We start from the raw sequence: 72,089 nt of genomic DNA, 5'->3' as shown, positions 1-72,089 counted from the left end.
TAATCGGCTAGGCTATCTCATTAGAGACATCAACCACAATTACTCTCAATATCGATACCACCATCTTTAACACGGAGTTCGATCACGACCCGATCGACTAGGCTATCCATTAGGGACATCGACCACAATCACAATTTCAATTACAATTTCCAGCACAATCACCACCATGTGTGCGACATGGTGTTCGATCACCATCGACCGGCTAGGCCGTCTCATTCGAGACATCAACCTTTTTATATCAATCACCACATTTCATATTACTTTCACATCTTTTCATTTCATTGGCACTAATGGCCATAATTATAAGATCATTCTTGGCACGTTGGCCATATTTAGTATTTCATGCTCACATTTTCATTTTCTAACATCAACATCATTAACAACAACAACAACAACAACAACAACAACAACAACAACAACAACAACAACAATTCAAATCAAGGCATGTAGTACACATGTGAGCAATTACGAGTTTAAGGCACATAGAGATTCTTCACAAAATTTGGCATAATAGACTTCATTTGAAATTAACTTGAAGTCGAAAATTTCTAATGCACAACCCATATTTTTAACACATCCTCAATTGATAACATAACATAAATAAAGCATTTGGAATACTTTTTGAACATATATCTTTCAACCCAATCTTACTCGGAATAGCCAATTTTATAATAAACCACTCGGGGCTTACATAATTCACATGAATACCGTGGGATACAATTCTAAGAGAAGAGTTTAGCCAACATACCTCAATTGAGCTTCCTTAAACTCCAAAATATTCCGGAAGTCTTAGCAACTTCAATCTATTATAGAAATATAACAAATTGAATGAAAATTAGGAAGATGATTATGGTTCTAGCTCATTTGAGCATTTTATCAAATACTAGGTGTGCATTAAGGTTTCAAGGTCCTTTATGGAGGATTCCATCATCCCACAACCCAATCTTTACCATTTTTAGCTCAACAATCTTCCTACACCCTTTGATAACACATGCATGTAAAATAAACAACTCTCATGCCCAAAATTTATCTTGCTAATTACTCATTTCTAGATAAAATTTGAAATTGAGGGTTAGGGTGTAGAATCTTACCTCTAGGATGAAGCCCTAGTGAGTTTCCCTTCTTAATCTTCCAAAACTTGGGCAAGAATTGAAGAACACTTTCTCACTCTAGGGCAATATCTCTCACTCTAAAATGTCAAATTATAGCTCAAAAATGGCCCAAAGAGTGTATTTAACGAAGTAGGGTCGGGTTTTAAAAACCCAAAAATGGAGCTCCTGAACAAGGTATGCGATCGCATAATCGATATGCGGACCGCATATCGGTCGCATAATTGGTGTCCAATACTGGCAAATATCTGTCTGTGTCTGCGGTCACTATGCGGCCCGCAGACCTGTTCTGCGGTCGCATAATGAACCGCAAAATAGTTATGCTATCACATAGTCGACCGCAGAATTGCATCCAAACTGGCCCTCTCCTGCCTCACTTCTGTGGCCATTATGGGGCCCGTAGAGTGATTTTGCGGTCGCATAATGGACCGCAGTAATGCGGTTTTCTTTCAAAAATTTTCCTTTACTTTCCGGTACATTGTTCAACACAAAAAAGTCTAAGCTGCAGCTCGCAAGCTCGCCATAAAAAATTTCTACAATCCTCAAACACGTAAGCCTAGTCCGTCACCATGAAACATTATTTTCTTTTGCAAAATTTTACGGGGCCTTATAATTAATCGCTTACGATTTTAAATTGTGTTTTAATTGCCAATCATTGTGCTAAACTCTCTAAAAGAAATTCAATGTGTTCAAGTCACTCATTACTAATGAACTTAAAGCTATGATTTCCTGAATGTCTATATATTGGTGTTTATGATATTGATCATTGGATATAAAGAAATGAAAGTGTGAAAAAAGAAATGCAGCCATCGTGCCATGAATGAAGAATATTATGTATGGCCAAGAGAGCCAACAAAATGAAGATGTTGTGAATGGTTAAAAGTGATAATGAAGCGATGAATGGTATGAAAGACAATAAGATGGATATAATTATATTTCTATTTCCTTTATCCTAAATAAATAAACAAATGAATGTTTTTGGGAGTATCGTTAGCGAGCCGAGGAAGGGGGTTGTTACAGCCCACATCCACGTGCCAGTGTAGGTGTGATTGAGGGGTAAATTTCCGTGATGATGTGTTGGGATTATTCCCCTTAATTGGGATGAGTGTACTAAGATTATTCCCCTTAATTTGGATGAGATGATTGCTAGCAAAAGTCGATGTCGACCCACACGACATTGTGGTGAGATGGCTTATCCGATCGGGCAGAGATCGGATGCCATATTGCGCACACGGTGGTGGTGTGTTTTGATGTCGACCCTCATACTTTGGGGTGAGATGACTTAGCCGATCGAGCAGAGATCAGATGCCATATCACGCACATGGTGGTGTTGTGTTTTGATGTCGACCCTCATACTTTGGGGTGAGACGGCTTAGCCGATCGGGTAGAGATCGGATGGAATGTCGCGCACATGATGGTGTTATGTTTTGATGTCGAGCCTCATACTTTGGTGTGAGATGGCTTAGCTGATCAGGCAGAGAACAAACTCCGTGCTATAAGCACTATGGTGTATCGGTGCTAAAGATCTCCCAATCAAAATTGTTAATACTTAATTATAATTGGTTATGTTTTAACTTGGAATTTAGTATTGCTTGAGTTTCTCATTGATTCCATGTTTCTCTCCTTCTTATGTTGGCATTCTATTCCAAGAGAGGGTATTTAGATTTACATACTAGTACTATTCCATATGTACTAACGTTCCTTTTGCCGGGGATGCTCCATCTTTAATGGATGCAGGTGACTCCGCAGCAGGTGGATCAGGTTCTTGATAGGTGTACCTCTTCTCAGTTGATTTGGTGAGCCCTATTCTACCTTGGGGCCTTATGTCATTTGATCTTACACATTGTGTTTTGAGGTATAGTCGGGGCCTTGTCACCGACACTTCCATATTGTACTCTTGTTCACTTAGAGGATCCGTAGACATACTGTGGGTTGTGTTTCGAGTGGGGAAAACTAGTTATAAATGTTGTTGAAATTGTTGGATGTTTCCTCTTTAACTATGAATTTGAAATATTTTGGTAACTATAAATGAAGCTCCTATAAAAATGAAGGTTGGTGTTGTACATACAATTCTCTTTATTAGTCTAACTCTTTATATTCATCCTCAAATTATTCATGGGTAGGGTTGAATGGTAGGCACAAAGTAGGCTTTCTTGACTTGGGTAACTCAGTCGAGCGTCGCTCGCGCTCCCCAAGGTCAGGACGTGACACTACCTGGACCAATCAACACACGTTTGACCCAATATTTTTTGATAAGTATTGATATTACCAGTGCATCATTGTGAGGCTGGACGGTGCCCTCCACGTGTTCACCACTGAATGAGATGGCCCCTTCTGTGACATAATCTCAGGTGCATTTTCCCTCATGATAGAAACTTTGGTGCATTTTATCATTGGCCCTTGAGGGGCATCCACTCCCCCAATGATCATGTTGATCACATACTGGGGCTTCTCTTGTTCAACCTATTTGTTGGCGCACCTATTGCTGGAGTGGTTTTTGGCCCGTTCGCTTAGGAATTCTCGAAGGTGTTCGTTGTTGAATAATCGAGCTACTTCTTCTATTAGCTGTCGACAATCTTCGGTCCTATGACCGTGAGTATCATGGTATTTACACACCAAGCTATGATCCCTCTAGGGGGGATCAGACTGCAGTGTCTAGGCCACTTGGTTTCTTTAATGCGCCCTATCACTGACACTATACTTGCGGCATCCATGTTGAAATTGTATTTTGAGAATCTCAGCCCTTCCCTACCCCCGTGTGACTTATCAAAATCGCTTTTGCTCATCAGACCTTGGTTGCTCGGTCCTTGATCATTTCTCTTGTCGTTCCTTATTGGGTGGCGCCGGATCCATTTCCTCTCTAATCCACACCGTACGGTTGGTATCGATCTCGGACTAGCCTTGGCCCCTAGTCGATGATTCTCGTGGACCTGTCATTTGTTCTGTTGGGGTAAACAGACCAAAAAGAGGGCCCAATTGGTCGTCCTCGACTCTGATCTTTGATTGATACCTGTTATAGATGTCGGCCCAGGTGACCGCCGGGTACTCCACCAAGTTTTTCTTCATTTTCTGAGAAACCACAGAACTTTGGGGGTTGAGCCCTTGAGTAAATGCATGAACAACCCAATCATCCGCGATTGGGTGCAGGTCCATTCATTCCATCTGGAACCTCGATACGAACTCCCTAAGCATCTCGTTATTCCTTTGCTTGACTTTGAAAAGGTTCGACTTCCTCGTCTCGACCTTGATGGCACTGGCATGGGCCTTTACGAAAGCATCCGCAAGCATAACAAACGAATCAATATAATTCGGAGGAAAGTTGTGATACTATATCATTGCTCCCTTGGACAAGGTTTCCCTAAACGTTTTCAACAAAACCGACTCGATATCATCATCTTCCAGGTCATTTCCCTTGATTGTGTATGTATAGGAGGTTACATTCTCATTTGGATTTGTGGTCTCATTATACTTGGGAATGTCGGGCATTCGAAACCTCTTCGGGATCAGCTTCGGTGCCACACACGGGGGGAAAGGTTTCTGAATGAATTTTTTGGAATCCAGCCCCTTCAATATTGGGGGTGCTCCCAGGATCTGATCGACCCTGGAGTTATAAGTTTCCACCTTCTTGTTGTTGGCCTCTGTCTTTTACTCACTAGACTCCACCCGCTTTGTCAATGATTCGAGCATCTTCATCATCTTGGAAGTTTCCCCGGGACTAAAATTCATCCGGTTCCACGACAACTTGTTCATCCCTTTGAGTGTTTTCCCCGATCCGCTCGGGCTCGATCCTTTTAGAGACGTGACTCTGGGTTTGCAACTACGCTATTGCCGCTTGCCGAGCTTGCAACATTTTAAAAATCAACCACAAGCTAACCCTATCACCTTCCCCTTCGAGTGCTTCTCGAGCCGATGACCTGGGTGCCCCGTGAATGCTGTTTTCGAGGTCGGTTGGCAGATTGATGTTGATGGAAACCTGTGAGTTAGCATTGACCAAGTCTTCGAATGGGACACCATTAGGATCAATAGGGGCACTTCATTCCTAGGTACCACGTTATTGTTTTCGTCGTGGTGTCCCAACTTGGCATCAACGTGCAAGTGGGCAGATTGAGAATGTGACATCCTTAGGTTAGTTGAAATCAAAACTTCAAATAACAAGTATAAAATAGGGTGTGTTATGGAGATTCGTATCAAATCACCACTATTATCCTTATCCCCACGGTGGGCGCCAAACTGTTTACCTTTAAAAATGAGTAACAATTAAATTTGTACGTGGTTTAAAGGATACGTGATTTAATTCAATACGAATGATATGAGAACAACAAATAATTAGATTAAAGAGAGAATGAATGATCAAACCAATCGCAATGGAACAATCAAGCCTGGTCTTAAGTTGAACACTGAAATTCAGCCTCGATCGAACCCTCGATATGGGCTCGGTTGCAATTAAAGAAGAGAGTAACTGAAGAACACTTTGAATAATAGCTAGAAGATAAAAATAAACTTTTATTTCTTTGATATGCGTGTCAACAATGTGTTAGAATAAAACAATTCTCCCCTTTATGTAGTAGAAAAATTTCAATCCAAGTACAAGTCTAAATAAGGTAAAAATCTTTTTTTTCTGGTAAATGTCGATCCGTAGTTGATATCGGACGGGCTTTGCGCCGTAATATCCGGTTGAGGGCGAATATTACGGCTCCCTACATATCATGCTCAACTCTTTACCTTTTCACGTGGTCTCAAAACTGTACTTGGCCCAGATCAGTTGTTTAGCCGTGCCCGTTCCCATATACATCGTTCATCCCTCCCGAGGTCCGACACGAGGGACCCTTCGTCTTCGCTTGAAGTTGCATTGGACCTTGCTTCCCTCTCATCTCTTTATTCAGGAATCAGGGGTAACATTGTCCCCGATTTTATCCATACAAGTCACGCCCCGACCTCGGGGAGTGCGACCGGTGTTCAACCGAGATAACCTGGCCGAGCAAGCCTGCTAGATTACCTTCTAACCAATTCACACATAAATAAAGAGAAGATAAACTTCATTAATTAACGCCAAGAGGGTTCATGAACAACAATAATTCCATCACCATTAGTTACTTCATATATAAAGTCTCAAAATACATAAACGTTCATAGTTTGGAGTGGAACATGTAATACACATACGACATTGCTATCTTGACTTTCCCAATGCCATTACACAACCCACACCATGTCTACGGAGCCTCTAATAGATACAAAAGAGTACAATGATAGTGCTAGCAACAAGGCTCCTGCTATACCTCAAAACATAATACACATAGGACAAAAGATGAACGACCCCGAAATGAAGTGGGGCTCAACAAGTCAACTGGGAAGAGAGTGTACCGCTATCACAGGTCAATGCCTTCTGCTGTGGAACTACCTGCATCCATTAAATATGCAGCGCCCCGGAAAAAGCGACGTTAGTACATGTCGAATAGTACTAGTATGAAAACCAAACACCTATGAAAGGACTTGGAAATACAACATGAATATGATAAATCATGGTAACAATCAAAGACTTAGATAGCCGTTAAAGCCATAGCAAATTTATTAAGAGCTTTCAATAACATTGATAATTTTTTTTAAGTCGGGGATCCTCTGCAACTACCTTTACACAAAGCAGCCCTGCCGCCTCACCCCAATGTATGCAGGTGGAGGTGCAATCACAATACCAGAAACTCTACACAAAGCGGCCCTGCCGCCTCACCCCAATATATGCAGGTGGAGGTGTATTCACAATACCACAAACTCTATACAAAGCGGCCCTTCCGCCTCACCCCAATGTATGCGGGTGGAGGTGTAATCACAATACCAATAACTCTATACAAAGCGGCCCCGCCACCTCACTCTAATATATGCGGGTGGGGGTGTATTCACAATGCCACACTTAGGATTCCCAAAACGATAGTAGTTTGTACAAAAGAGTTCCCTTTTAAATCAACCATTTGGCACCTTTGGCCTTAGCAAGTGTAAGTTCATAAGGTTTCATCATATGAGAAATAAGTGTTTAATCACATTGATTTCATACAAGATTTTCTTCCCATAAGGGGTACAACATAATTAAGTAAAAAATAGAGAATCATTAACACACGAGGATTCTAACATGTTATGACAAACAAAAATCAATTTTACTAGTTTGAATACCCCACATCAATAGCGTTCCATATTCGAACTTCACACAATGGAGTTTTGTAAGAACACGGGAATTCCAATACCAGAAAAAGAGTTTAGCCTTCATACCTCGAAAGAGCTTTTCGTAGTGCCACAATAATGTCCCAACACTCCTAACGATTCCAATCTATAAAGTAGGAGAGAATTATAAGCACGATTAGAGGAATTTTCATGGTAAGGGCAGTTGCAACTATGACCCGACCTTTCCCTCAACTAATTCAATAACAAAACCAGCCAAGATTGTTCAACAACTTCCCCCTAGTCTCTATTAGTTCATGCATGTGATAAAATCTACCGTCATCACCCACAATCAACACAAACCCGAAATTGAAGATTTGGGGGAAGAAATTCTTACCTTTTGAAGACCTAGCAAGTTCCTTTTGATGAAATTCCCAAGGTTTAATCAGAGTAGAGTAGTGAAATCCTTAATCCTTCCTTTTCTCTCTCTAGAATAGCCCTCCCCTCTCTAAAGAATATCAGGTAGTCCCCCAAAAATAAACCCTTAGGCTCGATAAATGAAATGGGGGTCGGGTTATGAGATTGGCAAAATGGAGCCCCGACGTAGATCTGCGGTCGCATATGCGACCGCATAACCCTTTTGCGGTCCGCAAAATGGCCCTCCAGAACTGGGCATTTCTGCTTCACTCTGTGACAGTTCTGCGATCCGCAGACTAATTCTGCGATCGCATAATGGATCGCAGAATCTCCTTCAGAAATTTCTCATGCTGGATCTGCGATGGGATCTACGGCCCGCAAAATGGTTCTGCGGCCGCACAATGGGCTGCACAATGGTCCTCACAATTGGCAAATCTTTCTGCTTCAATCCGCAGTCGATCTGCGGTCCGCAAACTGGTTCTGCAGTCGCATAGTGCACCGCAGAACGACCATGTTCTGCAAACATTTTCCTTCAACTCCTCGATGCACTGAGCAACCCCAAAAGTTCGTACCGCAGCGAGCAAGCTCGCCGCAAATAATTTCTACAATCCTCAAACACATTAGCTTACCTCGGCACCACAAAACTTCAGGTTTTAGGTAACATTTTACAGGGCCTTACATCCTCCCCCGCTTAGGATCATTCGTTCTTGAATGAGGGTCAAAATTCACCATTAGCACCCAATGTGACTCAGCTGTTATAACACACGCCAATAGTTCAAAATTTTTGACTAACTCCTTAAATTTCCAAATATTTCGCCAGAGTCTCCCCTATAATTAGGGCCTATCCACCTGCCAGAGAATTCCAAAACCAGTCCTAACAACATAACCATAACACAACGATGTAGAACAACAGGGAAACAACACCGTCCACAATGCCATTAAACATTACATTACCAAGGAGGAGCAACCTTAACATAAGCCGTATAGGGGAAACATAATTTATAGAAAGTTAACTTTCAACATCATGGATACAATTACATAACTATTCAAATACATTAGGATACTTCTTCTTCATCTCTTCCTTGGCCTTCCAGGTGGCCTCTTCGACTTATTGGTTTTGCCATAACACTTTCATGGAGGAAATCTATTTATTCCTCAAATTTCGAACTTGCCTATCAAGAATTGCAATTGGAATTTCTTCATAAGTCAATTCTTCATTAACCTCAACTGTATCAACCGGAACAATGAGCGATGGATCCCCAACCACCTTCTTCAACATGGATACGTGGAACACCGGGTGCACTAAAGACATCTCTGGAGGCAGTTCAAGCCTGTACGCCACCCGACCAATCCACTGAATGATTCTGTATGGTCCTACATACCACGGACTCAACTTCCCTTTCTTACCAAACCACATTATGACCTCTATGGGGGAAACCTTCAAGAATACCCAATTATCCTATTTGAACTCCAAATCCCTACGACGCACATCCGAATAGGAATTTTGACGACTTTGAGCAGTTTCTAACCGATCCTTAATGATCCTAACCTTCTCCATATCCTGATGCACGAGGTCTGGTCCTGTCAACTCTGCTTCCTCAATCTCAAACCACCCAATGCGAGACCTATATCTCCTACCATATAAAGCCTCGAACGGTGCCATCTGAATACTAGCATGATAACTATTATTGTAGGAAAATTCTACGATTGGCAAATGATCATCCTAGCTACCCTTGAAGTCAAGAACATAAGCGCGCAAGATATCCTCAAGTGTTTGAATAGTCCGCTCTGCCTGCCCGTCAGTCTGCGAGTGAAAGGCTGTACTAAGATTCACCTAATTACCCAAACCTTGCTAAAATTTCTTCCAAAAGTTAGTTGTGAATTGTGCCCATTGATCTTAGATAATAGAAACTGGAGTGCCATGCAACCTGACTATTTCCTTGATATACAACTGAGCATACTGTTCTACAGTGTTGGTAGCCTTAATAGGTAAGAAGTGAGCTGATTTCATGAGTCGATCCACAATCACCCAAATCGAGTCATACTTACAAGGCGTGCGAGGTAGTCCCACCACAAAGTCCATATTGATCATTTCCCACTTCCACATTGGAATTTCTATGTTTTGTGCCAACCCACCGGGCCGTTGGTGTTCGGCCTTTACTTGTTGACAATTTGGGCATCTCACCACAAAGTCCGCTACACTCCTCTTCATATCATTACACCAGTAGACTTCCTTAAGATCATGATACATCTTTGTAGAGCCCGGGGGCACGGAATACCTAGAAGTGTGAGCCTCGGTCATGATTCTTTCCTGGAGAACATCCACATTTGTTACACATAGCCACCCTTGGTAACTTAGTGTACCATCATCCATGCCAAGAGAAAAGGCCATGGTATTATGTTTATGAATCCCCTACCAATAATGGGTCGTTGTACTGCTTTTCCTTGACTTCCACAACAAGCGATAATTCAGCCCTATTTTGCACAATCACTCCTCCTTCACTAGAATCCGCAAGACGAACTCCCAAACTACCTAAACGATGAACCTCCTTGGACAACAACCTTTGATATGCCTCCAAGTAAGCCAAACTACCCATAGATTTTCAGCTAAGAGCATCCGCTACAATATTAGCCTTCTCCGGATGATACCGAATATCGATGTCATAATCCTTGAGTAACTCAAGACATATTCACTGCCTCAAACTCAATTCCTTATGTTTGAAAATGTATTGGAGGCTCTTATGGTCCGTGAATATATCCACATGGACCCTATACAGATAATGGCACCAAATCTTCAATGCAATACCACTCCCACAAGCTCTAAATCATGTGTTGGATAATTCTTTTCATGTTTCTTAAGTTTTCTTAAAGCATAAGCTATCACCTTGCCATGTTGCATTAACAAACACCCAAGTCCGATTCTTGAAGCATCACAATATACCATAAACCCATCTGTACCTTCTGGTAGGGTCAACACCGGTGCCGTAGTTAATCTTGATTTTAACTCTTGGAAGCTCCTTTCACAAGCATCTGACCATTGGAACTTAACCGCCTTCTGCATCAATTTAGTAAATGGAGAGGCAAGAGTGGAGAACCCCTCCACAAATTTCCTGTAATACTTGGCTAAGCCCAAGAAACTGCGAATCTCTGTTGGAGTTGTAGGTCTAGGCAAATTCTTCATAGCTGCAATCTTTTGAGGATCAACCTTAATTCCTTCTCTGGAGATGACATGACCCAAGAATGTAACAGAGTCAAGCCAAAATTTCGAAAACTTCACATACAACTTGTGTTGATATAGAGTCTATAGAACTGCCCTGAGATGATCGGCATGGTCCCCTCGACTTTGTGAATATACCAGAATATCATCAATGAACATTATCACAAAGGAGTCAAGAAAAGGCTTGAAGAATCGATTCATGAGGTCCATGAAAGCTGCTAGGTCATTTGTTAGCCAACAAGACATTACCAGAAATTCAAATTGCCTATACTGGGTCCTGAAAGCTATTCTCGGAATATCCTACTCCCTGATCTTCAATTGGTGATACACAGATCTTAAATTAATCTTGGAGAAATACTTAGCACCCTACAATTGGTCAAACAAATCATCTATCCTTGGCAGTGGGTACTTATTCTTGATCGTGACATTGTTGAGCTGCCGATAGTCAATGCACATTCTTAATGACCCATCTTTCTTTCTTACAAAGAGGACCGGTGCGCCCCAAGGTGACACACTCATCAACACTTAAGCCTACTTCAGCACCACAAAACCCGGGGTTTTAGGTAAAAATTTATGGGGCCTTACATCTTCCCCCGCTTAAGATCATCCGTCCTCGAATGTGGGCCAAAATATGCCATTAGAAACCAATGTAACTCAGCTGCTATAACACACCAGCAGTTCCAACTTTTGACTAACTCCCCAAATTTCCAAAATTTTCGCCAGAGTTTCCCCTGTAACTGGGCCTATCCAGCTGTCAGATAATCCTAGAAACCAACCCTAACAACATATACATGAACCAATGACATAACATAACATAAACACAACGGCAACCGTGGCCCTACGAGCAGTATATCACCAAAAAGGAACACCCTTAACATCAACTGTACAAATGATACATAATTCATAGAAGGTAAACTCTTAACACATTTTGTTTTATAGAACAAAACTTTATAAATACATGGTTATTCAAACAAATGAGGGTATTTCTTCTTCATTTCTTCCTCGGCCTCCCAGATGGCCTCGCCAACCTGTTGGTTTCGCCATAGTACTTTCACGGAGGCAATCTCTTTGTTCCTTAACTTTCGAACTTGCCTATCAAGAATGGCAACTGGAATTTCTTCATAAGTCAATTCTTCATTTACCTCAATAGTCTCAACCGGAACAATAAGCGATGGATCTCCAACCACCTTCTTCAACATGGATACATGAAACACCGGGTGCACTAAAGACATCTCTGGAGGTAGTTCTAGCCTATAAGCCACCTGGACAATCCTCTGAATGCTTCTGTACGGTCCGACATACCTCAGACTCAATTTTCCTTTCTTACCAAATCGCATTATACCCTTCATAGGGGAAACCTTCAAGAATACCCAATCATCTTCTTTGAACTCCAAATCCCTATGACATATATCCGAATAGGACTTCTGACGACTCTGGGTAGTTCTCAACCGTTCTATAATAATCTTAAACTTTTCTATAGCCTGATGCACAAGGTCTGACCCTATCAACTCTGCTTCCCCAATCTCGAACCACCCAATGGGAGATCTGCATGTCCTACCATATAAAGCCTCGAACGATACCATCTGAATGCTAGCATGATAACTGTTGTTGTAGGAAACCTCTATGAGTGGCAAATGATCATCCCAACTACCCTTGAAGTCAAGAACATAAGCGCCCAACATATCCTCAAGCGTCTGAATAGTCCGCTCTGCCTGCCCGTCAGTCTGCGGGTGAAATGCTGTACTAAGATTCACCTGAGTACCCAAACCTTGCTGAAAATTCTTCCAAAAATTAGCTGTGAACTGTTCCCCTCTATATGAGATAATAGAAACTGGAGTGCCATGCAACCTGACTATATCCTTGATATACAACTGAGCATACTGTTCTGCTGGGTCGGTAGCCTTAATAGTAAGAACTGTGCTGATTTCGTGAGCCGGTCCACAATTACCCAAATCGAATCGAACTTACCAGGCGTGTGAGGTAGTCCCACCACAAAGTCCATATTGATCATCTCCCACTTTCACATTGGAATTTCTATGTTCTGTGCCAACACATCGGGCCTTTGGTGCTCGGCCTTCACTTGCTAACAATTTGGACATCTTGCCACAAAGTCCGCTACATTCATCTCCATATCATTCCACCAGTAGACTTCCCTAAGATCATGATACATCTTTGTAGAGACCGGGTGCACGGTATACCTAGAAGTGTGAGCCTTGGTCATGATTCTTTCTCGGAGACCATCCACATTTGGAACACATAGTCGCCCTTGGTACCTTAGTGTACCATCATACACGCCAAGAGAAAAGGCCATGGTCTTATGTTTATGAATTCCCTCCTTCAATTGTACCAATAATGGATCATTGTATTGCTTCTCCTTGACTTCCACCACAAGCGATGATTCAACCCTATTTTGCACAATCACCCCTCCTTCACTTGAGTCCACAAGACGAACTCCAAAACTAGCCACCTGATAAACCTCTTTGGCCAACGACCTTTGATATGCCTCCAAGTGAGCCAAACTACCCATAGATTTCTAGCTAAGAGCATCCATAACAACATTAGCCTTCCCGGATGATACAAAATATCAATGTCATAATCCTTGAGTAACTTAAGCCATCTTCTCTGCCTCTGATTCAATTCCTTCTGTTTGAAAATATATTGAAGGCTCTTATGGTCCGTGAATATATCCACATGGACCCCATACAAATAATGACCTCAAATCTTCAACGCAACGACCACCGCTGCAATCTCTAAGTCATGGGTTGGATAGTTTTTTTCATGATTCTTGAGTTGCCTAGAAGCATAAGCTATCACCTTGCCATGTTGCATTAATACACACCCAAGTCCGATTCTTGAAGCATCACAATATACCACAAACCCATATGTACCCTCTGGTAGGGTCAATACTAGTGCCGTAGTCAATCTTGATTTCAACTCCTGGAAGCTTCTTTCACAAACATCTAACCATTGGAACTTAACCCCCTTCTGTGTCAATTTAGTCAGCGGAGAGGCAAGAGTAAAGAACCCCTTTACAAACTTCATGTAATATCCAGCTAAGACCAAGAAACTACGAATCTCTGTTGGGGTAGTAGTTCTAGGCCAATTCTTCACAGCTGCAATCTTCTGAAGATCAATCTCAATTCCTTCTTTGGAGATGACATAACCCTAGAGCATGACAGATTCAAGCCAAAATTCATATTTCGAAAGCTTCGCATATAACTTGTGCTGGTATAGAGTCTACAGAACTACCCTGAGATGACCGACATGGTCCTCTCAACTTCACAAATATAAAAGGATATCGCCAATAAACACTATCACTAATGAGTCAAGAAAAGGCTTGAAGACTCGATTCATAAGATCCATGAAAACTGTTGGGGCATTTGTTAGCCCAAAAGACATTACCAAAAATTCAAAGTGCCTATACCGGGTCCTGAAAGCTGTTCTCAGAATATCCTACTCCCTGATCTTCAATTGGTGATACCCGGATCTTAAATCGATCTTGGAGAAGTACTTATCACCCTGCAATTGATCAAACAAGTCATCTATCTTTGGCAGTGGGTATTTATTCTTGATTGTAACCTTGTTGAGCTGCCGATAGTCAATACACATCCTTAATGACCCATCTTTATTTCTTACAAAGAGGACCGGTGCGCCCCAAAGCGACATACTCGACCGGATGAAACCCTTCTCTAACAAATCCTTCAATTGTTCTTTTAGCTCCTTCAATTCTGTTGGTGCCATTATGTAGGGTGGAATGGATATAGGCTGTGTGCCTGGCATCACATCAATCCTAAAATTAGTCTCCCTGTCTGGCAGGATCCCAGGGAGCTCATCCGGAAAGACCTCCGGAAATTCATTCATAATTGGCACAGACTCAAGTGTAGGTGCCTCAACATTGGTGTCCGTAACCCAGACCAAATGGTAGATACACCCTTTGTTAATCATCTTCGTGGCCTTAAGGTAAGAAATAAACCTACCCTTTGGCACCACATCATCCCCCTTCCATTCAATCACTAACTCATTTGGAAATTCAAACCTAACTGTCCTGGTTTGACAATCAATCTTAGCGAAACATGAATAAAACCAGTCCATCCCAATTATTACATCAAAATCAACCATCCCCAATTCAATGAGATCAGCCAGGGTGTCCCGGCCACACACCGTGACAACACAATACCTATAAACCCTCGTGGTCATAATAGACTCGCCAACCAGAGTAGATACAGATAACGGCTCATGAAGTTGTTCCGGTTCTATCCCAAATTCCATAGTAACATAAGGAGTGACATAGGATAAAGTAGAACTACGATCAATAAGAGCATATACATCATGGGATTGGACAGTCAATATACCTGTGACAACATCTGGAGAAGCCTCTGAATCCCGACGCCTCCGCATTGCATAAAATCTACTGGGTCCTCCCGAACTTTGTGTACCACCCCTAGCTATACCACGCCCTGTGGGTGTTGGGGTTCCTCGAGCTGGAGGCGGTGTTGTGGATGTAGTAGCTGCAGAACTAGCTGGCTATGCCGCACTTCTACCTATTATCCGGCGGGACGAGCGGCAATCCTTCTGAATGTGATCCCTCATACCGCACCCGTAGCATATAGGTAGGTCCATGAAGTAGACCCTAAAGTGCATCCTCCCACACTTGGGGCATGGGGGCCTCCGCTGCTGCTAGAATCTCTCTCCAGGATGACCCTGCTGGTGGGGTCCCTTGTTGCCTTGACTGGGCCCAGATGGGTGTGCACTCATCGAAGACTGAGCAAATGGATGAGATGGCCCTGATTACCCTCCCCTAAATGCTGATCTACCTCCACCACCACTGTAGGAATCACCAAGTTGCCCACAAATTGGGCCTTACTGCTACCCTCACGCTCTATTTTATTTTTCAGTTTAGGGTTCTCTATAGCTTGAGCAAATGCCACCATCTTACCATAGTTTATATCAGAATTCAAGGAAGCTGTAGCGGCCTCATTAATAACCAAGGGGCTAAGTCCCTGCACAAACCGGCGCACTCTAGCCTCCATAGTGGGTAACATGTGAATAGCATACTTTGACAGGCGTGCGAACTTCATATGGTACTCGCACACACTCATGCTACCCTGCTTCAGTCTTAGTCTCAGCAGGCAAGAAATGATCCATAAAGGCATCAGTGAACTCACTCCACCTCACCGAAGGGCTTCCCTCCTCACGAAACTCCTCCCACATCTCAAACCAAGAATAGGTCACCCATTTCAGGCGGTGGGAGGCCAACTCCACTCCCTCCGTCTTAGTAGTACGCATAACTCGGAGAGTCTTGTGTATCTCAACAATGAAGCCCTGGTGTCCTCCTTAGGATCAGTACCTGTGAACACTTGAGGATCCAACTGGAGAAACATGTTCACCTATGGAACTAGCGGAATCCCCTGGATGACTAGAAGAAGTGGGTGCAATATTTGATCTCTTGGCTTGGGAGGCCACTATCTGAGCCAACATCTGTATAGCACCCCTAAGATTCCCATCAGAAACACCGGGACCAAAAACTGGAGCTGGAGGTGGAACTGGAATATCAGTTGGAGGGACCGTTGCACCCTCATTAGGTGTAGGAACTGGTGCAGTTTGAGCAAGAATAGTAGATTCAGGCGGTGTAGTAATTGGGGGAATATCCTCACCCCCGGGTGCTCACCCGCATCATCAAATATAGAATAAACTACCACTCCTGGGGTGACACCGGCTCCTTAACCAATTATTGCATTCTTCCTAGGCTCCATGTACTGAAATTTAGAGCAAAGCACGAGTTAAAAGAGGAACAATCTTACAATCAACATTATTGCACGATCGAGAACATCAAAGAAGGGTATTATTCCTAAATGCCCAAGTTGTAACAACCCGACCGGTCATTTTGAGAGTATTAGCCCCGAACCCCAATTTATTGGTCCCTCTATCTAATTTTGTGGTTACGTGCCTTGCCAGGAGGTTTGATTTTTGGTTTCAGAGTGAGACGGGACACATAGTCCCTAAATTGAAAGTTTATGTTCTAGGAATTGACCATAGTTTGAATTGTGTGAATACGACTCCGGAATGGAGTTCCGACAGTCCCAATAGCTCTGTAGGGTGATTTTTGTCTTAGGAGTTTGACCGGGAGTGGATTTTTTGATATTGGGATCGGATTTTGATTTCGGAAGTTGGAGTAGATCCATAATGTCAATTATGACTTGTGTGCAAAATTTGAGGTCAATTGGACGTGATTTGATAGGTTTCGGCGTTGAATGCAGAAGTTAGAAGTTCTAAAGTTCATTAGGCTTGAATCGATGCGCAATTCATATTTTTAGTGTTGTTCGATGTGATTTGAAGGCTTGAATAAGTTCTTATAATGTTTTAGGACTTGTTAGTATATTCGGACAGAGCCCCGGGTGTGATTCAAATTAAATCCGGAATAATATTGGACTTGTGGAAAAATAAAAGCTAAAGCATTGTTGTGTCTGGTGCAAGGCACCTGCGCACTTTGGGCCGCAGGTGCGGTACCGTAGAAGCGGCCATCGAGCTGCAAAAGCAAAATTAGACTTCCCAGCTAAGACCACAGATGCGGTCAGAGTTCCGCAGAAGCAGACTCGCAAGGGCGATGGAGGAAGCACAGAAGCGGAAAGGCTAGCCAAGCCTAGGGTCGCAGAAGCGGAGCCCTTTCGTAGAAGCGAGAGCGCAGATGCACATTTTTGTTCGCAGAAGCAGAAGTTGCTGGGCTAAGTGAGAACCGCACCTGCGATGGAAATTCCGCAAGTGCGGAGTCCGCAGATGCAGATGTGGGTTCAAAGGTGTGACTTTACTGGGCAGAAAAGGCCTAAATTTGAGGGTTTGATCTCACTTTGATTTTTGGACTTAGAGAGCTCGGTTTGTGGCGATGTTTCGAGAGATTTGAAAGGAAATCATTGGGGTAAGAAATTCTCACTCGGCTTTGTCTATATTACACGAATCTATTGTTGTTTTCATCATTTAATTAGTGTTTTAGTTGGAAATTTGAGGAAAAATTGGGAAAACTTCTTAGGCTAAAATTTGGGGATTTGAAAGGCGATTTGAGGTCAGATTTGAGTAATTCTTATATGGTTGGACTCGATATTGACTAGGTGTCCGGATTTTATAATTTTGGTCTGGTTCCGAGATGTGGGCCCGAATCGACTTTTGGAGCGATTTTTCAATTCTTTGCTAAAGTCGTAGTTTCATTATTTAAATTAGTTTTTTATAGTTATATTTATAGTATGTAATTGTTTTGGCTAGATTCGAGCCGATCAGAGTTTGAAAATCAAGGGAAAGACCTTCTTATTGATTGATTGAGCGAGGTTTGAGGTAAGTGACTTGTCTAACCTTGTGTGGGGGAAATTCCCCTTAGGATTTGATACTGTTATGGTATTTGTAATATGTGAAGGCCGTGTACGCGAGGTGACGAGTGCGTACTCGGGCTAAATGTTGAAAAATACGATTTTTGCTAAATAGTTCCCTTTTATTCCCTTAATTGAGTTACTCTGGCACGTGTAGTCATCATGTTTAGCCTAATATCACATGTCTACGTGTCTTATCTCTTACTTGCAATTTATGCAACATGTTTAGTTGAATTACCTATTTTCTTGATTTCATATCAGTCTTTAACTGTAGGATTCCTTGCTATACTTTGATCATTCCAATTGTTATGTGTTGTTTTCGTGATTTTTGGTTGAGATAACTGTTTGGTGCTGGCACGAGGTTTCTGCCATGCAGAGTATTATTATGGCACGAGGTTTCTACCGTGCAGAGTGTTATCGTGGCACGAGGTTTCTGCTGTGTGGAGTGTTATTGTGGTACGAGGTTTTTACCGTGCGATTATCATTGGTTGCACGAGGTTTTTGCCATGCTGTTGTGAGATATTTTATTTTGGGACTACGAGGCGGTACCTCGGGAGTGACCCGTATTGTTTACCTCTTTTTGTTGCATTGTTGTTGTTGCTGTTGTTGTTCCTTAACTTTTAAGATTGTGCTTCCTTACGTGTTGTAATTGTCTTCTTTGATTCTGTGTTGTTATCTTCTGTGAGTTTCTAGTTACACATCTCTGTCATTTCATTACATCATTTTATCTTCTGTCTTGTTTTCCTATTATTTTCAGTAGGGTCCTGACCTGACCTTACTACTACACCGAGGTTAGGCTTTGCAATTATTGGGTACCGTTGTGGTGTACTCATACTACTCTTCTGCACATCTTTTTGTGCAGATCCAGGTTCTTCCTACCAGACCAGGTATCAGTGAGCTAGCCCATGCGTAGAGACTTCAAGGTATATCTGCCAGTGTCCGCAGACCTCGGAGTCTCCCTCTATCTTTATTATGTAGTTTTCCTTATTCTCATTAGACTCTGATATATAGAGATATTTAGCATTTCCCTTTAGAGCTTGTGACTTATTTCTACCGGGTTTTGGGAGTTGTAACTATTTTGAATCATAGTTTTTATTTATTTCAGATGATGGGGTTTGAGTTTCACCTTTATATTCAGTTATTCCGCAAAATTGTTAGGCTTACCTAGTCTTAGAGACTAGGTGCCATCACGACATCCTCAGAGGAAAATTGGGGTCGTGACACAAGTAGCCTCCTAATTATAGATGTGGTCGACAAGACACCGACAAGAAAGACTCTACTAGACACGGCTCCGATACATCCTAGGACACTTTAAAACCTTAGGTTCTGATACCAAGTTTGTTACACCCTGACCTCAGGGAGTGCGACCGGCGTTCAACCGAGATAACCCGGTCGAGCAAGCCTGCTAGATTGCTTTCTAACCAACTCACCCATAAATAAAGAGAATATAAACTTAATTAATTAACACCAAGAGGGTTCATGAACAATACTAATTCCATCACCATTAGTTACCTCATTTATAAAGTCTCAAAATACATACACTTTCATAGTTTGAAGTGGAACATGTAATACGCATACGACATTACTATCTTGACTTTCCCAATACCATTACACAACTCATACCATGTCTACGGAGCCTCTAATAGACACAAAAGAGTACAATAATAGTGCCGGCAATAAGGCTCCGGCTATACCTCAAAACATAATACACAAAGAACAAAAGATGAACGATCCCGAAATGAAGTGCGGCTCACCAAGTCAACTGGGAAGAGAGTGTACCGCTATCACTGGTCAATGCCTTCTGTTGTGGAACCACCTGCATCCATAAAGGATGCAGCACCTCAGAAAAAGGGATGCTAGTACATATCGAATAATACTAGTATGAAAACCAAACACCTATGCAAGGACTTAGAAATGCAACATGAATATGATGAATCTTGGTAACAATAAAAAACTTAGATAGCTGTTAAAGCCATAACAAATTTATTAAGAGCTTTCAATAATATTTATAATTATTTTTAAGTCGGGGATCCTCTGCAACTACCTTTATACAAAGCGGCCCTGCCGCCTCACCCCAATGTATGCGGGTGGAGGTGCAATCACAATACCAGAAACTCTACACAAAGCGGCTATGCCGCCTCACCCCAATGTATGCGGGTGGAGGTGTATTCACAATGCCACACTTCAGATTCCTAAAACGATAATAGTTTGTACAAAAGAGTTCCCTTTCAAATCAACCATTTGGCAACTTTAGCCTTAGCAAGTGTAAGTTCATAAGGTTTCTTCATATGAGAAATAAGTGTTTAATCACATTTATTTTATATAAGATCTTTTTTCCAAAAGGGGTATAACATAATTAAGTCAAAAATAGAGAATCATTAACACACGAGGGTTCTAACACGTTATATCAATCAGAAATCAATTTTACTAGTTTGAATACCCCACATCAATAGCGTTCCATGTTCGAACTTCACACGATGGAGTTTTGTAAGAACACGAGAATTCCAATACCAGAAAAAGAATTTAGCCTTCATACCTCGAAAGAGCTTTTTGTAGTGCCACAATAATGTCCCAACACTCCTAATAATGCCAATATATAAAGGATGACAGAATTATTAGTACGATTAGAGAAATTCGCATGGCAAGGGATGTTACAGTTATGACCCGACCTTTCCCTCAACTATTTCAACAACAAAATCACCCAAGATTGTTCAACAACTTCCCCGCAGTCTCTATTAGCTCATGTATGTGATAACATCTACCCTCATCACCCACAATCAACACAAATCCGAAATTGAAGATTTGGGGGAAGAAATTCTTACCCTTTGAAGCCCTAACAAGTTCCTTTTGATGAAATTCCCAAGGTTTGATCAGAGTAGAGTAGTGAAATCCTTAATCCTTCCTTTCCTCTCTCCAGAATAGCCCTCTCTTCTCTCTAAAATATCAAATAGTCCCCCAAAAATGAACCCTTAGGCTAGATAAATGAAATGGGGGTCGGGTTATAAGATTGGAAAAATGGAGCCCCGACATAAATCGGCAGTCACATATGCGACCGTATAACCCTTCCGCGGTCCGCAAAATAGACCGCATAATGGGCCTCCAGAACTGGGCGTTTCTGCTTCACTCTACGATAGGTCTGCAGTCCGCAGAATAATTCTGCAGTCGCATAATGGACCGCAGAACCTCCTTTCGAAATTTCTCATGCTGGATATGCGATGGGATTTGCGGCCCCGCAAAATGGTTCTGCGGCCGCATAATGGTGCTCAAAATTGGCAAATCTTTCTGCTTCAATCCGCGGCCGATCTGCGGTCCGCAAACTGGTTCTGCGGTCGCATAGTGGACCGCAGAACTGCCATGTTTTGCAAACGTTTTGCTTCAACTCCTCGACACACTGAGCAACCCCAAAACTTCATACCGCTAAGAGCTTGCTCGCCGCGAAGAATTTCTACAATCCTCAAACATATTAGCTTACCTCGGCACCACAAAATCTCGAATTTTAGGTAAACTTTTACGGGACCTTACAGTACACATACCCAGAGTTATTTCTACAAATTATATACATTACCCCTTAAAAGGTTCCAAATCCATTATTAGTCTTCAATCAAGGGATTTAGTTACACATTTTTCCTTTTTTTCTTTCATCTCTTCTCTCAATCTTATTTTGCCACCTCCTTCACTCTTCTTCTACTATAATCTCTCCCTCTTCTTCTTCCGTCAACTCTCCTCTCCTATTTCCCTTTTCTTTTGTCGATAGCTTTATTTTCTTCACATTTATGACGCCAATGGTGAGACAGAGGTAATTGACAGTGTTGAATTGGCAACGATCATCGTAAACAACAAATTTGATAACAACTAACAAATTTCATATAATTTGATACAATTGATTTCTGGTTATAAAACTGTTAAATTATACCGAATTTACACAAATTTTTACAACTGACAACTTTCATAAAATGTTAAATTTCATAAGATCTCTGAATGTTAATCACCAAGCAATTGTATCAAATCTATATGAATTTCATAAACCTTTGCATTTCAATCATCAAGCTGTCAAATTGGTTCACTAGTTATACAACTTATTTACATATTTCATATGAATTTTGTCACATCCCGAACCTGGAGCGAGACCGGCACTCGGTGCCTCATCTATCCTCGCGTACCAACTTACGACTAAGGGGCTCTGGACATATAATATCATACTTTGGCCATGGGCCACATTGCAAGACAATTGCGAATACTGACTAAATATCAATAAAAAGTTGGGCCGACAAGGCCGTCATAACTATTACTGCTGACAATCCAACAAAATGTACATAAAAGGCCTACAAGCCCAATATACTGCATTAACTGACATGATATGTCTACAAGCCTCTACTGATGGATATACTGTGATCGGAACAAGACTCCGACCTACTCATAATATATATATATATATATATATATATATATATATATATATATATATATATATATATATATATACACACACACAAAGATGTACGTAAAGCTCTAGACCCGGCAACTCCGAAGGGTGTAGAGCTTACCGATCAAGCTGAACTTGGGCAACACCTAATAAGGAGGTCTACCCGTCTGTCTGAACCTACATGCATGAAATGCAGCGCCCCCAGAAAAGGGACGTCAGCACGAAATAATGTATCGAGTATGTAAGGCACTATACTAAAAGTTGAAACTGAATTGATAATATAATAACTGAAAGCAGCTGGAAGTCAATGATAATATGAAGATATGCTTACCTGCCGATATTGACTCAACTCTCTCAATATAGTAAGTAAAATAGCTGTCCGGCCTTATAAGGCTCGGTATATATATAACTGCTCTGCCGTAGTAGGCTCGCTCATAGGCGCTCGGCCATACTAGGCTCTTTATCTCGGCCAACTGGGCTCGCTCATAGGCGTTCGGCTACAGTAGGCTCGGTATATAATTTACCATCTGATCAGAGGTTGCCCAATAGAGGCCTGCCCATCGATTATAGCTCGACGGTAATGAAAATACTGTAATACTGTATATATAGACTTTCTGCTCTCTTGACTGAAAAAAAAATACTCAATTGAATATGAAATCCCGATGAGGTGAATATTGTAACTTACAAGACTAGGAAAATATACATAAATTCCGGGACATGAATTTTTTTTTATACCTCGTTATCAAACTTGTGTAATTACGAGATCATGTAAAGTGAAGGAAGATCTTAGCCTTAACATACCTGAGTCGATTCTCTTGACAATCCCTCTAACACACGTTAATTGTGACAACATGTAACGGCAAGATCAGAATAGAAAAAAATCCGTATGATATTCTTGAGAAAAATTACACCGTACTCCATTATAATTGCAAAGTCTCACTTTGATTTGAATTGTTAAGATCTGATCTTACATAGTTGACTTAGGTTCGTGACTTATGTTTGTAATATACAAACACTTATGTTTAAATGTATATGAGAATGGGTATTTTGACTTATGTTTCTTAAGGGATTGTTATGACTCACGTACATGTGTCATTCCTTTATCAAAAATGGAAATGACTTACTTCTTTAAGACTTGCCACCTATAGTGACTTATGAGTCACAATTTTTGAGTTAGTTTGCTGCCACGTGGGGATATTTTATCTCAATCATATTCTTTAATTAATCACCCACAACTCTTTAATTAATTAGGTAATGTCTAATTATCCAATAATTAATCAATTATCCACATAATTAAAAATTATCCCAAATTACTTAAAATATTGCTCATTTTTAGCATACCTTATACACCTCACTATCATGGCCATGTGGTACCTTTTATGGTATTAGTCCATAAATACCGGGTATTTTAGCTCGGGCCATATTTTATCCCAAAATATCAAACTTTGATGAAATTCATTTTCTTCAATTTGCTTACCCTTTCACCTTCACCAATTTACTCATCACTTGTTTAAACTAGTATAATGCTTATAATCACAAAATAATTTCATTCCCGAACTTGCGTCGATTAACTTACGACGAAATTTTATCGTACGAAAATACGGGATATAACAAATTTGATAAAAGTTTAATATATCTATAACAACTGACTATTTAAAATATAAATTTCATGCAATTAATCATACAATATACAACTTATTTATAATTTTTATACAATATTACTACAAAAAAATAATACAATCACAATAATATACAACTTAAATATTAAATTTCGTACAACTATAATACAAGTTTAATATAATTTTGACACATATATATATATATATATATAACTTTCATACGAAACTAATATAGTTACAATAGAATACAACTGAAATATAATTTTCCTACAACTATAATACAACTTTAATATGTATCAACAACTTTATATAAAGGAGAGTCTTTATAACTTAAATACAAATTTCACATGATGATTTATATAATATACAACTTGTTTCCAATATTCATACAATATTCAAATAAAAACAAAATACAACTACAACAGAATACAACTTAAATATAATTTTAATACAAATTTCATGTAATTATAATACAACTTTAATATAAATTTTGTATGTATATTGTATATCATGTGTTTGTCATCTTCTTCGAGTTTCAATATGAAAATTCAGCCAAAAGTAACTTTAGTCTTTACCAAATACCCTCAAAACTGAGATATTTACTCCAAAAAATATCCCCAATTATTTGCAACATCAAATAAATATTTTTGAAAACCTGAATTTGAATTCAAAATTTTGAAACTTTTTAATGGCTGTCAATGGTGGAGAGTCAAACACCTTAAAAATTTAATGATTGACAACTTCAATTCAAACACCAATTGTGCAACATGAAAGGAACTAACTAAGTTAAAACTCCATAGTTAAATGATTGAAATCCATTAATGAATTCCCTGAAGAAAAAAAGGATAAAGTAGATGAGAAAAGAGAGAGAGAGAAGTAGAGAAAATCGAAAGAAGAAAAACAGGGCTGGGGAGAGAGACGGAGAGAGAGAGAGCGCTGAAGAGGGAAACTGATATTCCCTATCAACTTGTAATAAAATTAAAATTTCAATAGTGAAGGTAAATAAGTTTAAAAAGTAGTATAGGTAAGTAAAAATTTCAATTTTATTGGGAAATTTACAATGTTGGACCTTTTCAAGGAATTATTTACATCAATAACACATCTTTTGGAATATTTTAAAAGTAATAATAACAGTTTAAATGAAATCTAGTCACCCTTTCAACTTTAAATTGTAAATTTTAAGGTTTGACAAAATTTGTCATATCTCTAAAAATTTCTATTTAAAAACAAATCTTTCCCTTTTTTTTAATTTTATATCCCCCAATCTTATCATGCATTTCCACCACTCCTATAAAACCTATTACTGCCTTTAAACCATCATCACTGCCCCCATCGCTCACCGAGAAAAAGGATCACTGAAGCAATAATAACTACCATCAACATCTGACCGAAAAAAACCATCTCCAATGTAGTCTGTCATGTTTTTTATGAGTCTTTAATGTCCGTGAGTTCCCGGTGGTTGTTCTCCACGATTATTATTGCTCCTTCTTTTAAATACTTTCGGATGTAATGGTTTATATAATGACCCGATCAGTTATTTTGAGCATTTGCACTTCATTCGATGGTTTAAGGTTGTGAGTAGTTTCATATGGTGTATTATGACTTGCATGAATAGTCGGTTTGGCGTTCGAGTGGTTCCTAATTGATTTGGAAGAATGATTCTCATTTAGAAGCTTTAAGTTGGAAGAGTTGACCAAGTTTGACCAATTGTGTATTTAACCTCGAATCGAAGTTTTGATGATTCTGTTAGACCCGGATGGTGATTTTATACTTGGGCGTATTCCCGGATTTGTATTCGGATGTTTTTGGAAGGTTTTGGCGCTAACAGGCGAGAGTTGACAATTTGAAGGTTTATAAAGTTCATACGTTTGACCAGGAGTTGACTTTGAGGCTATCGGGTTTGGATTGTTGTTCTGAGAGTTGGAATAGGTTCGTTATGTCATTTAGAACTTGTGTGCAAAATTTGATGTCATTCCGAGTTGATTAGATATGGTTCGACATGAGTTTTGAAAGTTGAAAGTTCATTAGTTCATTAGGCTTGAATTAAGGTGTGATTCATAGTTTTGATGTTGTTTGGTGTGATATGAGGCCTCGAGTAGGTCCGTATAATTTTTTGGGATTGGTTGGTATGATTGGACGGGATCGTGAGGGGCTCGAGTGAGTTTCGAATGAGTTTCAGACAATATCTCCTTCATATGTGATTGTTGGTTTTCTGTTGGTTCTGGTGTTGCACATCTGCAGTTGGTTTTGCGTAGGTGCAGTGGTCATAAAAGAGGATTTTTGGTCACACCTGCGAAGAAGGCTTGAGCTGGGCGATGTCCGCAGGTGTGGAGTAATGGACGCATCCGCGAGTCTGCATAAGCTGTTCTTGTGCGCAGGAGCGCGAGCATAGTAGCACATATATTGTCGCAAAAGTGATGAGAAGCTGAGGTGAGTTGTTTCGCAGAAGCAGAGGTGTGGCCGCATATGCTGTTCCGCAAAAGCGTGTATCTAGTCGCAGATGCGACATAGCTGGCGGATTTGATATATTTGAGGGTTGAACTATTTTTATTACATTTTGAGTTAGAGAGCTCATTTGGACGATTCTGGAGGGGATTTTCATGATTTGGATTGGGGTAAGTATTTTTGACTCGGATTTATTTATTTTTCATGATTCCAACCTCGATTTTAGTGTTTGATTGATGATTTGAATTGGAGAAATTGGGAATTTTAGTAAAACAATTTCGAAAACATAAAATGGTGATTTGAAGGTCGATTTGAGGTTGGAATTGGATGATTTTGGTATGGTTGGACTCCTACCGGAATGGGTGTTCGTAATTTGTTAGTTTTGGTGGGTTTCGGGGTGCGGGCCAGGAATTGACTTTTGATTTGACTTTTTAATTTTAGTTAAAAATCTTAACTTTACAACAACAACCCAGTGAGATCCAACAAGTGGGGTTTGGGGAGGGTAGTGTGTATGCAGACCTTACCCCTACTCCGGAGGTGTAGAGAGGCTGTTTCCAGTAGACCCTCAACACAAGAAGGAAAGAGACAGAAAGATCTTAACTTTATTAATCTAAATTGGTTTCTCTTCCATTTTTTGATAATATTAAGTCATTTTTTGCTAGATTTGAGCTGAGGAGAGGTGAATTTTAAAAGCAAAGCTATTTTTGAGTGATGAGTTGGCCTAATTGAGGTAAGTAACTTGCCTAACTTTGTATTGGGGAACTACCCTGTAGGATTTTGTCTAACTGCACTATTTGAATTATATGAAAGACGTGTACACAAGGTGACGAGTATGTACACGGGCTTATATGTGGTACTTGACCGGTTTAGTCTCTTAGGCCTTTAATATTCCTTTAATTGAAGTTGTTGTTATATGGAAGACCATTCATTGTTGATTTACTTCCCCTTTCATTGTGTTGTTGTTGAAATTATTGAACACATTATTGTTGAGCCGTGTGCTATGTGTGGCTTCGACCGGATTAGACCGTTGGCTATTAATATGCCTTTTGTGATAGTGATCTTTATATGAAATATGTTAAAATCACTTTATGACTACTTGATCATAATCATTAGATTTATTTAGCCATAATGATGTTTTATTTAATTGAACAGCCCTTTGGTGTTATGATTATTTATTATGTCCTTGTGCACTATTGTCGAAAGTTGTGAGTTTATATCTCGATGTGACTTGGTATAATTTTGTGATATTGTGGCACTTGGTAGTGTTGTTTTGTGGTATCATGGCACTTGTGAACATGTTGAGCAAATTGATTGGGGGTGTCAGCACGAGGTTTTACCGTGCGATTGTGTCTATTATTGTGTGCGTGGGAAAAAATAAGGGTGGCATTATCTCAGGCTTCCCACGTGGTGAAATAAATGTGACTATATGTGCATGTGGTGAAATAAGGATGGCATATCATATCTATGTGTACATGCAGCGTAATAAGGGTGGCTATATAGGGATGTAATGTGATGGCCTGGGGGCGTGTTGTTGATGAAAGAGGAGTATCTTGGTTGTTGTTTTTGACTTCCTTATGTGTGTCATGCATATTACGTGATTTGCTGTGTTGTTCTCGATGTACTACTCGGTGTCTCCAATATTACTTGATGATTTGAGTTGTGATAGTACACTTGCACATGCATACACGGTAGCATATCATTTTTACTAGTCTAGGCGTATGAAATTTAATGTTCATTGATCATGCAACATGTATTCTTATATATTTGCTTTCTTTATGATATAGTTGGGACTGGTAGCTTGTGACCGCACCCGACGGTTGTGATATTGGCTCGTGAGTTATCCGTGCAGCACGTGAGTTGTTCGTGTGGTTGTGAGTTATGTTATGGCACGAGATCTTGCCATCCAAGTGTGATTGATAATGTGGGCGCGAGGTGCCATATGTATAATATTCGTGATTTGTGACTTGAGATTTGTGGTTATGAGGTGTGGTGCCTCGGAGTGACTCTTGTTGTAAATCCTGTGTCGGAACGCTTTGTGGATTAGAATTGTCGTTGTTTTTCCTTAATTTCTTCCACTTGTATTTTATCTGTGCCTTGATTATTTTGATGTTTTATAACATGATTACTCTTTGTTGCCATATATTGATTTTATTTTCTGTTGTTAGATTTATATTGATATTCTACACAGGTTATTTGATTAGTGAGTGTCTTGACTTGAACCTCGTCACTACTCCACCGAGGTTAGTCTTGATACTTACTAGGTGCCGATCGTAGTGTAATCATACTATACTTCTGTACATTTTTGTGCAGATCCAGGGATTGGAGATAACGGTCCCAGGCAGAGTTAGCTTCTTGATGGCGAGGATTCAAGGTGGAGCTACTTGATCGCCGCAGTCCCTTGGAGTCATCCCCTTTACATTTATATTGTCAAATTTCTATCTGAATTGTATTGTATTTTGAGATATTTCTATTTATTCAGCTAGAGTTCACGACTATGTACTACCTAGTCTAGGGAATTTATTCATCTAGAGTTCAAGACTATTCCCTTACATCCGCTCGTATATGATGATGTGCATTCTGTATCAGCTACGCACTGACGGTTTGTGATGCTGTGGATGTTCTACGAGGGGGCTATGAATGCGCAATCATTATCTCGAGGTGTTTTCCAGACTAAAGACACATATATGTTGGTAGATCTTTTAGATGTTCACATGTGGGATGCAACAGGTTCTGGTATGTGGTTGATGAGTACAAGCTTGGGAGGATTTAATTGATTGCCTAGTTGTTGTGATCCAGGTAGGGTCATGGGGGAAGGTTGATTTAAGGCTAGTCGGTGGTATTAGAGGTTGTATGTTTTGTATGGGACTTCTATTAATTGGAAGGTACATATTATCATTCAAGGAACTTGAGGAAGCGGGCTTGACTATCACGAGGGTGGATACGCTCTTAGTAGATGACTTGATGTATCTTATGATTGGTGCTATACGAGTTTATGAAGGTTGGTATTGTGGATCATCGAATGTTATGTCCTACGACATCGCGCCAAGTGGGAAAGTCAACTATCGACAATCAGATTGCATGGTCATGTGTTATATTAGTTATGGTCTGAGGTATATATGTGGTATTGGAAGGTTCCCCGGAATTGTATATGGCTAAGATCTGAAATATTCATGGGATAGTGCTGAGACTTACGGTATTTATGTATCATTATTAATTCTATATTTCAGTATCAGAGAGGTTAGAGAAACAAATTCAGATTCACAGAATGTCTCTTCAGAGTGGGTATCTCAGTTGCAGCATTATTGGGTGCTTAAGAGGAAATACAATGGTTTGTAGGCTTTCGGACGATGTGGTTCGTGCTAGGATCTCTTGCGGTGAGCTTTGTTTTAGTATTGTAGTGTACATGCAATGAGAAATGTTAACTTGAAAGCAAGTTGAGGAGGATTTGAAGAAATGTGTCAGCTTGGTGATAAAGGTAATTGGTTTCTTTGGTGTTACAATGCATTGCCAGTGTTTTGTGGCAATACTCTTGGATTTGACGGCTTGCGTGACTTGGTTGAGTTGGGGATATTCAGTTCTGATGGCTTGGTTATGTGAGGATGGGTTTTGAAGAGTTCTTGATAGTATTGACCACGACTTGAGCTGGATGTCTGCTACCTGTATAAGGAACATGTTGCGTGTTATGATTTTTTACAAGGTCACGAGTTCTAGATAGCAGGGACGATTTAGATGTTTAGAAGAATGCTAGAATTATTTGATACCACCTGAGAAGGGTGCACATAGGCGAACTATACTTCGACTTGCAGATGCCTGACCAGTATTATGGTAATCACCTGATTGATCGACTGTTGACGTTCAGATTTTTCTACGTGGCACGAAAGAATTATGGAAGTATTTCTTGTGGGATGATCATGTATGAGAAATGTGTCAGTCATTTGAGTGGTGGAGTTGGGATTGGATATGGAGATTCTTGTATTCTAGATGTTTTAATACTAGAAGGGTTCTCGGAGGCAGATTGTTCCTTGGTTGCAAACGGTGAAGGTATGTTAATATTTGACAGCTAATTGTATGTACATCCGCTAAAATTTGTCCCCTTTTAATGCATTTACCCCGATGAACCTGGAGTTTTTGATGCATACAAGTATTTTTATTGGAACGTTGATATATAACTAATGGAATGCTTAGAATATCTCCATTACATGCTAAAAGAATCTTGTCAGTATTGGTATAAATGACCATTCCCTCGCGTTCGGCTATAGAAAGAGCCCCTGAATCTAGAGCTGCTTGTCATTCCAACCCAGTTCCAACAATGCATTTCTCGGAGCGAGAAAGAGGAACTGCTTGACGTTGCATATTAGAACTCATTAAAGCTCGTTTTGCATCATTATGTTCGATAAAAGGAATGAGAGAAACTCCAATAGAAAAATATTGAAAAGGAAAAATACTTCGAAGATGAACCTGTTCCCATGCAATAGTCAAGAATTCTTGACGGTATCGAGCTGGAACAACCCGTTCTTTCTGAATATCCCGATTTAAGGCTAAAGAATTTTCCGCCGCTACCATATAGTATTCATCTCTACCTGGTGATAAATAAAGCACCCGTACCTCGTTTGACCTCTCAGAAATTTCATAAAAAGGGCTTTCTAGAGATCCCCAATGACTAATCCTCGTATGAATTGCTAAGGATCCAATAAGTCCAACATTGATTCCTTCAGATGTGTCAATTGGGCAAATACGTCCATAGTGACTAGGATAGATATCTCGTATCCGAAAACTAGCAGTGCACCCTGTCAGTCCTCCAGGGCCAAAATAACTTAATTTTCTCCCATGAACTATTTGTGTCAATGGATTAGTTCGATCCAAAACTTGAGATAATGGGTGTAAACCGAAAAAGGATTCATAAGTAGTTGTTAATTGAGTTGAGGTTACCAAATTCTGAGGTGTCAGTATCAATTTATGCCGAATTGCTCCACATATAGTCCCCCTAACTACAGCCACTCCGAATTGATCTTGTAAAAGGTCTTCTACAAAATGAATACATTTATTTTTCAAATGATTCATATCGTCAAGTGCACCCATTCCAAATTTCAGCCCAATCAAATGATCGACAACTGCCAATATTTCTCGTGGTAAAAAAATGTATTGTTCTGGGGTATATCAAAGTTCAGTCTTCGGTTCATATTTCGTCGACCAATCCTTCCTAATTCACATCTTTATTGAAATGATTTCTTTTGTAATTCCTTACATAAGGATTCAAAAAATACCGAATCGCCACCTACACAAGAAAATTGTTAATACAACTCCAAAATGGCATTTTCTTTTGACCCAATCTTTTTTCTCTCCTTATCACTCAGAAAAGACAAAAAAATTTCAGGATAGCAAACATTCTCTAGAATTTCTCTTAGATTCAAACCCATAGCTGATAATAGAACTAGAATAGATATTTTTTATTTCCTACTTACACGAACCCATATCCTTACTTTTCTATCAATTTTTAATTCTGATCTTCCTCCCCAGTATGATATTATGGTGCTGGTCACTACTAGAATAATGTAAATTTCCCACGAAAATATATCAATGGTAATTCCCACCAAAAATTTGACAAAACCGGTGGGAAAGTGAGGACACAAAAATTTTACTAAAATTTCAATAGTTTTCGATGGGAACTGTTTAGCGCGTAAAACCGCAAAATTCGTTTCCCACTTATTTCAGTGGGAAAATAATTGGAAATAAAATTAAAAAGAAGTTCCTAGGGAAAACAATGGCAAACTAAATAAAGTATATTGAATATTTTTAATACTCCCACAAATTCTATTGGAAAGTAAATATTAATATATTTTTTATATTTTGATAAGAAGGATTTCCCACATTCTAATTAGGTCACATCCGCTTCTCTCATTCAGAAAATTCTTTGTTCTCTTCTCTTTAAACTTAAACAGCAATTTCGCCCAGCAAGCTTGCGATTTCGGGAATCCTTTCACTCTGACGAGTAGGTAAGTTAATCTCTCTTTCTCTCTCTTTTTCTTTTAAACCTGTGTCCCCTCAATCTATACCAAACAAATTGAGTCTTGAGAGAGTACTACTATTTGTCCGTAAGTTAAGGAAATAGGATAGCTTTCTCCGGCGTCACCAGTAATATAAGATACTGAATACATCAGTTGAGAATTTCAATATGCTAAATTTGGTTGTACACGAAGGGGAATGCTCTTACGAAGCTCCAGCCAAAGAGCCTTATATTTCCAACTAATTAATATAATTTCACTTTATTGATGATTTTCGGAGTTGTATGCCTTGTCCGAAATAAAATTGGATGCATTATTTTTGGTCAGCTGTTGGATGCTAATTTTATATGCATTGAATTGAGATGTGGTGGTTGGGAATGAGTGTGGATTTAATTTAATGTCCAAACTCAATTTAGTAATTCGTCTATCCTCAAGTATAAGTCTACTAATTAGTTGCCCCACACCAGCACTCATGTGGGTTGTTTGGAATGAGAGTAATAGGAGAGCTTTTGGTGGAGTAGAAAAGAACTTGCTTATATAAAAAGAGGTATTTCAATAAACAGAGTTAGCATTCTTCCTTTCTCGTCGTTTCTGTTTCAGTAAGTTTCTCTATTTTTCGTGATTAGGTTGTTTTTACTTCGTACCCATATACTGAAAATTATTTTTGTGTAGGCTAAATATTTGTACTAAGCATTTCATTGAAAACATAAGCAATGTAGATTATAGAATAGGAATTTTGTTGATTTTCTTTGGGGTACAAGTTTTTGCGAGAAGTTTGTACTTTTGTTAAAACCTGGAATTTTTTACATATGTTGTGACTTGTGCTATGCTTTTGTGACTTGGAATTTAGAGTCTTGATTTGACTTGGTATTTCTAAAACGGATTTCAAGGACTTGTTGAAAACACTTCTATTAAAAAGAATTATTCATTCACAAAAAATTGATTTACAACCATAACTTTTCTTAACTTAATAAAACGAAAAAAGAAATGTGAGTTATCTAAGATGTATATTCAACTTTAATTTTAAACTAGCTTCAATAAAATAAATTATTCATTTTTTAACTTAAGTGTATTACGCTCCTTATCTGTCGTCGTGTAGAAATAAGACTGAATAGTGGGTGGTTATAAAAACTAAGCCGGTTGGTAGAATAGAAGTTGAGAATGCACTAGATATAGCATACCAGAATGATATATCAAGTGTTCAGCTAATTGTGGATGATGAATTAGCAGGTGAACTGCATATTCAAGGCATGCACGAAGAAGTTGATCCTTCAGTTCAACATGAGGTTGGAACATCTATGGCTAATGAAGAGGAAGATTCCGCTGATGAAAATGAACTAACTGAGGAGGAAGAATATGATGATGAAAATGAAACAAGCGAGGAGGATGAAATTTCTGATGAAATGAACTAAGCGATTAGAATTGACATGTTTGTTCTTCTTATTAACTTGTATGTTATGCATTTAAATTTGTTGCTAAACATATTAACATATTTTTTCTTATGCTTATATTGTTTAGATGGCTCCTCGAGGTAATGATCGTCCAGAGGGTACTGCACTAGAGAAGGGTAAAAAAAGGAAGAAAACAAAAATTTCTGGTAACTTAGGTATCACTACCTCTCCCCCACACGTACCTTCTAGTTCGCATGTGCCTCCACCTACATGCCCGTTATTATTTTTACCTCCCTTATATTCTATACCTTACCTAGGGTATAATGCTTCCTCATCTACCCCTTCTTTAATCCTACATCTTCCCAGCACATACTTGGAATTTGGCCTGGCATGCCCTTATTATCATCTTACCCAGTCATGTCATCATCATCTTCTCCGGTCATTCCTTCATTATCTTCCTCTAGCATTCCTTCATTATCTTTCTCTGGCATGCCCTCAACATTTAGTCATCTTGCTAGGTACTCTTCCATGCCTTCGTCTAAATCCACTCCATTTTCGCATGGCATACCCTCATCATCATACCCTGTCCTGCCATCATCATCTTCTCCGGTCATTCCTTCATCATCTTCCTCTAGCATGCTTTCATTATTTAGTCAGCCTGCTAGCCACTCTTCTATGCTTTCGTCTGAATTCACTCCGTCTTCATCTCCCAGCATTTCTAGGCCACATATTGGAGTCGATAGTAATTCGACATCCCCATACACCAATAGTGATACAGCTGCACAGCCTCCTACACAGACTTCTACATGAAGGCAGAATCCTCCAAATGTTGGAAAATATGATGATCTTCGGAGGTTGATTATTGTGTCCGATGGAGCAGGGTAAATATTCATCTTTTTTAATTCCTAATTAATTTGTAAATATAGTTTCTAACGTATTTTAAATTCAATGCAGTTTTTATCCTCATCAGGCTACGAAAGCCGTGGTTGAATCGATGTGTTTGTTTTATCACGCACCATGGAGGTTCTGGTTAGAAGTTCCAACTAACGTTACGGACAAAATGTTTGCTGAATTTAGGGTAAAATTAATATTTTACTTTAGTTTTCAACTCTTTTTATTTATTCTAACATATTTTATTTGCAGATAAAGTGTGCATGGTCACGCGATTCTGAGGCTAAGGTACGAGCCATTTTTTTTAAGAAATATTCTGATAGGTTGTGTGATATGTTTCGGACTGCTCGAGAGAGTAAACAGAGGCTAGGTTAGATTCTTGATGATATATGGGTTAAACTTCTTGGGTATTGAAACTCTCCGGAATTTAAGAAAAAGAGCGCCCAGGGAAGGGCAGACCGTTTGTCCGACAAGGGTGGCTCAGTGCACACGGACGGTTAAATTAGTATGGCGGCTCATAGAAGAAGATTGGTAATGTCTTTATTATATTTTTCTTGATTTATAACTACTTTAGTTACCATTTTTTAAGATATTATTTATTTTTCAGGAAAAGGCTAAAGGAAAACTAGTTATTCATGATGAGGTATTTGAGGAAACCTACATGAAGAAATTGAAGGATGGAACAAAAACGACTTGGGTCGAGCCGCGCGCTGAGACAACCCATGTAAGATTAATGAGCTTTATTTTAAACTAGCTTATTTGTTGGTATCTTATTAATGAGCTTTTCAAAATGCAATATTCCCTTCAATATGTGCAACTTATGATTATGTGGTCCTCCCCTTGGCAAAAGCAGTATCTGGTCCAATTTTTTACTTAGTGCTCTTTGTCTTATTTGTATTTTAAAGTAATTAATGAGATTCTTAATATTGGGAACATGTGAACTTAAGTTGATTTGTTGCAAGCTGAATCCTTTACTTAAACTTTTTCTGCTTTCTTCAAGACGGTTGTTATGTGGTTTCTTATGTGGGACAAAGCTGGTTATGAATATTCAACTGATTCCCTCTGTAGTTATTGCTAGACCAGTCTATATTATTGATAATGTTTCCAGTTGAGCAATATCTTTTTTTTTAGCCTAGTACGTAGCGAGGACTAAGCTTTTTGAAAGGTAAAGTAAGAATCTTGTTCAAGCTAGCACTAGCTTCGGCTATTGTGGCATATATCTATTGGAGAAACACACTTAGTTATGACAATTGAGACTGAACTTGGAATACAAGTACGTCAATAATAGACAGAGCACTAGAAGTGCGCTATTTCACTACCAAAGATAGGTCATAGTCAAGAAATATAAACAAACTGAAATATAAATGCTGGAATTCATCTTATTGTTTCCCCATTAAAAGTACTGGAAAACTAGTAACTAGTAGCTTATGGGTATTGATTTTTACAAAAGAGATAGTGTAGTAATTTTTTCCCATTAGAAGTACTGATACATTGTCTATACATTATCTTTCCGTATGTTTCACTTTAAAGTTTGAGAAGTAAAGATACTTGAATAAATTTTCTTTAATAAAGTTTACTTTTATAATAATTGTAATTATTTTATAGGATACTTTCAAATGAAGCTCGGAGGAGTTCATTCAAAGTCAGCCGATTGATGATCAAGGTAGGCCAATCCAACCATCCCAAGAGGAGATCATGGATATGTGGATTAAGGCAGCTGGTGGCATTTATAAAGGGAGAGTCTACGGCCTTGGATCAGAGTTTAGTCTCGGTCGTCGTACTTCTGGATTATCTGGTTCTTATTCTTCCTCACATTGCTCGGTTGATTTGGATAATTTTGAGGAATTGAATAGGAAAGTAGCGAAGATTACTGAGTTGTATCTTCAAGAAAAGGCTGCAAGGGAAGAAGAAGCAAAGCGGAGGGAGGAAGAAGATAGACGAAGAGAGGAAGAGGAAAGGCGAAGGGAGGAAGAAATGAGGCAAAAGGACGATGCATTAAGACTTGTCACTAGTGATGTTAAAAGTCTCAAGTCTCGGATAAACTCCCTCTTAGCATCTGGTGCATTTCCTGTGCCCCGTTCTCCAGCATCTGATGATAACTAAGGAGTAGTTTCTTTTATTAGCTTATCTTGGATGGTACTTGGATGTTGAATATTGAAAGTTGGATTTTTTGGGTTTTTTGTTCTACTTTTGGATTAGTTGGATTAATTATGAAATGGATTGATTAGTTTTTGTTTATGAAATGAATTGGATTGCATGTTGAATTTGGTATTTGAATGCTTAATTGTATTTAGTCTTGTATTGTTGGTTGTACTTTCTGTTTGGCAGGTGGTGTAGTTCTAAAAACAGATTTGGCCATGAAAATATTTTTCAGATTTCCCACGGATTTCCCACCGACTCCGTGGGAATTTTGTGCATTTTTTTTTTTTTCAAAATTTCAATATTTCCCACTGATTTTCGTGGGAATGCTCATATGTTTATTTTCAGGTTATGAATATTTCCCACTTCTTCCATGGGTAAAATAAAATAAAATATCTAAATTATTTTTAATACTTCCTACGGATTCGGTGGAAAACTTAAGAAAATTAAATTATTTTATTTTCTTACTTTTCTCACGGCGTTCGTGAGAAATTACACTAGGTGACCCCACCAAACCCTCAGTGGAAAACTCCCAGGGAATTACCCACGAATGTCGTGGGAAATTATTTTCCCACCAGCCATTTTTCCACCGAGCGTCTCCCCTGGGAATGTGGTAAGAATATTAAAATTTCACACAGATTTCCCACCGATTCTTTCGTGGGAAAAGTCTATATTTCATGTAGTGGGTATAGACCGAAATTCCGTTATGGTCCAATTTTTATGGATAATAAATACCCGGACATTGCAATATTTGATTGATCAAAATTCTATATATTCCATTGACTATCGAAGTTTCCAGGGAATTCAGTAGAGTAATGTTTCCAATAAAAAATATTTATTCTTGCATATCCATGCTGTTTTTCCAAATTAATATCGCGGATACATATAATTCAGAAGAATATGTGAGTGATTCATACACATCATCTCTTTCCTTTATCAAGGGTTCGACCAATTGATATTTTTTCACAAATAATTAAAATTCAATTTCTTGATCTGTATCTTCAATTTTTGGAAACTTATAAAGTTCTTCCGTCAAACCTTGATTAATGAACCTACAAAATCCTTCAAATTGTATCTGATTATATCCAGATATTATAGATATTCCCTCATTTCTATCCCCGAGCATTTTTAATTTTCCATTTATCAAAAAATACCACTATTGGTTCATTCTTCATCTAATTAGATAGATTAGATAAATGATCTAGCAATGATGGCATTTATATTTTGTTTACCGAATCACATGAAATCTTACCCAACTCCATATCTAGAATGTATGAAATACGTATGAACGGAGGAAGAAAGAGAATATGGATAGGTTATTATGGAATTTTCTGAAGTTATCTACCTATTTAGGGAGCATAGTAATTTATTTGGAGGCCACGGGTAGGCCTAATGAGAATGTGTATTCTACATCGAGTCGAATTTGTTTACTCAGCACAACAATTATTGAGGGTGGTGTCATCGGTTGGAGTTGATCGTATTCGTGTTCTGATGCGTTCCATGCGTTACTCTTCTATGCTATAATGGGTTGTGATATGTTGGTTATTTGCACACCCGATGCGGTTTTGTTTGGGGTTGTGGCGAAATTCGAGCGAGATGGCTCCTGGGGTACCGAATGGTCGATTGCGCCTTGGTTATGGTCTTCCTATTTGTCGTATATAGTGATATCTATTTTTTTCCATGGTTCATGCACTTCGCGTGTTTGTTGTTGATATGAATATGACTGTGGATTATGAGCATCATGGCTCGAGATATCCCATAGGGACCGGTGTTTGGATTGGGTCACACATCACAAACAACGTTATGTTGGGATATAAGCTTTTGTGTTTATTTCATGTATTTTGGTTACTCCTTGTGTGATGGATTGATGGCATTGTACTTTATGGTGATATCTGTTGAGCTTGCAGGTAGGTGCTCTTATTTGATTCTCTTTCCATCATTGGGTACATTCGAGTTTTTGCTTGTTTGGTGCCCGGATTGCACGATGTGTATGGCTTGAGGTGGTGCTGGTGTGGCATGTTGGGCGAGCAGCTTGTACTAGGTGAGGTGAGGTTATTTGACTAGAATAAGCGATATTAGATTTGATTAAGGTATGTTGGGAAGGATAACGACACTAGTCATCTTAGAATTTGGCTATAGTTCTTGTCGAGTGAGAGAGCTCCACAATTTATTGGTCTGACGAGTGGTTATGAGTATATGCATGTTTCTTTCATCATTGGCAGTTTATAAAGGTTCAGAACAAGGTATTAGTTGATATGAGGTTTGTTACCGATACCGTGTTTGTTATTGAGTAGCTATTGTGGTAGGAAGTTATTGCTATGAGCATTTGGGTTATGTGGTATGTCACGCGGTTATGTCTTTGAATATGGTTATGGGTAGCTACAACTTATTCATACTTATACAATGTATAGATACAAGAATCAGGTCTTATAATGAGTTCTGGATATTGGGGATATGTGTTCTAAAAGTTTATGATCTAAGGTTGAAGTAACGATCTTCAGTTAGGCTGTGTTATCAGGATTATATGGATTGAGGTGATGTGGGATCACCCATGGTTATGTGTATGCTGAGGTTTTATGGTAATTTGATGGATTTGGAATGACTCTTGGCACGTTCGAGGACGAATGTATTTTTAAGTGGGGGAGAATATAACGATCTGATCGATTATTTTGAGCATCTTCGTTTGCTGGTTTGAGGTCGTGAGTATCTTTATATGGTGTATTATGACTTGTGTGAATTGTCGGTTTTGGCTTTCGAGTGGTTCGAGATTGATTTGGAAGGATGATTCTCATTTTAAAAGCTTTAAGTTGGAAGAGTTGACCAAGTTTTACTTTTTTATATTTGACCTCGAATCATAGTTCTGATTGTTCCGTTGGGTCCGGATGGTGATTTTGGACTTGGGCGTATGTCCGGATTTGCATTTGGATATTTCTGGAAGGTTTTGCCGCTAATTGGCGAGAGTTAGCAATGTGAAGGTTTGGAAAATTCATAGGTTTGATCGGGAGTTGACTTCGAGGCTATCCGATTCAAATTGTTGTTTTGGGAGTTGGAATAAGTTCGTTATGTCATTTAGAACTTGTGTGCAAAAGTTGATGTCATTCCGAGTTGATTTGATATGGTTCAGCATGAGTTTTGAAAGTTGAAAGTTCATTAGTTCATTAGGCTTGAATTGAGGTGCCATTCATTGTTTTGATATCATTTGGTATGATTTGAGGCCTCGAGTAGGTTCGTATTATGTTTTAGGATTTGTTGGTATGATCGAACAGAGTCCCGAGGGGCTCGGGTGAGTTTCAGACCATTTCTCCTTCATGTGTGATTGTTGGTTTTTGCTGGTTCTGGTGTTGCACATCTGTAATTGGTTTTGCGCATGTGCGGTAGTCGCAGAAGCGGATTCTTAGTCGCACCTGCGAAGAAGGCTTGAGGTGGGCGATGTTTGCAGGTGCCAAGTAATGGTGACACGACCCAAACTAACCTCTGTCATGATGGGGTTTGTAAAGTTCATAGGTTTGACTGGGAGTTGAATTTGATTTTATCGGGTTCGGATTGTGGTTCCGGGAGTTGGAATAGGTTCGTTATGTCATTTGGAACTTGTGTGCAAAATTTGAGGTCATTCCGAGTTGATTTGATATGGTTCGACACGAGTTTTGGAAGTTGAAAGTTCAAAAGTTTATTAAGTTTGATTTTAAGTGCGATTAGTGGTTTGATGCTATTATGAGGGATTTTAGGCCTCGATTAGGCCCGTATTATGTTTTTGGACTTATCGGTATGTTCAGACGGGGTCCCGAGGGGCTCGGGTGAGTTTCAGATAGGTTTGATTTGTGTTGCGCTCGTTTTTTTAAGTTTTGACGTCGTTTCTTCCAGAATAAATGATACCTCATTAAGTAAATTATCTCCGTATTCTTTTTTAATTGAAGCATTAGATCCGTATCGTAATTACTGAGCTATTGCGAAAGGAATTATCGAATTTGGATATCGTATGAGGGAGTTATACCCATTTTAGTGTCGGAGAAGTTAGTTGTGGCTGGTGCTTCGCAGATGGAAGTGGGGTCCGCATCTGCAACCCCGTAGGTACGAAAAGTGGTCCGCAAAAGCGAAAATGACCGCAGGTGCGGATTTTTGGGCGCAAAAGCGAAAATCCTTTTGCATAAAAAAATCAGACTGCGGTCATTTGGTATTTTGAGCATATCTTGAGTTCTAGAGTTCCGATTGAGGTGATATTTGCGGCGCTCTTCTCATATTTTCATGGGGATCAGTATCTACACTCAATATTTGTATTTTAACATGATTACACTAGTTGATTTTTGAAATAATCCATGTTTTAATTGGAGAGTTATGGGTTTTTATCAAAAACTTTTCTAAAGATAATAATTGGGGTTTGAACATCGATTAAGAGTCGCAATTGGATGAAATTAGTATGTTTGGACTCGTATTCGAATGGGTTATCAGAATTTGTAAGTTTTATCGGGTTCCAAGGTGCGGGTCCAGGTTGACCTTTTGATTGACTTTGAGTTTTTGATTAAAGATTCGAACTTTATTGCTTTGGTTTGTTTCCTAAGGCATTATTAGATGTTTTTGAGTTGCTTTTGGCTAGTTTCGAGCCATTCGGAGGTTGATTATTATGGGATGGCATTTCTGGAGTATTGTTTGGCTTGCTCAGCATTTGAATTGTCTTGCTTGAGGTAAGTATCTTACCTAAACTTGGATGAGGCACTAGTTGCCTGAGTTATTTGTGATAGCTGCGTGCTATGAGTGCGCATATGTGTGGGGTTAGAGTCCATGCGCGAGAACGGGGTATTTATCCATGCTCGGGGTAGTGCTTAGACTATGACATGCCTTAAATTGATTGTTAAACTTTATGTTGTGATGTTTCTTATATTTGTAACCCTGTTGTGAACAATTTGATCCATGTTTGAGGTTACATAGAGGCTAATCCCCTGAATGAACTTGATAATTGCTATTTTCATGATGAAATTGTCGATTTGAGCTATGATACCATACTTTGCACATGCATACATCTTAGTATGTCATTTATACCACTCAAGGAGCATGAAATCTAATATTCATGATCATATACATGTATTCTTGTATATTTGCTTTTGTGTGATATGATTTGGACTGGATGCCTGTGACCGCAACAAACGCATTGTGTTGTTATGTCTGTGACCACACTGGGCGGGTTATGTTATTATACTTGTGACTACGTCGGGCAGATTATGTTGTTATGCATGTGACCAAGCCGGTCAGATTGTGATATTGAGCCCGTGACTATGCCGGGCAGATTGTGATTATCGGCATATGAGTTGTCCGTGCGGTTGATATTATTGGCACATGAGTTATCTGTGCAGATTCAGATATTGATATTATTGGCACATGAGTTGTCCGTGCGATTTCTATTATTAGAACATGAGTTGTCCGTGCAACACGTAAGTTGTCCGTCCAGTGTGTGGACATGGATCCCTAGGGTCACCCTCTCATGTTTCTCTCTTGATGGCGTACACACATATTATGAGAAACCGACAGATTTCTGGTTGATGTGAGCTATGGGAGAGTTGATTATTGATTTGGTTCTGTTACTCAGATTCTAATGTGGGCCTGGGAGCCATGATGTGAATTCTATTTGGCTTGGATTGCGCGCTGCAATAGATTGATATTTGGTTATTCAATTTCATCTTTACTTGCAATTTCCTTGGTTGTTACATGATTTATTTGCATATCTTCCATATATGTTGGATTGTTGACTGAGCATAATCTGTTGAGAAAACTAAGAGCACCAATGTGGTTTTATCTGTGATTTATGATTTGATTGTATTTTCTGTTATGTACGTGCTGGAATTATGAACTGTATAGGTGATAGAGAGTATCATCTATAATTCTTGCTTTTATTACCTCACAAGGGTCAGTTATGATATTTATTGAGTACATGGAGTTGGTTGTACTCATTCTACACTTCTGCACCTTGCGTGCAGTTCTATGAGCTGAGGTGCTTTGGATGACGGGAGTTGGCACTAACGACGTACCTGTGTTTTGGATATAGCTATCACTTACCCTTGGTAGCTTTAGATTTGAATCCTGTTTATGTACATTCCAAATAGATGTTGTATTTATTTAATATCAGTTTTGTAAATCCAAGTCTTAGTGGCTAATGACTTGTACTACCAGTCCTTGGATTATTGAATAGAGTTTCAATTATTTCATTTATCGAGGCCTTATTATTCCCATTTATATTGTGTTGACTGTTAGTTGGCTTACCTAGCGGGTTGGGTTAGGTGTCATCACGACTAGTGTATTTTGGGCCGTGACAGTTTGAGAATGGTTTGAACACTTAGTTACATTCTTAGAAGAACAAGTTGTAAGAGTTGACCAAAGTTTGGCTTATGAGTAGATGACCTCGGATTGGTAATGGTTCAAATAGCTTTATATGGTGATTTTTGACTTAGGCGTATGTCCGGATTTGGATTTGGAGGTTGATGGAAGGCTATAATTTTGTGTTTTAGTCACTTATTGCACTCTAATTCACTGCTTTACGTGTGTTGAGCTTTAATTTCTAGTATTTTGCACTTATTGTGTGTTTTATGCCTTGTAGGAGTGATTCTGAGGTATATAGATATTGTGGAACTAATTCGACCTATTTGGAGCTTTGAAGTCTGAGTAAAAGCCCAAAGGATTAAGCCGGGATCGTGTTCGGGGGTCGAGGATCACTTCTGGACATCAAAAATCAAGGAAGAAGCAACAACTGAAGAAATGCACTAGTGCGACGCAATGTGCGACGCAGCAGATAGGCTTCTAAGGTCTGAAAAGAAAAAGCACTAATGCTACGCACTGGGCGATGCACAGTGCGACGCATGAAAATCAATAAGTTTGCAAGTTTTCTTATTTCGATTAGGAAAGGGTGATTTCTTCTAGGCCCGACCCTACTTGGTATAAATACATGGAAACATTATTTTCTGGACTTTTGACATACTTTAGACCTAAGGAAGCTAAAGAGGAGTTGGAGGAGCAAAAGCACAAGGATTTCATCATTCCATCCTCACTCAAGACCCGAGTTTGGATCGAATTTATGTTTTTCTATACTTTAGTTATATTTTTGATGAATTCTCCATATCTATGGAGTAGTTCTCTTTAGGGTTTGATGGATTTGGTGTATTGATGATTGTTTGTGGATTATAACTCTAGTTTTATATATTGAAGCGATTTTGTATGATTTAACTGTTGCATCTATATTCACTTGTTCATGTAATCGAGAGAGACATAACTGGTGATATCTTTGCATTATATTGTTGGTTGAGTTTAGTAATTCTTTTTAGTAATCGAAGGAGGCTAGTTGAATCATTAATTAAACCTAGTTAGGAGGATAATCCAGAGGGGTTCTCCTAAAGACCAATCCACTACGCATTCTTGCATATCTTCACATGCTTAAATTGGTTCATCTTGGGAGGTTAAAACTTAATCGAGAGAGGAGTTTTTGCTGAACGTTTGAACTAACAATTGAGTGAATTCAAGAGACTCACTTGAACATTAGAAGTGAATTATCTAGAGTTAGATCCCAACCAATTGTCTTGCATCTATCCTATCAAAACCCTATATTCTCCCACTGATATCTTTGTTTGCTTATTCCTTGTTTCGATTGTCATTAGTCAATAGCTTTATACTCTTAGTTAATTTTAGTTAGAAATCATATAAATATCCATTGTTGATCATCTTGGATAGCAATCAAGCTAGAAACTATGAGAATATTGTTTAAATCCAATCCTTGTGGATACAATATTATACTATACTATATTTGATTAGCGAGCATAATTTAAGTGTGTTTTTTGAGCTCGTCAAATTTTGGCATCGTTACCGGGGATTGGCAATCAATATTGTTTGAAATAGTTTGTACTGCTAATTTAGGAATTTTTCTTTTTATTTTATTTTATCTTTCTGTTTTTACGTTTGGTGTTCTTTGACTGTGCGCAGGTGATAGGTTTAGAGTGGCGCATGACTCGAGCTTCTGCGAAGAAAGTGCTACTATACGAGCCAGAAATTGAAAAATAACTACAACAGTTGAGGAAGGAAAGAAATCTCACCGAGACGTTAGAAATGCTTGGGCAATCCTCAACCAAAGAAGATATGACTGGAAACGGTAAGGATAATATGGATTTGGCTACGAGAAAAGAAGCCCAACGATGAGAACAAGCTGCAAGGGATACTGAAGAAGCAGCTGTTAGAGATGCACAAATTAACTACAAAGAAAAGAGGGGTCGTAGAATGGCTCAAAATAGACCTTTGGGTGTAGACTAGTTCGGAAATATAACTCCCAGGCCTGGGAGACCACTTGGCGATTATGCTAGACCGGTCTACAATCAAGGATTATCAAGTGTGAGATCACCTCCAATTGTAGCTAACAATTTCGAATTGAAGCAAGGGTTGCTTCAAACTCTTCCGAATTGTTGTGTGTTCAGAGGGAAGCTAAACGAAGATCCAAACACACATCTAATGGAATTCGAGGAGATTATGAACACCTTTCAATACAATGGTGTGTCACAAGATGCATTGTATCTAATGTCATCCCCCCTTTCGTTTAAAGATGATGCAAAGCAGTGGCTTCGAAGCTTGCCCACGGCTTCGATTAGAACATGGGAGGAGATGACCACAAAATTTCTTGATAAATATTTCTCCTCAGCTAAAACAGGAATGTTTAGAATAGAAATCCATAACTTCTGCCAGAAAGATAGTGAAACTATTTTTGAAGCATGGGAGAGGTTTAAGGAGATTGTTAGAAAGTGTCAACATAGTGGAATTGAACTTTGGATGCAGCTCCAGGACTTTTGGGATGGATTGACACCGACCTCATGTAGAACATTGAGCAATGCAGCTGGAGGCCCATTTATAAAGAAGACTCCTGAGGAGATAATTACAATTCTGGATAAGTTATCTGAAGATGCTAATCAATGGCCCTGTGAGAGTGCGGAAAGAAGAAGATCAACTGGTGTTCACCTGGTTGATGCTAACACTTTCGTGTAGGTACAACTTGATGCTATGGCCAAAAAGATAAGGAAGTTGACCTTAGCCTCGATACAAAGTGATCCTCACGCTGCTTGTGATATATGTGGAAGAAGACACCCTACTCATGAATGTTAAGCCTCAACTGAGGAAGTAAATGTTGTGGGAAACTACAATTTCAATGCAATAGGTCAGAGGCACCCTGATTTTTCATGGAGTTTACCTGGAGGTACTGTGAATGCTTGGAAGTAAAATAACTCTAGACCACAGGGATAAGGAGCTCGAGCATACCAAAATCAGCAGAGGCAGCAATTTCAGCCTCAACAGCCCATTCAGCCTGGTCTAGAGGATCTAATAAAGGCTTTCATTATCAAGACAGATGAGAGGTTGGACGCTTATGGAGCAGCTATCAAAGAATTGGGCACTGGTTTGCGAAACTTAGAGAGACAAGTGGGACAAATTGCAACAATATTATCTGAGAGGGTTCCAGGCACTCTCCCCGCTGACAATGAAAAGAATTCCAAAGAAACAGTGAAGGTTGTAACTCTGAGATGTGGGGAAGTGTTGAAAGATCCCACCCCGATCCAAATATAGGTGAGACTTGAAAAAGAAAGTGGGGAGAAATTGAAGAATGATGTTGATAAAAAGAAGAAAGGCCCAATGAAAACTGAGAGGAAGAAGAAGAAAGAAAAATCAAGAACGGAGGAACCTGATGAGAGCGAGCATATGCGTGCTTTACCTTTCCCTCAAAAGCTATATAGAGAACAACTGGACAAAAAATTTGAGAGATTTTTAGATGTGCTGAAACAGGTTCATGCAAACTTACCATTCACAGAAGTGCTCTCACAAATGCCTGCTTATGCCAAATTCTTGAAGGAGATCCTTACAAAGAAAAGGAAAATCTAGGAGACCTTAGTGGTCAAGCTCACAGAGCATTACAACGAGATATTGCAAAATAAACTCCCACAAAAGTGTGGAGATCCAGAGAGTTTTACTTTACCTTGCTCTATAGGAACGATTCATTTTAATAAATTATTATTGGATTCTGGTGCTTCAATTAATTTAATGCCGCTATCTATTTACAAGAAATTGGAGAAGGAGATTGGAGAGATAAGATCGGCGCCAATATCTTTGCAGCTGGCAGACCAGACAACTTTAATAACTGAGGGGATAGTGGAAGATGTGTTAGTTCGGGTAGATAAGTTCATATTTCATGTAGACTTTATAGTGGTGAATATGGAGGACAAAAAGGAGATCCCCCTCATCCTAGGAAGGCCATTCTTAGCGACGGGTAGAGATATATTAGATATACACGAGAGGAAACTCATGCTTAGAGTGGGTGAGGAGACTGTGACTTTTGAGATAAATATAGCGAAGGGGGCAGAAAAAGAAAAACCAGTTGCTAGTGTTGAGTGAAAAGTGAAGGGCTAGAAAGAGAAGGTTGAACTGAGTGAGAAAGATAAGTGTGGGGTGAAGAAGGCTTAGAAGAAGCTATCTACATGGATGTTCACATTAGTTCGAAGGCGAGGAATGGAGCCCGACTTTGACTCAGACCCCGACTAGAAGTTCAGGGAAGTTTCCTTTACCTCATTCTTTTTAATTGTGTGTCATGGGTACATGCCACAACATAAAGTGTAGGATGGGGAATATGTTGTATGTATGTATGTATATTAGTTTTAGTTTATTTTATTAGTTTTAGTAGAGATAAAAAAAAACAAAAAAAAAACATGAAAAATTGAATTTTTTTGATTTTTCCCGACGATGGATATCATTCGACGGGTTTCTTGAGGGATTAAAGTAGGAAGAAAAATACAAAAAGATTTTATTTTGTAGGTAGTATAATAATTCCCCCTTGGGTTTTCTTTGTGCCACGGTTCCTTTCCAAGAGTTTTGTTTGAACCGGGTGTAGTTAGTTTTTATTGTTGTTAGGAGTAGGAAACCTTGTGCTATGATTTGAATTGAAGACAATGTCTCTTGAGTTTATTATACCTTAAGAATAGTGAGTGCTTTAGTTGTGACGCTTAGGCTCAGTTTTTGACTCTTGTATAAGTACCTTAAATTGTAAAATCTTAACTTTGCTTAACTGCTTTGACTAGAATGTCTTGATGAGTCCGATCCTGAGTGGGTTATGTGCCATGTGTGTGTGAGGTTTTGTGTTATTCTGTGCATTACATTTGATGTCTAGAACTTGCCCTGTGTGTGCAAAGCAAAATAGTAGTTTGTTTCAGTCTTGGAAGTGATATAGGCATTTCTTTGTTGAGCCAGTTATATGCTTTTACCCATCTAATTGTTATGTGTCTTAGTTAACCCATTTGAGTCTATAATCCTGTTTCTTCGGCAACCACATTACAAGCCTTACCCACTTGTTTGAATTGACCATCTATTTGAACCTTTTACCTCTCGTGAGCACTTGAATTTGTTATGAACTTTGTGAAAGTTGAAGTGTGGGGTGGTTAGTTTGGCTTTTGAGTGGAACTAATGAAATAAGGAGAAAGGTGCACTGTATTGAAAAAGTAAGAGCCACGTGAATTGAAAAAGAAAAGGAAAAAATAGTGTATGATTGTGAAAAGTGTTCTTTGATAGTGGTAACTTGATGTAATTGTGCTTAAAGAAGTAGGGAGTTAATGTATATTGATGTGAAGGTGGAGTCATGGTTTGACATAAGTGTGGGGTTTTGAATGGCAAATTGTATGTATTAAAGTGCTTAGGGAGGTGTAGTCACTCTTATATCTAAATATATCCTACCCGTCCTGTAGCCTTCGTTACAACCAATTAAAGTCCTACTTAATCCTTGACTAAATGAGCTCAATTAGTAGAGTAGCACACTACGAGAAAGCCTATGGTACGCCTTTTGTGGCATATGAATGTTGTTTTTGAGAGTGAGTATTTGAGTTCCTATTTGTTCTTAAATTTTATTGTGTGTGGAACTATTCTCCATTGTTGTGTGAGAGCACTTGATTCACTAGGGAAAGGTAATGTCATTGACCTCTGTGTTAGAGTCAGTGAGCGGGTTATAAATAATGCGTGGTGCTTTTGAGTCAAATCTTGAGGCGAGGATGTTACGTTAGAGTGCTTAATCTGTTTTAAATATTCTTGATATGATGAGTTAGGAGAGTTGTTTTAAAAGGTCGTGTCTATATGAAGTGTAGTTTGATTTCTCGAGGACGAGCAATGGTTTAAGTGTGGGGTGTTGATAGTAGGTTGTAATCTTGTGTTTTAGTATCTTATTACACTCTAATTCACTGCACTTTACATGTGTTGAGCTTTAATTGCTAGTGTTATGCACTTATTGTGTCTTTTATGCCTTGTAGGAGTGATTCCGAGGTATGTAGATGTTATGGAACTAATTCGAGCTGTTTGGATCTTTGAATTCTGACTAAAAGCCCAAAGGATTAAGCCAGGATCGTGTTCGGGGGTCGAGAATCACTTCTGGACGTCAAAAATCAAGGAAGAAGCAACAGCTGAAGAAATGCACTAGTGCGACACAATGTGCGACGAAGCAATTTTATTTTATGAATGAATTGACAAAGTTCAGAGGATGGGTTTCTGAGGTCTGATAAGAAAAACATTAATGCTACGCACTGGGCGACACACAATGCGACGCATGAAAAGCAATAAGTTTGCAAGTTTTCCTATTTCGGCTAGGATAGGGTGATTTCGTATAGGCCCGACCCTGCTTGGTATAAATACATGGAAAAACATTATTTTCTTTAATTTTGACATACTATAGACCTAAGGAAGCTAAGGAGGAGTTGGAGGTGAAAAAGCACAAGGATTTCATCATTCCATCCTCACTCAAGACCCGAGTTTGGATCGAATTTATGTTTTTCTATACTTTAATTATATTTGTGATGAATTGCTCCATATCTATGGAGTAGTTCTATTTAGGGTTTGATGGATTTGGTGTATTGATGATTGTTTGTGGATTATAACTCTAGTTTTATGTATTGAAGCATTTTTGGATGATTTAACTGTTGCATCTATATTCACTTGTTCATGTAATTAAGAGAGGCATAACTGGTGACATCTTTGCATTATATTGTTGGTTGAGTTCAGTAATTCTTCTTAGTAATCGAAAGAGGCTAGTTGAATCATTGATTAAACCTAGTTAGGAGGATAACATAGAGATCTTCTTCTAAAGACCATTCCACTACGCATTCTTGCATATCTTCATGTGCTTAAATTGGTTTATCTTGGGAGGTTAAAACTTAATTGACAGAGGAGTTTTTGCTAAATGTTTGAACTAATAATTGAGTGAATTCGAGAGACTCACCTGAACATTAGAAGTGAATTTTCTAGAGTTATATCCCAAGCAATTATCTTGCAACTATCCAATTAAAACCCACTGTTCTCCCACTGATATCTTTGTTTGCTTATTCCTTATTTCGATTGTCATTAGTCAATAGCTTTAGACTCTTAGTTAATTTTAGTTCGAAATCATATAAATCTTAATTGTTGATCATCTTGGATAGCAATCAAGCTAGAAACTGCGGGAATACTGTTTAAATCCAATCCCTATGGATACGATATTATACTATACTATATTTGATTAGCGAGCATAATTTAAGTGTGTGTTCCGAGCTCGTCAAATTTGGTGTCGTTGCCAAGGATTGGCAACCAATAGTGTTTGAAATAGTTTGTAGTGTTAATTCAGGAATATTTCGTTTTATTTTATTTGATTTTTCTCTTTTTACGTTTGGTGTTCTTTTATTGTGCGCAAGTGACAGGTATAGAGTGGTTCATGACTCGAGCTTCTGCGAAGGAAGTGCTACCATACGAGCCAGAAATTGAAAAATAACTGCAACAGCTAAGGAAGGAAAGAAATATCATGGAGATGTTAGAAAAGGTTGGGCAATCCTCAACCAACGAAGATATGGCTTGAAACGGTGAGGATAATGTAGATTTGGATGCGAGAGAAGCAGCCCAACGACGAGAACAAGCTGCACGGGATGCTGAAGAAGCAGCTATTAGAGATGCACAGATTATCTACGAAGAAGAGAGGGGTCGTAGAATGGCTCAAAATCAACCTTTAGGTGCAGACCAGTTCGGAAATATAGCTTCCAGGTCTTGGAGACCACTTGAAGATTATGATAGACCGGTCTACAATCAAGGATTATCAAGTGTGAGACCACTTCCAATTGTAGCTAACAATTTTGAATTGAAGCAAGGGTTGCTTCAAACTCTTCAGAATTGCTGTGTCTTCAGAGGGAAGCCAAACAAAGATCCAAACACACATCTAATGGACTTCGAGGAGATTATGAACACCTTTCAATACAATGGTGTGTCACAAGATGTAGTGTATCTAAGGGCATTCCCCTTTTCTCTTAAAGATGATGCAAAGCAGTGGCTTCGAAGCTTGCCCACGGGTTCGATTAGAACATAGCGGGAGATGACCAGAAATTTTCTTGATAAATATTTCTCCTCAGATAAAATTGTTAAGTTTAGAAGAGAAATCCAGATCTTCTGCCAGAAAGATAGTGAAACTATTTTTGAAGCATGGGAGAGATTTAAGGAGATTGTTAGAAAGTGTCAACATAGTGGAATTGAACTTTGGATGCAACTCTAGGACTTTTGGGATGGATTGACACCGACCTCACGTAGAACATTGAGCAATGTAGATGGAGGCCCATTGATGAAGAAGACTCCAGAGGAGATAATTATAATTCTAGATGAGTTATCTGCAGATGCTAATCAATGGCCCTATGAGAGTGCGGAAAGAAGAAGATCAACTGGTGTTCACCAGGTTGATGCTAACACATCTGTGTAGGTACAGCTTGATACTATGGCCAAAGAGTTAAGGAAGCTGACCTTAGCCTCAATACAAAGTGAGCCTCATGCAGCTTGTGATATATGTGGAAGAGGACACCTTACTCATGAGTGTCAAGCCTCAACTGAGGAAGTTAATGTTGTGGGAAACTACAATTTCAATGCAATGGGTCAGAGGCACCCCTGTTTTTCATGGAGTTCACCTGAAGGTACTGCGAATGCTTGGCAGCAAAATAACTCTAGACCGCAAGGACAAGGAGCTCCAGCATACCAAAATCAACAGAGGCATCAATTTCAGCCGCAACAGCACATTCAGCCTGGTCTAGAGGATCTAATGAAGGCTTTCATTATCAAGACAGGTGAGAGGCTGGACGCTCATGTAGCAACTATCAAAGAATTGGGCAATGGTTTGCGAAACTTGGAGAGACAAGTGGGACAGATTGCAAAAATATTATCTGAGAGGGTTCCAGGCACTCTCCCCGCTGACACTAAAAAGAATCCCAAAAAAATAGTGAATCCTGTAACTCTGAGAAGTGGGCAAGTGTTGAAAGATATCACCCCGATCCAAAAAGAGGTGAGACTTGAAAAAGAAAGTGGGGAGAAACTAAAGAATGATGTTGATAAAAAGAATAAAGGCCCAATAAAAACTGAAGAAGAAAAATGAAGAAAAATCAAGAACGGAGGAACCTGATAAGAGCGAGCATATGCCTGCTTTACCTTTCCCTCTAAAGCTATATAGAGAAAAGCTGGACAAGCAGTTTAAGAGATTTTTGGATGTGCTGAAACAGGTTCATGTAAGCTTACCATTCACAGAAGTGCTCTCACAAATTCCTGGTTATGCCAAATTCTTGAAGGAGATCATTACAAAGAAAAGGAAAATCGAGGAGACCTCAGTGGTCAAACTCACAGAGAATTGCAAGGCGATATTGCAAAATAAACTCCCACAAAAGTGTAGAGATCCATAGAGTTTTACTATACCTTGATCTGTAGGAACGATTCATTTTAATAAATCATTATTGGATTCTGGTGCTTCAATTAATTTAATGCCGCTATCTATTTATAGGAAATTAGAGAAGGAGATTGGAGAGATAAGATCGGCGCCAATATCTTTGCAGCTGGCAGACCAGACAACTTTAATACCTGAGGGGATAGTGGAAGATGTGTTAGTTCGGGTAGATAAGTTCATATTTCCTATAGACTTTATAGTGGTGAATATGGAGGAGAAAAAGGAGATCCCCCTCATCCTAGGAAGACCATTCTTAGCGACAGGTAGAGCTATATTAGATATACATGAGAGGAATCTCATGCTTAGAGTGGGTGAGGAGACTGTGACTTTAGATATGAATATAGTGAAGGGGGCACAAAAAGAAAAACCAGTTGTTAGTGTTGAGTGGAAAGTGAAGGGCTCGCAAGAGAAGGATACAGTGAGTGAGAAAGATAAGTGTGGGGTGTACCCCAAGAAGGTTGAGAAGAAGCTGTCTACATGGATTTGCACATTAGTTCAAAGGCGAGGAATGGAGACCAACTTCGACTCAGCCCCGACTTGAAGTTAAGGGAAGTTTCCTTTACCTTATGCTTTTTAATTATGCTTCATGGGGACATGCCACAACTTAAAGTACGGGGTGGGGGATATGTTGTTTGTATGTATGTATGTATGTATATTAGTTTTAGTTTTTTAATTAGTTTTAGTAGAGATGGAAAACAAATTGAAAAAAACATAAAACTTTGATATTTTTTGATTTTTCCTGACGATGGATATCATTCGACGGGTTTCTTGAGGGGTTAAAGTCGAAAGAAAAAGACAAAACGATTTTTTTTGTAGGTAGTGTAATAATCCCCCCTTGGTTTTCTTTGTGCCGCGGTTCTTTTCCAAGGATTTTGTTTGAACCGGCTGTAGTTAGTTTTTATTTTTGTTCGGAGTAGGAAATCTTGTGTTATGATTTGAATTGAAGACAATGTCTCTTAACTTTATTTTACCTTGAGAATAGTGAGTGCTTTAGTTTTGACGCTTAGGCTCAGTTTTTAACTCTTGTATAAGTACCTTAAATTATATAATCTTAACTTTGCTTAACTACTTTGACTAGAGTGTCTTGATGAGTCCTATCCTAAGTGGGTTATGTGCCATGTGTGTGAGAGGTTTTGTGTTATTCTGTGCATTGCATTTGATGTCTAGAACTTGCCCCGTGTGTTTGCAAAGTGAAATAGTAGTTTTGTTTAGTCTTGGAAGTGATATAGGCATTTCTTTGTTGAGACAGTTATATGCTTTTACCCACCTACTTGTTATGTATCTTAGTTAACCCCTTTGAGCCTGTAATCCTATTTCTTTGGCAATCACATTACAAGCCTTACCCACTTGTTTGAATTGACCATCTATTTGAACCTTTTACCGCTCGTGAGCACTTAAATTTGTTATGAGCTTTGTGAAAGTTGAAGTGTGGGGTGGTTAGTTTGGCTTTTAAGTGGAGCTAATGAAATAAGGATAAAGGTTCACTGTATTGAAAAAGTAAGAGCCACGTGAATTGAAAAGGAAAAGGAAAAAATAGTGTATGATTGTGAAAAATGTTCTTTGATAGAGGTAACTTGATGTAATTGTGCTTAAAGAAGTAGGGAGTTAAGTTATATTGATTTGAAGGTGGAGTCAAGGTTTGACATAAGTGTGGGTTTTTGAATGGCTAATTGTATGTATTAAAGTACTCAGGGAGGTGTAGTCACTCTTATATCTAAATGTATCCTACCCGTCCCGGAGCCTATATTACAACCAATTAAAGTCCTACTTGATCCTTCACTGAATGAGCTCAATTAGTAGAGTAGTACACTACGGGTAAGCCTTGAACATTAGAACTGAATTATATAGAGTTAGATCCCAAACAATTATCTTGCACCTATCCTATCAAAACCCTATATTCTCCCACTGATATCTTTCTTTGCTTATTCCGTATTTCGATTGTCATTAGTCAATAGATTTAGAATCTTAGTTAATTTTAGTTAAAAATCATATAAATCTCAATTGTTGATCATCTTGGATAGAATCAAGCTAGAAACTACGAGAATACTATTTAAATCCAATCCCTGTGGATACGATATTATACTATACTATATTTGATTAGCGAGCATAATTTAAGTGTGTGTTCCGAGCTCGTCAGAGGTTCTTAGATGTTTTTTTCTCTATTTTAGAAGTTTATAATTTGAAGGTTTGGAGAGTTCATATGTTTGATCGGGAATTTACTATTTGATCGGGAGTTCATTACTTAGGGTTTTAAAGCTCGGCTAGAGGCAATTGTTGGGGAGATTTTCATCACTACTTTGTGGATAAGCAATTCTCACTTGGATTTATACACTTTAATCATGGATTTATACATTTTAATCATGAGATTTTGGAGAAAAAAATGGGGTTTTAGCTTACAACTTAAGAGAATGAATTTTGGGGATTTGAAGGTCGATTTAGACTTGGATTTCAAATCTAATCACATATTTGAACTTGTAGGGTTATGGATAGTTGGGATCTACTCCTTGACTTGGGGTTTGACCATATAGGTCCGGGTTGACTTTTGTTGACTTTGGAAAATTGAATAAATATTGAAGCTTTATTGTATGGAATTGATTCCTAGGGCTTTGTTTGACGTTATTGTCACGCCCCGACCTCAGGGAGCGCGACCGGCACTCAACCGGGATAACCCTGCTGAGCAAGCCTGCTAGATTTCCTTCTATCCAAACACACCCATGAATAATGAAAAGATGTATTTTCATTAATTAGACAATACGGAGATCATGTAGATAACACTAATCCATTACTCTTTTCTACTTCATTTATAAGTCCCAAAAATATTACATTACACATCCATAGTTTAGAAGTGGAACATGTGATACAATTACAACAACATGAGTTTGACCTTCCCAATACCAACGTGCAACCCACACCATATCTACGGAGCCTCTAACTGGTACAAAAGAGTACTAGGATAGTACTGGCAACAAGGCCCCAGCTATACCTTAAAACACAATACATGCAACCCAAAAGATACATGACCCCGATATGAAGTGAGGCTCACCAAGTCAGCTGAGAGGAGGATGTACTGCTATCACTGATCGATATCGCCTGCTATGGAACCACCTGCATCCATTAAAAGATGCAGCGCCCCCGGCAAAAGGGACGTGAGTACATGTGGAATAGTACTCATATGTAAGGCAGACAGAACAACATATGGAAATACAGTAACTCAAATAAAAGGCAAAATACATTTCGTCAAGAAACTACATAGTGACCTATAGCGTCACATGTCAAGTCTTATTATACTTACATCATTCTGAACTTCTTTTAGGGTCATGCGTGCCCTATGAACTATGCGTGGGATACAAAATATAATGTAAAAGTACCAACATGTACAAATAAGGGCAATGGAAGTGGCACCTATTGTTTGTGTTGCCTATGCATCTCACTAGACCGTCCGTAGAGTTCACATATGATATTATAAACCTATGCGTTTCATAGACCATCCATAGGGTTCACATATTATATTATACACCTATGTATTTCATAGACCGTCCATAGGGTTTCACATATTATATTATACACCTATGCGTTTCATAGACCGTCCATAGGGTTTCATTCATATTACACACCTATGTGTTTCATAGACCGTCCATAGGATTACATATACAATACACCTATGTGTTTCATAGACCGTCCATAGGGTTCATAACACATCATTATGCACATAACCATATATAAACTCAAGCGACATGACTAACGCTACTTTTAAGGTCGTAAGTTCCCGCATCATTGGAACACTTCATGTTCATGCTCATCAAGGAGAAACATAGCTCATTACATTAACACATGCATGGAAAATCACTAAGTAGGCTTCAATGGTACATAGACCTAATTTCTTTTCTTAAGGTTCATTATCATTTAGCATAGGACGTCTCTTTTCCACCTCATTATATACCTCTTTGTCATCTTAAGGTCACTAGCTAAGTTCATGATTCTCGGTGACTTAACATTGGAGTCATTTACATTCATTATTTCCGAAGCATACAACTATATTTGAAACCGTTGGAACATACAATGCCTCATGATTCTCATTTTGGCAAACGGCCACAGTTTATGTTCATACTATCACTTACTTGTACTATCCACGGGTGATCAAAGGACATCAATGAAATTATTATATAAAGGAGTTAAAGCTCATCTCATAATGTTCACACATTCTTTCATTTCATTGGCACTGTTGGCCACAAATGTAATTCTCATTCTTGGCACGATGGACACATTTCTACATCTCACACTCGCTTCTTTCACTTTCAAACGTCATCATGGATAATCAAAATCAAAGCATTTCTATTCAAGACTTTAAGTCCACATGTGAGCAAATACGAATGTTAAGCACATTGAGATTTCTTACATAATTTGGCATAATAGCTTTCATTTGGGCCACGACTTGAAGTTATAACAATTAGATACGCAACCCATGCTTCGAGCACATTTTCAAATAGCACATAACATAATAGGAACATTTGGAATACATATTGAGTATATATCTTTTGGACACAAGGCTTATTCGGAATAATTCAATTTATAATAAGCATCACGGGACTTACAAGAACATCGCGGGAATTCAATACTAAGGGAGAAGTTTAGCCAACATACCTCGCTTTGAGCTTTATTAAATTACTATAATATTCTAGAAATCTCAGCAACTTCAATCTATTTAGAAACATAACAAAATTGAACCATAATTAGGAAGATGTTCATGTTCCAGCTCATCTGAGCATTTTATCAAACACTATGTGTGCAAATTAGTTACAAGGTCCTTTTACAAGATTTCCTTCACCCCACAACCAACTCAACAACAAGAGTTCACCCATACTAGTTCAATGATATTTCCACAACCCTTGATAGTACATGCATAGATAAATAACACTCCCACACCCAAGATGCATACTTTCCATTAACTATCTTCCACGCCAAATTCAAAATTAAAAACTAGGGTATGGAACCGTACCTCTTATAAGAAGTCCTTGTGAGTTGTCCTTGTGAAATCTTCAAGCCCTGAGCAAGAATTGATGAACAAAATGGCCAGGTCTTCTCTTTCTCTCTCTAAGATACTCTCAATCTCTCAGAAAATATCAGATGAAACTCTTAAAAGATGACCCCCAAAGCCTTTTTATAAAAATGGGATCGGGTAATATTTCCAAAACTTAAACTTGTCGAAACTAGGTTTGCTGTCGCAGAACATTCCCCACAATCGATATGCGGCCCTCAAAATGGGCCGCGAAAATGATGCCCAAAAATTGGACTTGTCTGAACCAGTATGCGATAGTTCTGCGGTTTGCAGACCTGTTCTGCGACCGCAGACTGTACTACAGAATCATCTTCCAGATTTCCTCATGACAAGTCTGCGACTGAAATGCGGTCCGCGAAGCAACTATGCGATCGCATAATGGATCGCAGAACAACCTTCAAAATTCAACATCTTTTTTCTCAACTATGCGATGGATATGCGTCCCACAAACCTGTTCTGCAGTTGCAAACTTGACCGCATAATTGCCTTCTCTTACCAAAAATTTCCATCAACCCTTGACATACTGTACTACCCAAAAAGTCTGTACCGCGGCTACAATCCTCAAACACGTAAGCCTACCTCAGCACCACAAAACCTTAAATTCCTTTACAGTATTTTACTGGGCATTACATTTTCCCCCACTTAGGATCATTCGTCCTCGAATGAGGAGTAGAGTCTTCCAGAACACTCAACATAATTCATTTCTCCATTCACACCTCGTGAGCCCCAATTTGACCAACTCCCAAATTTGTTTCATAAATTTTGGCAGAGTCTCCCCTGTAATTGGGCCTATCCACCTGCTAGAGAATCCCAGAAATCGATCCTAACAAAAATAGATAGCACCACATTGTACCACAGACATGAAAACAACACCAACCGTGACATACTTTGCATTATATTAACAATTGGAGCATTTGCATAAACTGTACAAGTTTGGACGTCACTCATAGAAAGTAAACTCCTAACATTCTTTTAACACAACAATTCTGTGATGATCTTGACTTTCTTCATAAATTAGTGAACGTGTTCTGGCCCCTATCAACTCTGCCACACCAACTTTGGACCATCCATGGGCAAGTTTCATCTCCCGCCACATGACACACCATACAGTGGAACAACAACGAAGGGGCTAAGGCCTTTCACAAAACGACGCACTCTAGCCTCCATAGTGGGCAACATGTAAATAACATACTTGGACAGCCGCGCGAACCTCATTTGGTACTCCCACACACTCAGGCTACCTTAGCTCAAGCTCTCAAACTTAGCGGCACGGTCTGCCTTAGTCTCGGCAGGCAAGAAATGATCAATGAAAGCATCGATAAACTCGCTCCACCTCGCCGGAGGACTTCCTTCCTCACGGGACTCCTCCCGTAGCTCAATCCAAGAATCTGTCACCTCTTTCAGGCGGTAGGAGGCCAACTCCACTCCCTCCGTCTCAGTGGCATGCATAAATCGGAGAGTCTTGTGCATCTCATCAATGAAGTCCTGGGGGTCCTCATCTGAGTTAGTACCCGTGAACACCGGAGGATCTAACTGAAGAAACCTGTTCACTCTGTAACCCCTTGCAGACTAGAAGAAGTAGTTGCAACATTCGATCTCTGGGCCTGGGAAGCCACTATCTGAGCCAACATTTGTATGGCTCCCCTAAGGTCCCCATCAGAAACACTGGCCCGGGAAATTGAGGCTGGAGGTGAAATTGGGATATCAGTTGGAGGAATGGTTGCACCCTTAGTAGGTGCAGGAACTGGTGTGGTCTGATCAGGTGTAGTGGAATCAGGTAGTGTAGTAGTCGGGGGAATGTTCTCACCCATCGGGTGCTCATCGCATAATAAAATATAGAATCAACTGCCACTCCTGGGGTGACATTGGCTCCTTGGCCAGTTCTTGCTTTCTTCCTAGGCACCATGTATTGAAAGTTAGAGCAAAGTACGAGTTAAAGGAAGAACAGTCTTACAATCAGCTTTATCGCACAATGGAGAACATCAAAGAAGGGTATTATTCCTAAATGCCCAAGTAGCCTCCAAATTATAGATGTGGTCGACAACACACTGATAAGAAGGACTCTACTAGACACGGCTCCGAGACATCCTAGGACACTTTAAAACCTTAGGCTATAATACCAAGTTTGTCACGCCCCGACCTGGGGGAGCGCTACCGGTGCTCAACCGGGATAACCATGTCGAGCAAGCCTGTTAGATTTTCTTCTACCCAAACTCACCCATGAATAACGAAAAGATGTATTTTTATTAATTAGATAATACGGAGATCATGTAGACAACATCAATCCATTACTATTAGCTACTTCATTTATAAGTCCCCAAAATGTTACATTACACATCCATAGTTTAGAAGTGGTACATGTGATACAATTACAACATCATGAGTTTGACCTTCCCAATACCAACATGAACCCCACACCATATCCAAAGAGCCTCTAACTGGTACAAAAGACTACTAGGATAGTGCCGGCAACAAAGCCCCGACTATACCTTAAAACACAATACATGAGAAACAAAAGATACATGACCCCGATATAAAGTGGGGCTCACCAGTCAGCTGAGAGGAGGATGTACTGCTATCACTGATCGATGTCGCCTGCTATGGAACCACCTGCATCCATTAAACGATACAGCACCCCCGACAAAGGTACGTGAGTACATGTGGAATAGTACTCGTATGTAAGGCACACAAAACAACAATTGGAAATACGGTAACTCAAATAAAAGGCAAAATAAATTTCGTCAAGAAAATACGAAGTGACCCAAAGCATCACATGTCAAGTCTTTTAGGGTCAATCGTGCCCTATGAACTACGCGTGGGATACAAAATATAATGTAAAAGTACCAACATGTACAAACAAGGGCAATGGAAGTGGCACCTATTGTTCGTGTTGCCTATGCGTCTCACCAGACTGTCCATAGGGTTCACATATGATATTATACACCTATGCATTTCATAGACAGTCCATAGGGTTCACATATTACATTATACACCTATGCGTTTCATAGACCATCCATAGGGTTTCATATATTATATTATACACCTATGCATTTCATAGACCGTCCATAGGGTTTCATTCATATTACACACCTATGCGTTTTATAGACCGTCCATAGGATTCCATACACAGTACACTTATGCGTTTCATAGACCGTCCATAGGATCACATATAAAATACACCTATGTATTTCATAGATCGTCCATAGGGTTCATAACACATCTTTATGCACATAACCATATATAAACTCAAGCAAAATGACTAACGCTACTTTTAAGTTCGTAAGTTCCCGAATCATTGGAACACTTCATGTTCATGCTCATCACGGAGAAATATAGCTCATTACATTAACACATGCATGGAAAATTACTAAGTAGATTTCAATGGTACATAGACCCAATTTCTTTTCTTAAGGTTCATCATCATTTAGGATAGGACGTCTCTTTTCCACATTATTATATACCTCTTTGTCATCTTAAGGTTACTAGCTAAGTTCACGATTCTCGGTGACTTAACATCGAAGTCATTTACATTCATTATTTTCGAAGCATATAACTATAGTTGAAACCGTTGGAACATACAATGCCTCATGATTCTCATTTTGGCAAACGGCCACAGTTTATGTTCATACTATCACTTACTTGTACTAGCCACGGGTGATCAAAGGACATCAATTACATTATTATATAAAGAAGTTAAAACTCATCTCATAATGTTCACACATTCTTGCATTTCATTGGCACTATTGGCCACAAATGTAATTCTCATTCTTGGCACGATGGCCACATTTCTGCATCTCACACTCACTTCTTTCACTTTCAAACATCATCATGAATCATCAACATGAAAGCATTTCTAATCAAGACTTTAAGTCCACATGTGAGAAAAGACGAATGTTAAGCACATTGAGATATCTTACACAATTTGACATAATAGCTTTCATTTGGGCCACGACTTGAAGTTATAACAATTAGATACACAAACCATACTTCGAGCACATTTTCAAAAGCACATAACATAATAGGAACATTTGGAATACATATTTAGTATATATTTGTTGGACACAAGGCTTATTCGGAATAATTAAATTTATAATAAGCATCACGGGACTTACAAGAACATCGTGGGAATTCATTGCTAAGAGAGAAGTTTAGCCAACATACCTCGCTTTGAGCTTTATTAAATTACTACAATATTCCAGAAATCTCAGCAACTTCAATCTATTTAGAAACATAACAAAATTGAACCATAATTAGGAAGAAGTTCATGGTCCAAATCATTTGAGCATTTTATCAAACACTATGTGTGCAAATTAGTTACAAGGTCCTTCTACAAGATTTCCTTCACCCCACAACCAATTCAACAGCAAGAGTTCACCCATATTAGTTCAATGATCTTTTCACAACCCTTGATAGTACATGCATACATAAATAACACTTCCACACCCAAACATACATATGCCGACTTAGCTGAACTCATTTTTCTGTAACTATCTTGGGCCAACATGGACACAACTCGTAATGTATAACTATAAGTGGGCAAACACTGTATCAGCAAATCATCGTAATCAAAACATGAATACAAACATGCCGTCAAGGCTTCTGACATAATGTACATAGTGAACCCGTATCTTCAAAGCCTCTAAGAGTATCTGACATCGTAACATGGCTGGGACATGGCCCTAGCTTACCTATAAGTTAGTATCAAAACTCTAACATGATGACTTGTAGATACGACTGCACTCCGAATGAAGTGGAGTCTTACTGATCCTTCGCTGAATGCTAACCTCGTCTACTATGAGAGCTCGTCAAGTTGATTGGCTACACCGACAGACATGAATGCAGCATCCATAATAAAAAAGACGTTAGTACGAATAGTGTACCGAGTATGTAAGGCAAAAGTGAAACATAACAATAAGCCAACATTAATGAGAGAGATATAAGAATCAACCTGAACCTCTGAAGTTCTAGTGAGGGTGTCATGCCCCAAAGTCAGGGAGCGCGACCGGCGCTCAACCGAGTGAACCTGGCCGAGCAAGCCTATTAGATTTCTTTCTACCCAAACTCATCCATGAATAAGGATAATACATTTTTTTGTTAATTAGACAATAAGGTGATCATGTCTACAATACCAATTCATTACCATTAGTTACTCCATTAAAAGTCTCAAAACACACACACACACTCAACTTCATGATTCAAAGTGGAACAAATGATTTAATCACAACACAACTTGTTTAACATTCCCAACACCCATACACCACCCACACCAGCCTCTAAAAATACCAAAGAGTACAATGATAGTGCCGGCAATAAGGCTCCAGCTACACCTCAAAACATGATAACACCTACGAAACAAAAGATGCACAACCCCAGAATGATATGGGGCTCACAAGTCAGCTGGGAAGAATGAGCACTACTATCACTGGTCAGTATACTCCGCTGTAGAACCACCTCCATCCATTAAAGATGCAGCACCCCCGGAAAAAGGGACGTTAGTACATGTTGAATAGTACAAGTATGAAAACCAAACACCAATTTAAGAACTCAAAAATAAAATATGAATATGATGAACCAGGGCGACAATAGAATAGCATAGATAGTCGTTTAAACCAAAGCAAGCTTATCAAGAGCCGTCATTAACATTTATAAAATTTAAGATGAGATCCTCTGTAACCATTTCCACACAAAGCGTCCTCGCCGCCTCATCCCAATGTATGCAGGTGGAGGTGTAAGAACAATACCAAATCTCTACTCAAGCAGCCTTGCCGCCTCACCCAATGTATGAGGGTGGAGGTATAACCATAGTACCAAAAATCTATACAAAGCGGCCATGCCGCCTCACCCCAATATATGCGAGTGGAAATGCATCAACGATACCAATACCTACACAAAGCGGCCATGCCGCCTCACCCCAATATATATATGTGGGTGGTGGAGTAACAACAATACCAAAATCATACACAAAGCGGCATTGCCGCCTCACCCCAATATATGCGGGTGGAGGTGTAATCCCAATCATGATCTCTACACAATTTGGCATAATAATTTTCCCCATAAATCACAACTTGGAATCATAACATGTAGATACACAATCCATAGTTTGGAACATATCCTTAATTTGTAATACAATATGATAGAGAATTTGAAACACGAATGGAACATACATCTTTGTCACCAAACTTATTCGGGATATTCGATTTGTAATAAATATCTTGGAACTTACAAGGATATTGGGGTTCCAATTCTTAAAGAAGACTTTAGCCAACATACCTCAATTGAGCTTCCTTAAACTCTAAAATGTTCCAGAATTCTTAGCAACTTCAATCTATTTTAGAAATATAACAAGTTGAACAAAAATTAGGAAGATGATCATGGTTCTAGCTCATTTGAGCATTTTATCAAATACTAGGTGCGCATTAAGGTTTCAAGGTCCTTTTATGGAGGATTCCATCATCCCACAACTCACTCTTTACCAGTTTTAGCTCACAATCTTCCTACACCCTTTGATAACACAAGCATGCAAAATAAACAACTCCCATACCCAAGAATTGTCTTGCTAATTACCCATTCTTAGATAAATTTCGAAATTAAGGGCTAGGTGTAGAATCTTACCTCTAGGATAAAGACCTAGTGAGTTTTCCTTGTTAATATTCAAAGATTTGAGCAAGAATTGAAGGACAATTTGTTGAAGATCACTCTCCCACTCTAGGGAACCCTCTCACCGTCAAAATATCAAATTTTAGCTCAAAAATGGTACAAATTGTCTATTTAACGAAGTAGGGTCGGGTTATAAAAACCTAAAAATGAAGCTCTGGAATAGGGTATGCAGTCACATATGAGACCGCATAATGGATATGCAGTCCGTATATCAGCAGTACAATTTGGTGCCCAAAACTGGGGAAAATTCTGCCGAGGTTTGCGGTCACTATGCGGCCTGCAGACCTGTTCTGCAGTCACATAATGAACCGCAGAACAGTTTTGCGGTTCATCATGCGACCGCAAAATGGCATTCAAACCTGCCCATTCCTGCCTCACTCTGCGGCCATTATGCTGCCCGCGGAGTGATTCTGCGATCGCATAATGGACCGCAGAAACGCATTTCTCTGCCAAAAATCTTTCCTTTACTCCTCAATGCATTTTTCAACCCAAAAAGTTTGACACGCAATTCGCAAGCTCGCTGCGAAGAATTTCTACAATCCTCAAACACATAAGCCTAGTCCGGCACCACGAAACCTTACTTTCCTTTTCAAAATATTACGGGGCTTTACATTCTCCCCCACTTAGTAACTTTCGTCCTCGAATGAGTGTCAAATTCCGTCATTAGCATTCATTGTAACTCAATTGTTAATTTACACACACCAGTAGTGTGAATTAATTCTTATATTGCATCATGCTAACTTCCTAAATTTCCAAAACTTTCGCTAGAGTCTCCCCTATAACTGGGCCTATCCACCTGTCAGTGAATCCCAGAAACCAATCCTAACAACATATACCTAACCGATGATGCAATATAACATAAGAACAACACCAATCGTGGGCTCATAAGCAATGTATTGCCAGAAAAGGAACACCCTTAACATCAACTGTACAATGATACATAATTCATAGAAAGTAACTCTTAAAATTTTCATAGATCACAACTTTATAAATACATGGCTATTCAAACAAATAAGGATACTTTTTCTTCATTTCTTCCTCGGCCTCCCAAGTAGCCTCTTCAACCTGTTGGTTTTGCCATAGCACTTTAACGGAGGCAATTTCTTTATTTCTCAACTTTCGGACTTGCCGATCAATAATAGAAACTGAACATACGTCAATTCCTCATTAACCTCAATAGTCTCAACCGGAACAATGAATGTCGGGTCTCCAACTACTTTCTTCAATATAGACACATGAAACACCGGTGCACTAATGACATTTCAGGCGGTAGCTCAAGTTTGTATGCTACCTCACCGATCCTTTGAATGATTCTGTACCGTGGACTCAATTTCCCTTTATTACCAATTCGCATTACACCTTTCATGGGGGAACCTTTCAAGAATACCCAATCATCTTCTTTGAACTCCAAATCCCTATGATGTACATCCAAATAGGACTTCTGATGACTCTAAGCAGTCTTCAACTGCTCCTTAATGATCTTAACTTTTTCCATAGCCTGATGCACGAGGTCTGGCCCTATCAACTCTGCTTCCCCAATCTCGAACCACCCAATGGGAGATCTACATCTCTTTTCATATAAAGCCTCGAACAGTGCCATCTGAATGCTAGCATGATAGCTGTTGTTGTAAGCAAATTATATGAGTGGAAGATATTCATCCCAGCTACCCTTGAAGTCAAGAACATAAGCACATAACATATCCTCGAGCGTCTGAATAGTCCGCCTGCCTGCCCGTCAATCTGCGGGTGAAAGGCTGTACTAAGATTTACCTAAGTACCCAAACCTTGTTGAAAGTTCTTCCAAAAATTAGCAGTAAATTGTGCTCCCCGATCAGATATGATGGAAACTGGAGTGCCATGCAACCAGACTATTTCTTTGATATACAACTGAGCATATTGTTCCGCTGTGTCGGTAGCCTTAACAGGCAAAAGGTGTGCTGATTTCATGAGTCAATCCACAATCAACCAAATTGAGTCAAACATGTGCGGAGTGCACAGTAGTCCTACAACAAAGTCCATATTAATCATTTCCCACTTCCATATTAGAATTTCTATGTTCTGTGCCAACCCACCGGGCCGTTGGTGTTCGACCTTCACTTTCTCACAATTTGGACATCTCGCCACAAAGTCCGCTACATTTCTCCTCATTTCATTCCACCAATAGAATTCCTTAAGATCGTGATACATTTTTGTAGAGCCCGGGTGCACGGAATATCTAGAAGTGTGAGCCTCAGTCATGATTCTCTCCCCAAGACCATCTACATTTGGAACACATAACCGCCCTTGGTGCCTTAGCGTACCATCATCCAAACCAAGAGAAAAATCCATGGTCTTATGTTTATAAATCCCCTCCTTCAATTATACCAAAATGATTCGTTGTATTACTTCTCTTTGACCTCCACAACAAGCGATGATTCAACCCTATTTTGCACAATAACCCCTCCTTCACTAGAGTCCGCAAGACGATCTCTCAAACTAGCCAATCGGTGAACTTCCTTGGCCAATGGCCTTTGATATGCCTCCAAGTGAGCAAAAATACCCATAGATTTTCGGCTAAGAGCATCCACCACAACATTGGCCTTTCCCGGGTGATACAGGATATCAATGTCATAATCTTTGAGTAACTCAAGCCATCTTCTCCGCCTAAGATTCAGCTCCTTCTATTTGAAAATATATTGAAGGATCATATGGTCCGTGAATATATCCACATGGACCCCATAAAGGTAATGACGCCAAATCTTCAATGCAAATACCACCGCTGCAAGTTCTAAGTCATGTGTTAGATAATTCTTTTCATGATTCTTGAGTTGCCTAGAAGCATAAGCTATAACCTTGCCATGATGAATTAATACACATCCAAGCCCAATTCTTGAAGCATCACAATATACCACAAATCCATCTATACCCTCTGGTAGGGTCAACACCGATGTCGTAGTCAATCTTGCTTTCAACTCATGGAAGCTCCTTTCACAAGCATCTGACCATTGGAACATAACTGCCTTCTGAGTCAATTTAGTCAACGGAGAGGAAAGGGTAGAAAACCCCTTCACAAATTTTCTGTAATACCCAGCTAAGCCTAAGAAACTGCGAATCTCTGTTGGAGTTATAGGCCTCGGCCAATTCTTCACAGCTGCAATTTTCTAAAGATCAACCTTAATTCCTTCACTAGAGATGACATGACCTAAGAATGTGACAGATTTAAGCCAAAATTCACACTTCGAAAACTTGGCATATAACTTGTGCTGATATAGGGTTTGCAGAACTACACTGAGATGATCATCATGGTCCTATCAATTGCGTGAATATACAAGGACATCGTCAATAAACACTATCACAAAAGAGTCGAGGAATGGCTTGAAAACTCAATTCATAAGATCCATGAAGGTTGCTGGGGCATTTGTTAGCCCAAAAGACATCACCAGAAATTCAAAATGCCCATATCGGGTCCTAAAAGTTGTTTTCGGAATATCCTACTCCCTGATCATCAATTGGTGATATCCGGATCTTAAATCGATCTTAGAGAAGTACCTAGCACCCTGCAATTGGTCAAACAAGTCATATATCCTTGGCAGTGGGTACTTATTCTTAATTGTGACCTTGTTAAGCTGCCGATAGTCAATACACATTCTTAGTGACCCATCTTTCTTTCTTACAAAAAGGACCGGTGCGCCCCAAGGCGACACGCTCGGCCGGATGAAACCCTTTTCTAACAAATCTCTCAATTGTTCCTTTAGCTCCTTCAATTCTACCGGTGTCATTCTGTAGTGTGGAATAGATAAAGGATGCGTGTGTGGCATCACATCAATCCCAAAATCAATCTCCCTGTATGGTGGGATCCCAAGGAGTTCATCCAGAAAGACTCCCGGAAATTCATTCACAACAGGCACAAACTCAAGTGTAGGTGCCTCAACATCGGTGTCTGTAACCCGGACCAAATGGTAAATACACCCCTTGTTGATTATTTTCGTGGCCTTAAGGTAAGAAATAAACCTACCCTTCGGTAGCACATCATCACCCTTCCACTCAATAACTGGCTCATTTGGAAATTCGAACCTAACAGTTCTGGTTCGGCAATCAAGTTTGGCAAAATATGAATAAAGCCAATCCATCTCCATTATTACATCAAAATCGACCATACCTAATTCAATGAGATCGACCACTAAGTCCCGACCATGCAACGTGACAATACAATCCCTATAAACCCGCGCGGCCAAAATAAACTCACCAACCGGAGTAGATACATAGAACGACTTATGAAGCTGTTCCGGTTCTATCCCAAATTCCATAGCAACATAAGGAGTGACATATGACAAAGTGGAACCAGGATCAATAAGAGCATATACATCATGGGATTGGACAGACAATATATCTGTGACAACATCTGGAGAAGCCTCTGAATCCCGACGCCCCCGCATAGTATAAAATATGCTGGGTCCTCCCAAGTTTTGTGCACCTGCCCTAGCTGCACCACGCCCTGCGGGTGCTGGGGTGCCTCGAGCTGGAAGTGCTATGGATGTAGTAGCTACAGAATTAGCTGGCTGCGCCGCACCTCTACCTATATTTTGGCAGGACGAGCAGCAATCCCTCTGAATGTGACCCCTCACACTACACCCATAACATATAGTTAGGTCCATGACGCAGGCCCCAAAGTGAATCCTCCCACACTTAGGGCATGGGAGCCTCCGCTGCTGAAACCTTCTGTCGGGTTGACCCTACTGATAGGGTCCCTTGTTTCCCTGACTGGGTCCAGATGACTCTGCACTCATCAAAGACTGAGCAAATGATTGAGATGGTCCTGATGACCCTCCCCTGAATGCTGACCTACCACCACCACCACCGGAAGAAACACCAAAGTTGCCCGCGGACCGGGCCTTACTGCTACTCTGACGCTCTATTCTATTCTTCAATTTATGGGCCTCTGTGGCTTGAGAAAATGCCACCATCTTACCATAATTCATATCAGAATTCAAGGCAGATGTAGAGGCCTCATTAATACCCAAGGGGCTAAGGCCATGTACAAACCGGCGCACTATAACCTCCATAATGGGCAACATGTGAATAGTATATTTGGACAGGCGCGCAAACTCCATATGATACTCCCACACATTCATACTACCCTGTTTCAGGCTTTCAAACTCAGCGGAACGGGCTGCCTTTGTTTTGGCAGGCAAGAAATGATCCATAAAGGCATCTGTGAACTCACCCCACCTTGCCGGAGGGCTTCCCTCCTCACGGGATTCCTCCCAAAACTCAAACCAAGAATAGGCCACCCCTTTCAGGCGGTAGGAGGCCAACTCCACTCCCTCCGTCTCTGTAGAATGCATAACCTAGAGAGTCTTGTGCATCTCATTAATGATGTCCTGGGGGTCCTCCTCGGGATTAGTACACGTAAACACTGGAGGATCTAACTGAAGAAACTTGTTCACCCTGGAACTAGCAGATTCCCCTGGCTGACTGGAAGAATTAAGCTCAACACTCGATCTCTGGGCCTGAGAAGCCACTATCTGTGCCAACATCTATATGGCTCCCCTAAGATCAACATCGGAAACACCAGAATCAGAAGTTGGAGCTAGACCTGGAGGTGGAACTGGAATATCAGTTGGAGGAACATTTGCAGCTTCAGTAGGTGTAGGGACAGGTGCGGTCTGATCAGTTGTGGTAGAATCAGGCAGCGTAGTAACTGGGGGAATATCCTCACCCCTCGGGTGCTTGCCCGCATCATCACATATAGGATCAACTGCCACTCCCGGGGTGACATTGGCTTTTTGTCCAGTTCTTGCCTTCTTCTTAGGTGCCATGTACTGAAAATTAGAGCAACGCACGAGTTAAAGTAGGAACAATCTTACAATCAGCTTTATCGCACGATCGAGAACATAAAAGAAGGGTATTATTCCTAAATGCCCAAGTAGCATCCTAATTAAAAATGTGATCGACAAATACATCGATAAAAAGGACTCTACTAGACACGGCTCCGAAACATCCTAGGACATTTTAAAACCTTAGGCTATGATACCAAGTTTGTCACGCCCCAAACTCGGGGAGCGTGACCGATGCTCAACCGAGTGAACCCGACCGAGCAAGCCTATTAGATTTCCTTCTACCCAAACTCATCCAGGAATAAGGATAATACATTATATTTGTTAATTAGAAAATAAGGTGATCATGTCTACAATACCAATTCATAACCATTAGTTACTCCATTAATAAGTCTCAAAACACACACACACACACACACCCCCCCCCCTTCATGGTTCAAAGTGAAACAAGTGATTTAATCGCAACACAACTTGTTTAACATTCCCAACACCCATACACAACCCACACCAAGTCTACAGAGCCTTTAAAAATACCAAAGAGTACAATGATAGTACAGGCAACAAGGCTCTAGCTATACCTCAAAACAAGATAACACCTACAAAACAAAAGATATACAACCCCGAAAAGATATGGGGCTCATCAAGTCAGCTGGGAAGAATGATCAATGCTATCACTGGTCAGTATCCTCCTTTGTAGAAACACCTGTATCCATTAAAGATGCAGCGCCCCCGAAAAAAGGGACGTTAGTACATGTCGAATAGTACAAGTATGAAAACCAAACACCAATTTAAGAAATCGGAAATACAATATGAATATGATGAACCAGGGCGACAATAGAATAGCATAGATAGCTGTTTAAACCAAAGCAAGCTTATCAAGAGCCATCATTAACATTTATAAAATTTAAGATGAGTTCCTCTGTAACCATTTCGACACAAAGCGGCCTCGCCGCCTCACCCCAATGTATGCAGGTGGAGGTGTAAGAACAATACCAAATCTCTACACAAGAAACCCTACCGCCTCACCCAATGTATGCGGGTGGAGGTATAACCACAGTACCAAAAACCTACACAAAGCGGCCATGCTGCCTCACCCCAATATATGCGGGTGGAAATGCATCAAAGATACATATACCTACACAAAGCGACCATGCCGCCTCACCCCAATATATATATATATATATATATATATATATATGTGGGTGGTGGTGTAATAACAATACCAAAATCATACACAAAGCGGCATTGCCTCCTCACCCCAATGTATGCGGGTGGAGGTGTAATCCCAATCACAATCTCTACACAATTTGGCATAATAATTTTCCACATAAATCATAACTTGGAATCATAACATGTAGATACACAATCCATAGTTTGGAACACATCCTCAATTTGTAATACAATATGATAGAGCATTTGAAACACGAATGGAACATACATCTTTGTCACCAAACTTATTCGGAATACTCGATTTGTAATAAATATCTTGGAACTTACAAGGATATTGGGGTTTCAATTCTTAAAGAAGAGTTTAGCCAACATACCTCAATTGAGCTTCCTTAAACTCTAAATGTTCCGGAATTCTTAGCAACTTCAATCAATTTTAGAAATATAACAAGTTGAACCAAAATTAGGAAGATGATCATGGTTC

General features: G+C 39.5%; 1 protein-coding gene, 1 long non-coding RNA gene and 2 other non-coding genes across 5 annotated transcripts; 2 read left to right on the top strand and 2 right to left on the bottom strand.

The window, feature by feature from the left end:
• Positions 1 to 32,581: 32,581 nt before the first annotated feature.
• Positions 32,582 to 37,402, top strand: LOC104098825 (uncharacterized). Of its 2 annotated transcripts, XR_011407788.1 has the most exons (7): positions 32,582 to 32,725; positions 33,965 to 34,163; positions 34,253 to 35,006; positions 35,080 to 35,203; positions 35,269 to 35,547; positions 35,624 to 35,740; positions 36,622 to 37,402. It is a non-coding gene; the product is annotated as an uncharacterized lncRNA (long non-coding RNA). The 2 variants fall into 2 exon arrangements; XR_011407787.1 differs by having other exon boundaries at positions 35,269 to 35,740.
• Positions 37,403 to 45,828: 8,426 nt separating this feature from the next.
• On the bottom strand, positions 45,829 to 45,935 carry LOC117277367 (small nucleolar RNA R71). Its single transcript, XR_004507637.1, has one exon. It is a non-coding gene; the product is annotated as a small nucleolar RNA R71 (small nucleolar RNA).
• A 1,267-nt stretch (positions 45,936 to 47,202) lies between these two features.
• Positions 47,203 to 47,553, top strand: LOC138892303 (uncharacterized). The gene has a single exon (XM_070176010.1). The coding sequence runs from the start codon at positions 47,203 to 47,205 to the stop codon at positions 47,551 to 47,553; it is 351 nt and encodes a 116-aa protein (XP_070032111.1).
• Positions 47,554 to 51,574: 4,021 nt separating this feature from the next.
• On the bottom strand, positions 51,575 to 51,681 carry LOC117277368 (small nucleolar RNA R71). The gene has a single exon (XR_004507638.1). It is a non-coding gene; the product is annotated as a small nucleolar RNA R71 (small nucleolar RNA).
• Between the last annotated feature and the right edge of the window lie 20,408 nt (positions 51,682 to 72,089).

This window comes from Nicotiana tomentosiformis, chromosome 5 (assembly GCF_000390325.3).
Source record: "Nicotiana tomentosiformis chromosome 5, ASM39032v3, whole genome shotgun sequence".
Taxonomy (NCBI): domain Eukaryota; kingdom Viridiplantae; phylum Streptophyta; class Magnoliopsida; order Solanales; family Solanaceae; genus Nicotiana; species Nicotiana tomentosiformis.
Note: the sequence above shows the minus strand (reverse complement) of the source record. Positions and strands in the feature narration are given on the sequence as shown.

What these genes read in the sequence shown, in the direction of transcription:
- LOC138892303 (XM_070176010.1), top strand. Translation starts at nt 47,203, where the DNA reads ATGCCGCTATCTATTTACAAGAAATTGGAGAAGGAGATTGGAGAGATA.